Genomic DNA, 72089 nt, shown 5'->3' with positions numbered 1-72089 from the left:
CTGCAGGATTTTCACTTGTATGCACCTTTCGTAGATTTAGTTGTCCCTCTTCCAAAAGAGTGCGTATGAAGTGATATCTCACCTCAATGTGCTTTGTCCTTGAATGAAAGGCTGAGTTCTTCGCAACATGGATAGCGCTTTGGCTATCACTGTACAAGACACAATTGTCTTGTTTGAATCCAAGCTCTTCTAAGAATCTATGAAGCCACATAATTTCTTTGCTTGCCTCCGTCATTGCTACATACTTTGCTTCCGTGGTAGAAAGTGAAACCACTTTCTGCAGCTTTGAAGCCCAGCTTACTGCTGTGTCTCCAACCGTGAATACATAGCCAGTAGTGCTCCTTTGAGTATCTTTGTCACCTGCCATATCTGCATCAGCATACCCTTCTAGAAAAATATCAGTTCCTCCAAAATACAAAGCATTTTTTGTTGTCCCTTTTAGATACCTAAGTATCCACTTCACAGCTTTCCAATGCTCTTTACCTGGGTTGTCCATGAACCTACTCACAACTCCCACTGCATGTGCAATGTATGGCCTTGTCCAGACCATAGCATACATTAGAGAACCTACCGCTGCATCATATGGAACTTTAGACATATAGGCTATCTCCGCTTGTGTCTTTGGACACATATCCTTCGTTAGTTTAAAATGACCAGCCAAAGGTGTAGAAACTAGTTTTGCATTTTGCATTGCAAACCTTTCTAGTACCTTCTTGATGTAATCTTCTTGAGATAGCTTTATTGTCTTCTTCGTCTTGTCCCTTGATATTTTCATACCAAGTATCCTCTTTGCAACACCTAAATCTTTCATTGAAAAAGATTTGGACAGCTCCTCTTTTAGGTCTTTGATGTCCTGCATGTTAGCACTTGCAATCAACATGTCATCAACATACAACATTAGGATGATGAATTTCCCATCTCCCAAATTCTCCGTGTAGATGCAGTGATCCGAGTTGCATCTTGTGAATCCATGAGCCAACATCCATCGATCAAACTTCAAGTACCATTGTCTTGATGCTTGCTTTAAACCATACAAGCTCTTCTTTAATCTGCAAACCATTTTCTCCTTACCTTTTACTTCATACCCCTTTGGTTGAAGCATGTAGATTTCCTCCTCTAAGTCACCGTAAGGGAATGCCGTATTTACATCCATTTGCTCGAGATTTAGATCATGAGCAGCCACAAGGCTAAGACAAGCCTAATTGAGTTCATTTTTACAACAGGAGAAAATATTTCATTGAAGTCAATACCTTTCTTTTGAGAAAAACCTTTTACCACAAGCCTAGACTTGTACATTTTCTTCCCACCTTCTTCTTCCTTTAGCTTGTACACCCATTTGTTTTGAAGTGCCCGCTTACCTTTAGGCAACTCAACCAACTCCCATGTTTGGTTGCGATGTAGTGAGTCCATCTCCACTTGCATGCTCTTCGTCCATTCTTCTTTGGATTCATGTTGCATAGCTTCTTCATATGATTCCGGCTCTCCAGAATCTGAGATCAAGAGATGGTTGAAGGAAGGAACAAACCTTTCTGGAAGTCTACTTGCTCTTGTAGATCTTCGGGGAATAGGTTGAGGCTCCTCATTTGGTTGACGTTGTTGCACATTGTCACCGTTTGCAGTCCTTGAGTCTTCACCGGCCTCAAGCTCCATGTACTCATCACCTGTTTCTTTTGTTTGTTTTCTTTCCAAGTAATCTTTGTACATATTTTGTTCGTTAAAAATTACATCCCTACTCCTTAAGATTTTACCATCTTCAGGATTCCATAGGCGATACCCAAAGTCTCCTTCTCCATAGCCAATGAAGAAACACTTTTTGGACTTTGCATCTAACTTTGATCTTAGGCTTCTATCTATGTGCATGAAAGCCTCACACCCAAACACTTTGAGAAATGCATAATTCACCGGTTTACCTGTCCATGCCTCTTTTGGAACTCCCCCATCCAATGCCGTTGAGGGTGACCGATTGATTAAGTACACAGACGTACTTACAGCTTCCGCCCAAAGCTCAAGCGGTAGGCCTACATGTAGCCTCATGCTTCGTACTCGTTCCATGATTGTCCTATTCATCCTTTCCGAAATCCCATTTTGTTGAGGTGTCCTTGGGGTTGTCCTTTGCCTTCGAATGCCATTGCTAGCACAAAAGATTTCAAAAGCTTGGCTGCAATATTCGCCTCCATTGTCGGATCTGAGGCATTTACCTTGGTACCTGTTTCATTCTCCACAAAGGCTTTCCACCTTTGAAATATGGAAAATACATCGAATTTATTCTTCATGACATAAACCCATGTTTTTCTAGTCGCATCGTCTATGAATGTTACATAGTACAATGAGCCACCAAGTGATGGTGTACTTGCAGGACCCGAGACATCAGAATGAACCAACTCAAGTTTTTTATTTTTTCTTTCATTTCCTGATTTTTGAAATTTTACCCTCTTTTGTTTACCATAGACACAATCTTCACAGAACTCTAAGTCCACTTCTTTCAAACCTGGTAGAAGCTTCTTTGTTTGAAGGATTTGCATTCCTTTGGCACTCATATGCCCAAGTCGGTAGTGCCACACCGCTTTGTCAACTTCTGTAGTTGCTGCACAAGCTGAAGGTTGCGTGCTAACAGTACACAAGTAAAGTGTACCAACTTTTTCACCCTTGGCAACCACCAAAGATCCCTTTGAGATCTTCCACCGTTTGTTTTTGAATGCAATGTTGTGACCTTCATCGTCCAATTGTCCTGTAGAGATCAAATTTTTGCGAAGAGAAGGAACATGCCTAACATCTTTAATCTTCCATTCATTTCCGTTAGCAGTTTTGACAGAAACTGTACCTTTGCCGACAATCTCACAAGCTTCATCATCTCCCAAGTATACATACCCAAAATTACCTTTGGTGTAGTCTTGGAAATGTTGCTTGTGTGGTGTCGCATGGAATGAAGCCCCGGAATCTACTATCCAGGAATTAGACACATTGTCTAATGAGAGAATTAGAGTATCTTGCTCTACTTTACCTGCCACATTGGCCTTCGATGTTGACTTGTTGTCTTGAGACTCTATCTCCTTCTTCTTCTTGGACCAACAATCCTTCTTGATGTGGCCCTTCTTGCCGCAGTTCCAACATTCAAGAACTGACTTTGTGCGCGACTTGCTCCGCCTTGAGCGATCACGACCCTTTTGGTTTTTGAACCTCTCCTTAAGCCTTCCTCTTGTTTCCATTGATAGTGCGGCACTTGATGATTCTCCTGTGCTTCTCCTTCATATTTCCTCGCTTAGGAGAACACCCACAACATCATCAAACTTAAGAGTATTTGTGCCAGAGATAGAATTACTTACAGCCATCACAAGGCTGTCCCAACTATCCAATAGAGATGATAGTATAAGGAGAGCTCGCACTTCGTCATCGAAATTGATTTTCACTGATCGAAGTTGACTTATGTTTGTGTTAAAGTCATTTAGGTGTTCTACAACTGAACCATTCTCTGCCATCTTTAGATTGAACAAGCGCTTCATAAGAAATACCTTATTGGATGCCGATGGTTTCTCGTAGAAGTCGTCAAGTGACTTCATCAAGTCCTCCGTGGTCTTCATCTCCGAAACATTGAAGGTCACCGTTGACGCCAAGATTAACCGGATTGTTCCCAGTGCCTTTCGATCAAGGACAATCCATGCTTCATCTGCCATTGTTGCGGGCTTCTTCGCAAGACCGCTTAGTGGAAAATAGAGGTCCTTCTGGTAGAGATAGTCTTCAATTTGCATCTTCCAATGTTGGTAGTTTTTGCCGTTGAACTTCTCAATCTTGAGCTTCCCTTCCTCCGCCATAACTCCCACTCAATTCAAGGAATCCTTTCCTTGAGATAATTTAGCTACGAGCAAACCTTGCTCTGATACCAGTTGTTAGGAAATAAGACGTAGCTAAATAGATAATTGAGTAGATTACTTAATGGAGAGAGACAAATTTATATACACGAGATTATAGAGTAGAGAGAGAGAGAGAGAGAGAGAGAGAGAGAGAGAGAGAGAGAGAGAGAGAGAGAGAGAGAGAGAGAGAGTACACACGATATACGTGGTTCACCCAATGTGGGCTACGTCCACGGGAAAGCAGCCACTCAATGGCTTTAGTACTTCAAAACAAGAAGTAGTTTACAAAGGGATTATACCCTTAATGGAGCTCCCGCCTTGCTTCACTCTCACCACCTCACACTCACCTTGTTGCATCAACTTCACACTATGAAATGTGTGTAGAAATGGCCTCCTTTTATAGGCCAAAAGGGCTGCCCTCTCTTATGAGAGACAGCCATGTGTAGCCGCCCTTGTGCGAATAAGTCCAAATCGGACCCTCCAATCCGCCCATGTGTGGCCGCCCTTGAGAAGACAAGTCCGCTTTTGAATTCGGCCACCGGCCACCGGCCATTGACTTCCGACCATTGGCCATCGGCCATTGACTACCGGCCACCGGCCAACCGACCGGTTGTTTTCCGATCACTTTCCGGCTGCCGGCCGGCCATAATATTCCGGCGAAAAAGAATATTCCGGCGAAAATAAAAAGGCCTCGGGGGCCTCCGCCCCCGAGGCCTTTAAAGTTGCCCCTAATTCTTGTCCGTGAAAATTTTGGTTTCCGGTGAGTGATTTTCTTCACGCACGATGGCTTCTCCTCATAATGGGGGCCTTACAAATGTGCGCTTTTACCACAGAAAATTACAAGGGTAAATCAGGCTCCATACTTAACAAAAACTTCCTCTATAGGAGCTGATCTCAAAGTTATGCTTCCATCATTAATCTCTCTTACTTTTTCTCATAAATGTCATGGCCAGTCTTCTTCCATGAACGGAATACTAAAGCATCTTCACAATCATGCATTATGAGTTTTGGCTCTTTAGTTTCAAGGTGGGGTTCTACCACCACTTTGGATTTCTCTTTATTGGTTTCTACCACCACAAGCTCCTCGGATTTTGCTATACTCTCAAGCTTGGTTTTTTATTTTTCCAACATCTCTTGAGTAGTTCTTACCAAATTTTGATAAGCTTCAAGCTTAGCTGATTCCATATCTGGAGAAGGATAGTTTTTGCATTTGTTTTCCATGTTTTGGCCTACTTTAAGCCCCGCTTGGAAAGCTTCCAAGGCTGCATTGATTGGCTCAAAAATTTTGTCTACCAAAATTGAACCTCCAAATTTCATTGTGATTTCCTTGATTTCACTCCCCATTTCTTCACTTTTTCCCGGGAGAGTTTCTTGGCTTTTTCCTCAATTTCATCCTTTTGTTTATGTTTTCTCATCTCATACCCTTGACTTCTTGTTTTCTTGGTCTTTTGAAAGGAATTTTTAGTATTCTCTAATTCTTCAGGAGGAGTTATGTTTCTTTTTCTTAGCTTGGGCTCTAGTGATCACCTTGATTGGAACAATAGGTTCACATTCCAAAGAGCTACCAGGCATCACTTGGACTACATTCACCACTGCTTTCCCTTTGTTTAACGGATTTTTTTGGACAGTCTTTAGGGAAGTGTCCACCCTTTTTGCAACATTATGTACATAAATCTTCAACTGGCTTAATTGTCTTGTCAGGTTCTAGGTATTCATTTTTTCAATGATCATTTGCAACACAATTATAGCAGTTTCCAATCCTTGGCTTAATCATGGGTCTTACCATTGGAGGTCTAACACCTTGATTAGCTACAAAGTACATCGGTGTAAGCTCTAGTGTAGCATAAGTCACAGGTTCTTCCATTGAAGGTGGATGTGAATTATATCACTCCCCTTATATGATTAATGTAGATGGGCTAGGCTCAACATAAGGTGTAACAGGCACTAGTGCTTGTTCATCCATGACTCCTTCTGAATGCATGTACTTTATAGGCACTTCATTATGTCCAGGATATGGAGGTTGTTGACCCAACACTGGTTGTGGTCTTTTCATACCCATCGGTGGTCTTTGTGTTGGGGCCATATTAGGTTGATATCTGTACATTGGTTGTCCTTGTGGCCTCATATGCACATATTAAACATTTTCATTGTACTTTGGTCGGTAAAAGCACTCGTTAGTCTCATGGTTTGTCCATTTATCCTCAATAGCACACCATTTTTGCAGCGTAATTGGTTGTCCCTATTGAGGTATCCCTTGCCCTGGTCCTCTCATAGGTGCTTTTTGCATATTATTCATCATTTTGTTCAACCTTTTGAGCATGTATTCTATGGCTATAAGTGATGCTGCTGCAGTCTTTCCCACTTGTGTTGGTTTTGTGGATGTTTTTTTCTCACTCTGAGTATCCTGATGGACATCTTCTTCATTGCAAATATCACAATTGTCTCCCAAGTCAGTAGTATCTGATACACACTCTTCTAGGGTCAAATGCTTCTTGCTATATAGTATAGCATGAAGTTCTTTGTTTAGCAATCCCTCTAGGAACAATGAAACTAACCTTTCTTCTACTAGTATTTCTAATTCTGGGCATCTTACAATGTATTGTTTCATCTTAGTTGCACAATCCCTAACAGACTCACCTTGTTTCTGTTTGAAGTTATAGATTTGAGCTACCGTATTATGTTTGATCCCAATTTTGGAACATGCAGCTACAAATCCGTGAGCTATTGTATTCAATCCATGATTGACCTTGGTGGAATGTTTTGGAACCATGTCAAAGCTTTCCCTTCTAATGTCATTTCAAATCCCTCAAATTGAGTGTGGAAATCAAATATGATTTTTTTCTCTTAGCACTTGATTGAAGCTAGCTAAGTGGTCATATGGATCCCCAAATCCAATGTATTTTCTGAACCATTTTTGAAAATCAGCTGGTCTGACATGTCTATTGGGCTCGACTCCAACTCTTCTGGCAATTGTTCCTGTCTTGAGTCCTTCAAACCAATCTATTGGAAAAAGTGACTCATGTAGCCCTAGACTGCTGGCTTTGATGTCACTCGGTTTTCTTCGTGATGAGGTGGGTTTGGGTTTTTTAACATTGATCTTAAAAGATCTTTCACGGAGTTCTTCTCTTGGAATAGGATCAGGTCCTTGCCCCAACATCCAATCTCTTATAAAGTACCCTTGGTATCTGGTATGTTCTACCTCCTCTTCAAGACTCATCATAACAAAGTAATTGTTATAACAATCCCTAAATAGGTAAGGTGGTAGATCAGCTGAACCCTTGTCTTTGATTTTGAAGATAAATGATCTTCATGGGTGTTAACTACCTTGGTTTGGCATGAGAGGTTCATAAAAGATCCTTCACGTTCCTATTCTCCCAACAATAGACTCCAATCCTAAGATTATCTGTGCTAAGCCATTTCAAAGGTTTCAGATCAACTTGATCATATCCCTCGAATTCTAAAGTCGATGGACAGACTTCTTCTAAGATAGTGCCCAAGTGATCACCTTGATTCACGCTCTCTTTGGTCGATACCCTAGTAGAGGTCTCTCCAATATGCCTTGATTTGCTAGTATACGACCAGATCTAAGGTTCATATAGACTTGTTAAGCCCTAGATAGAGTACTTATTGACTTGAATTCAACTCCTGTTAAGCTCTCAATTCTTTGCCTGCAACTTGGTTCCTGTGTCAGTTTTAACCAAACTATCTATTTTCTCTCAAAGACTATACAATTTTTGCTAACTATTGTGATTGGTCTATTTATATCACCTCAATATGAGCTAAGTGAGTCATCAAATAAGACTTTCAGATTCTAACCTTGCAAAGAGCTAAATGACTAATCTGCAACCTGAAACTGAGTTAACATGTATCAATTTGGATCCGATGGAACCCAAACTTGACCAGTGGCCTTGTATTATGTTGTTCTAACACTATACAAGCTCAAAAGTCCAAAATCTTGTCTCTAGGGCTCAAAAGTTAATAATTTGATTATTTACCTTTCTCAAATTTTCTCACTTTTTAGGTTTGTTTTGCCATATAAACACCTGGTTGAAGTCTTTGGACAAGTTTTACCAAATTTAAACAAAATTTGCGCAAGTTATCAACTGTTTAGTGTCCGCAAACTCAGTTTTCAAAAATCTGACTTAAGTCTCACATTTGTGATCCAAATTTTACCAATTTTGATATGTGGAGTCTACTTGATATGCTTGACCTTGTGGTAGACTCAGTTGTGCAAAAATTCTAATTCTGGAGCAGATGTAAATAATCACAATTATTTACTTCTGGGATCTTTTGGCAACTTTTTGCCAAATTGTAGATACAAACAGGTAAAGCAACTCAATTTAAGCTTCCTAGCCAAGTTTCACCGAGTTTAGATAAACTCTGCTCAATTTGTTAACAGTTTTGTGTCTGCAGACTGACTTTACAAATTTGGCCACAATTTTCATTTTAAAGATCCAAATCTTACCAAATTTTCTATGAGTGCTCAATACAATATGATAGAACTTGTGCTATGCTTGATTGGCCAAAAAAGTTTGAAAATTGGGCAAAAGTAAATAATTGTGATTATTTACTTCTGACAAATTTTAGCATATTTTTTTTATCATCTGAGCATACACACATGTTAAACACTTCAAACTAAGCCTCTGAGTCAAATTTCACTACATTTGAGCAAGATTTATCAATTCAAACTCAAATTCTCGACAATCAGTACAAATTTTAATTTTTATCAAGTTTTTGGTATGTTTTGTGATCCAAAGTTTATGAGCCTTCACAAAAAATGTTTGTAATCATGCATAGAGTCTTTGCTATCAACCTTGGTCAATTTTGAGCTGAAAGTAAGTAATTGCAAAAAGTCAGAGTTTTTACAAACTCTTGAAAATTTATCTCAAATGCATCTTTAAGCTGACCCACTGTCTCATACAACTTTTATGAGCATAATCTCCGGTCGGGTCAATGGTTGACAGTCTTTTGGTGTTGTTTCAAGCCGTAGGCTTGCAATTATGCAAATTCACATAAACAACTCACAGATGATTCTTTTGGAGTGAGCAATGATTTGAGATCCCACCTCGGATTCTACTTACCCTACTCTTAGGTTCTTCTGCAATTGGGTTGTGGAAGGTGTCCACAAACATTTGTTTTCTTATTTTATAGTTTTCAAAGCCTTGATCTTAAGACTTGTCTTGTCCATCAATCATTCTCAAAATCCTAACCTAATCCTACAATCCTACAAGGTACCTAGCAAGTACAATCTACTCCCATACTACCTCTACACACAACAAAAGACAACACCCTTAAGCTATGCGGTTTTAAAGAGAAAGTTTTACTCTAGGTGATCCTAGAGGTAGTTAAAGGACAACTACACAAGACGCTCTTGTTTCTCCCTAGTTTAGGTCTATTTGTCCCCGGCAGCGGTGCCAAATGTGGATGGGTTTCCTAACCTCACTCTTATCTTATTGCAGACATAACAAGAACCACAAACATAATTGTCAATCCATGGGACGAAGATGACTCAACTAGTGCATAGAGGCTACAAGAGGGTGTCAATATTTTGGAAAACAACAAAAAACTTGCATCTAACACAAGCTACACTCAAATGACCTATGTCATCAAAAGCTAGTCTCTACTCGGCAAACAAAACATGACCGTTACAGCATCAAACGACACCCGAATGTTACGAAACTTCTAGGACAAGTATATAAGACCTAAGCGCACATGCTTATAGTCTCAAATCTCACTTTTGATGAAATGCAAAAAATGTGATTATTAACAGCAGTGAGATTTTGACCTAGTCGTTTTGACCCCAAATGCATCTAAATACTTAGCAATGATGCCCCAATACCTTGCCTATGCTTATTTTGTGATTTTCTAGCCTAAATTCATGCTTATGATGAAATTAGGTTGCGGGTTGGCGATGCCAAAAGCTAAGATTTACCATGATATGTTTATGTCAATGCATAGAGCTCTTACTTGTGGTTGCAACGCAATAGACGACATTGCAATGTGAAAACCGACAAGGGAGTAGAAAGCATGAGAAGGAGAGAAGTGAACGCCATTAGCTCACACTGTGTATTTATTATCCAAAAACTTAATAATAACTTTATAAAATTGGCTTTTATACCTTAGCCAAGGTTTCTTTGGTCAAAAACTAATCATCTGGGAGCTCTAACTAAGGATAAATTGATACAATTTGGAAGCTTATCGCTCTGGCTCATAGATTACAATATCCACTTGGCAAATAGGAGTTACAATATTCTCGATTTATGAAAAGAATAAGTGTTTTTATAATAAAGCTCTCAAAAAATGTTACATGGGTTAGCTTGCTGTTGCTAATATCATCGACATACCTGAAGAATCAACAAAAGTTGTTTCAAAGAAGCTGACTCCAACAAAAGCGTAAATAAAAGAAAATGAAGGAGAAAATTTTCCAAGTTCAATGTCAAATGTTTAACAAAAAGAATATCAAGAGACAAACAAAGATAAGGAAGAAGGCTGATTGTCTTCTACGAAGATCAAATTCACATATGTGGAGAAATAGAACTCACAATCACATGTTCAACAGTGATAGATCCAAAAGCAAAAAAAAATCTAATGTCTTATGGCACATGGATAATGATAGGAAAGCTGTCAATCAAAGAGCTACAAGAAACAGTGTACACAAGTTCAAAAATGTCGATTCTTAACTTTAGCATGGCAGAAGCCATACCAAGTTGAGTACTGAGGAGTTCAAGGATAATTTCCACATAATCAACTCCCATCACATCAAGAAGAGTCTAATCTTGACAGAAAGCTGGAGGAACATCTTCTTTCAAAAACAACCAAAAGCTTTGAAAACGACAATAGTAACAGTCTATGAAGCTTCTTAAATCTATGCAAAGACAAAATCACCAACCATCACGAAAAAAGGTAAAGCTAAGCCAAATACTAAAGAAGATCAACCTCGCAAGATGACTTTATCTTTGACGAACCTCCATCAAACTTTCTATGTAGCCTCTAGCCTCTACATCAAGAGGCACACCATCGACTATGCAATGGAAACTAAAGCAAAAACTCTATTAACGAGACCTAAATCTTCAAGAACTTTTAGAATTGGGTTTCTAGATTTGAACACGTACATCCAAGTTTCCACTTAAAATACACGGATGACCGAAGGGACGCCCACTAGCCAGACACGTAGCCGGACACCACATTTGTATTGTATTATTTTTTGAGCTAGTGTATTGATACTCTGTGTAAATTCTGTGTAAATTCTGATTCTAAAGTAGCAAGTCGATTCCCTTAGTTGTAATGTTGTCATGATATTTGTAAAGGTCCACATGAGCTGGCCACTGGCCATTTAGAAAGACCTAGGTATAAAGATCAATAAATTTAATGTGAAATGGGACTTATCTTTGGAAGAGAAAGACCTCTACTATATGTACACTCAAGCTACTAAGCTGATCCAACTTGTAATCAACTTATCTAATGATTGGATGATCCAATTTCAACTCCAAAAATTGCATTGTGTTCCTCTCTCTTTGCTCTTTCATTCAAGTGTAAGCATTGTTACTTTTGTTGAGGTTCACGACTACGCGTTAGTGAGCCTAATCTTAATATTTGAGTTCTTAAATAATTTTTTTTATGTTTTGACCATAGGAGAGCTTTCCTAGACCATAGGGAGACCTTTTTGGATAGTTTTGTTGTAGTTTTCATGACCTTTTTCATGATGGATCCCGATTTTGGTAGCTTGTCAAACTACGACCAGGTTTGGTAGGATAGTGTCCCTAAGTGTCCATAATTTTCTTTGCATTTCAACTTCGTTTGAGTGCCAAAATGGTGTGATGGCCTAGAACGGTGAGAAAGGACATAGGCAATTTTTTTAATCATTGAGTGGTGGTTTGCTTGTGGAGTTTTTGTGTTAGCTTGATAGGTTCACTTATTGAGATTGACAACTTCAAAGAGCCTTCGTGCCCCATCCGAGTCACTTCCCTGAGTATTGACATTATATGAGTGCCACAAAGCTATTCTACAGACGTCCATCGCAGAAACCCGCTAATAGTGAGTCCAAATGAATCCAAAATGGATCCTAAAACCCTCCAAAAGTGAGAAGGATAATGAAATATTGGAATGGGAGCTAAGGTGTTGTTATCCATGCTTGCCAATCTAAAGTTATGTGGAGATAAGGGATGTGGTCCACAAGCCCCCTATGTAAAAGAGAAGGTGAGAGGAGTAGCTCTAAAAATTAGAAAACTGCTTTTATACGACCTAGGGTGAGTATTTTTTGAATTTTTTAAAAAAGTGAAACAAGCCCACATAGCTTATCCAAAACGATGAGATGAACAACTTTGTACTTCAGAGTTTTTCCATTTGACGATTGCAAGAAACTTTTGTCTCCCTATCTCAAGAACCTCCATGCAATCCTCAGCCAAAATGAAATTCTTCATGGTCTTGTCAAGCCTTGTTGTCTTCTCTCTCTCTCTCTCTCTCTCACTCACACACACACACACACACACACACACACACACACACACACACACACACACACACACACACACACAAGCCTCTATAGCTATGGCTCCTCAAGCTTATATATAATTAACTATGCAAGTTACTACTTCTTAATGCTTACATATCTTCTTTTCATTTTGACTCTTGTTTAATCCCCACATATCCTATCACCCGCAAGTATCATGAAGCAATAGATACACTTTTTACATCCTCTAGCATCAGAGTATACTAAGGCTACATATCCTTCCAAAATATGGTCATTTAACTTGGTGCCTCATTCATACTCTTGGAAGTGATACCTCCTTTGTCCATGATGGTTTAATGGTTTCCTGCATGCTGGTCAGCTATAATGTTGAGCGAACGGTCAAAAGAGGTTTCGATCTTACTATCCTCTTCTAAGGTGAGTGCAAGGGGATCTAATCCTACTTGATTGACGCTCTCTTCCATGGACACTAGGCTAACTTGGTCACCTCTTGCTCTAGGGTCTCTTTGTAAATAGTTTCCTGACCTTAAATACATGAATTCATAGAAAAAATTTGTTTACAAACCCAACCTCTTACCTAGTAGGTTGGCTAGCGGTCTTTTGTGTCATCACCTAGATGCTCCGGATACCTCTCCACCATTTGAGTGTGCTTGTTGCAACTACACAAGAATTTGACGAAATGTACTAAATTTGGTAAACAACTACGCGTACAGTCTCTAACTTTCATGGAGTGCTTGACTATGATTCTGGTGTCTATTTTTTTTAGTAAGGCGTCAAAAGACATCTCTCAATATGATCTAAGTCCTAGGACTACTACAAACAGTGTTTGGAATAGGTGGCAGCGGTTGCGGTCACTGCTGGAGGTGATTACGGTCACTTGCACCGATTGCGGTCACTGGCACCTGAGAGTTTTATCAAATCTGGCACTTCCAGCTGACAGTCTATCCTTTTTGGGATCTTCTAGCACCTTTCTCGACATACAAATTTGGGGTTTGATCTGTCAAAATGCCAAAAATAACTTCAAGGTACTCACTTGGACACCTTGGGCCCTTTCTCTCAGTTTATAGGCCTTTTTGACTTGGAAAAGTGGGTTTGGGATACACGAGGAAACTTGTGGGTATGGTATGATCCAAATTGAAGGTCTTTTCCCTATCTGAATTGAATGTGGGAGGTATATCTAGGATCCTTGGGCTGGTAGGAATCAATTGGTACCACTTTTGCCATATTTGGGATCCTTGGATTGCTAGGAATCAATTGGCACCACTTTCGCGTGATTCAAACATGTATGGTAGTGACCGCGGTTGGTGCCACTTGGTTACTTTTGAAGGTTTGATGCTTCTACAGCTAGGGCCCTTTTTGTGGAGTCTTTTGTCCTTATGTTGGTCCTGAATTGATGAGATTTGGTTAGTCTAGTGACACAAAAACAACTTTGGCCACTTATGGACAATTTTTGCTTGGTCTGGTAATTTGTAGATCTTCTAGACTTGAAGAAGGTGGATTCTTGTTGTACAAGGGTTCTGATGATAGGCTCTATCTGTGAAAATGGGTCAAATGGCAATGATCACAATCATTGAAAACTGAAGAATTTTGGAATTTTGACAACTCCAACTGATAGCTTAGCCTCTATAGAGTCTCTCAAGTCTATGCACACCCTGTTTGGATCGGTTTTGACCTGTAAACAAGCCAAAAATGCTCTAAAAAGATCCTAACTTGGGGGTTTTACTCAAATTTTGGGTCTTTTTTGAAAAGGTGCAAGTGGATACACACTATACACACAGTAGACAACCTGAAAAACCTATGGGAAAGGTTAGCCCCTAAAAATGGGCAAATGGCAGCAATCAACCATGGTTGGTGCCAAATATTAAAACCTGGTGACTAGCTTGGTCTCTGGTGAATCCCTACCTCTTGGGCTTTCCAAAACCACCCTTCAATACTTAATTGGACACTTTTTTAAAGCATAGCTAAGGTTTCCGTCTTTACTTTGTCAAAAACGCACAAGTCGACCTAAATCAAAAACTACAAATCCAAAAGCAGCCAAAAATTCAAATCTTTTTTCAAATGCATAGGCAAGTGTATAAACAAGAACTCCTCAAATGGGCACTGTTATTCTTAAGTTTCTCACACTTCATGTTTTTTGTTTCTTTATGGTATCAAAGAGATGTGATATGGTCACCAAGGCGACTTTTGTGCTCTCATGCAACACCAAGACTAATTTTCTACTTCACTCTACTCCTAAAACAAAAATGAAAGCAAATGATGTACAAAATTGAAATTAAAACAAGTATGAAGGTGAGAAAAAATGACGCAATAGAAAGATGTCCATAGCCACCAAACACCAACTTACAGCAATCAACAAACCTAACCCTAACACTCAAGCATGGACTCTATGCCAAAGCACAAAATCAATCACTAGAGTTTCGTAACATAAAGGCATGCCAAAGGAGAACGCACGGCTCCTTGGTCTACCTGAGAAATCAGCAAGCCTCACTGACTCTCCCTAAGTAGGATATAAACAAAACAAAAATTGTAACACTCGGGCACTGGGTAAAGAAGAACCTCACCGTGACCTCCTCCGTTAGTGTAAGTCCTACATCCTAGGCAATGGCGCCAATGTTGGCGGATCACAGCGATCGGATGATGTAGCATAGCTAGAACTCAAACCAACACAAATATTTCAATCCGAGGTCGTAGCTGACCCGACTAGTGCATGGATCAAATGCAAAGTCCTAAATGACAATGCATTGAGGAGAGAGGAATCATGAGCGTGTAAGATGAGGAAATAGCCAAAATGCCTAAGTCTCTTGTGAGGTCTAACTAACACTCAAATGGTCGTAATGATGTCAAATGAAGCCCAAACAACATGAAACTTAAGATATGAGGCCTCTATACTATAGGCAATAGGTTCCAAACAACAAAACCTACAAAAGTCACCGCCGTTAGGTAGGTGAGAAACCACAATTGTTGCCACACCCAACCTCAACCAAAAATGAGAAATGAGAAGTCGTTTGTCTTCCCCTAAGGCCTACTTACCTCTATCTATCCATGTTTAGTTTCATAAAAAAACATCATCCATCACTCACACACTCATTTTTGAAAAAACACAACAAAAATTGACAGGCTAAGTGAGTGCAACAAAAAACCATCACCTATTTAAGTAGGTTGCATATCTACGTGTGGTTTTTGGCTTCAACCCTTGATCTTTGCATTGAGATCAGCCAAGCACAACTATAAAATATCCACCAAATCTTGGTACGTAGGAATCGATATTCTATAGTCTTCACAGGGATTCTCAATAGGCAAGGCTTCATGTCGATATGAGAGAGAGAGAGAGAGAGAGAGAGAGAGAGAGAGAGAGAGAGAGAGAGAGAGAGAGAGAGAGAGAGAGAGAGAGAGAGAGAGAGAGAGAGAGAGAGAGAGAGAGGTGATTATGTAGGGAAGGATCTGCAATCAAAGTTGAGAATGCAGAGGGAAATGACTAAGAGAGTATACTAGGAAAAAACCAAGGAAAAGATATGAAAGTGAATATCTTAGGTAAAAGTAGGGAAGGACCTGATATTGGAGGAGATTAATAAAGACATTAATAATTGTTCAAGCATCCACTCAACTCAACCAAGGGGGAGGGTCGTTAAACCCCCAAGTCTCAAAATTATCAGCTCCATCATATCATGGCATAGAGAACAAAAAAGGCATCCATCACATATTGAGGACATAATATGGAAAAGGATTATGGTAATTTCCCACAAGACAATAAAACTATCCCCTTCATTATGCTTAGCATAAGCCAAATTCATTGGTGGAGGGAAGTATCATGTCGAGACTCTTGGAAAACACCCATACAACAATATAACCCCCAAGTCCATCATGCATAGGCTAGCCACTTCTAATGAGGAGAGAGAAGGGTAATTATAGTAAGGTCAATTGAAGAATATAGCAGGAAAAAGAAATCATAGCCAAGTCTAATGACCAAATGTGTGTGTACAACCACCAAGCCCCAAGTGGAGTGGTGAAATCTGTTTAAGATGAATCTAAGAAGATATAAAATCACCATAAAGAAAAGTTATCTATATCAATCATCCTCTTGATAGAAACCCATGAGCATCATCAAGATTAGCATAAGTCAAATTCTCCTATTGAGGACAGTACAAGGTAACCATATGGTATTTTCTCATAAAACCATAGGGAGGCACATACAATCAAAAAATGAGCTCTAGCTAAACATAGGTAAAATACTACAGAGTGTGTGTGTGCGCGCTACGGATGAATCATTCACATCCAAGTATGGTGACCAAAAGCAAGTGTGTGTGTGTGTGTGTGTGTGTGTTCCCAACTAGACCCATGCACACTCAGTCTATGAGGTAGTAGGCCCATAAAGTTGGGCCTACTACCTCATCAAAGTAATGAGAGTATGGCCTTAGTTCGCGGCCATTCCTTAATAAGAGCTTGAGTAATTGTATTTATTATTTTAGGTTTGAGAAACACTTTGTGTCTAAATTTGTTTATAAGTTTAGAGATTTCAAAAACTATAAAGGAATTACTAGACGAGTACATGATAAGGTAAATAATGCCCAAAAAAGTATTAAGAGCATTTTTATAGGTTTTATCACTTTTTTCTTCAACAAATTCAATAGTAGTGAATTTAAACTTCTCATGTTTCCAACTATATCTTGTCATTAAGTCACTTGTTTTTATGGATTACATGTAGTTTTTTGTTTAGTAGCATAATGATATTCTAATTCTGTTAGAATTAGATTTAGACATTTAATCATACAATTTATAATTTCTATATAAATTCCATTTGACATACCATCAAAATTTATGTTTGTGTGCTTTGTAAGTAAGCATTTTTTTATAAATTTCATTTGACGTATCTGAAATCCATCAATATATATGTTTCTGTGTTTTGTAAGTAGGAAAAAGCACAAGTAGTTTTTTATTATCGAGATTGTAACCAAGTTCTTGAAGTTGTGTTATAAGTAGGGACCAAGTTTCATTAGGTTTGAGGAGAGTAATGGAGAATTTATCTCCATTCAATCTTTTCAGTGCACCCAATTGTGTAATTGTTTAAAGATAATTGTGGTTGTATTCCAGCTTTTCGAGTTCAACAATAAAAAAGTTTGCAAAAAGATTTGTAATTTTTGTAAGTATATTTGGAGTATACCATACGATATTAGTGCTAAGCCAGACTTGTTTTGATTGCAAATTTTGTTAGAGAAGGAATGGACAAGTAGTTGAGAGAGGGTATGGTGCACCTCTGACTCCAGGTGGAGTTTATTAACCAAGTTAATTAAACATTTAAGTAGGGCAACAAATGCTAAATAAGGGTTGAATAGAGGACAAGAAATATGATTCAATCCTTTGTTAAGCAATGCTCAAATTTCATGGTCCTCACAAATGTTTAGATGAAGTACAAACATAAGATCCAAATTCTTTGAACTGAGTGGTAAAGTTAGTAAAATAAAGGTAGTGACAAGTAGGAGAGGTGTTGTGTCTTGAAAAATCCGTACTATAAAATCAAATTTTTAGTGGTTCTTATATGTACTTCCAACCAATCATGGCATAATGAAGCAAAGGAGTATTACCAAAGTCTTAATGAGAATTTTGCAAAAAAAAAAAAGATTTGGGTCAGTACAATTCCAAAATTTTGTTCACAAAATGGCAATCAACAAAAATATGGATCCCATCCTCCTTCATACTACATAGGATCTTCCTTCTAGCTAGGATGGTAACTACCTTAAAATATTACATATCAAAAATATGTTTTAGAGGTAGATTTTTGGCTCTCCCTCTACTAGTGTAGCTTTTAGATTTCCCTCTGCCAAAGTTAGAGTTGGAAGCAATAGAGGGGTTACAAAAGATAAGAGAGTTAGGAGTGTTAGTCAGATAAAAAGGTTGTTTGAGGGATGGGGTAGTTTCTTCCTCCATGTTGGGTTTAAGCAAACTAAGTAGATTTTTTATTCTTTTTTTATTCCCATAGAATGTCAAAAATGTTCAAAACCCTAAACCCTAAAGCCGCGGGAAGCGTGTCCGAGTGCAAGTGCGAGAGCAAAGAGAGATAGAGAGAGAGACCTGCTTTGGGTGGAGCGCACATCAATGTTATCCTGTTGCAACTCCTTATATTGTTGCAATCACGCACACTTGCAATCTTATCCGGTATGTTGTCTGTTGGAATGCACTGATTGTGGGTGGTGCACAAGATGTTGACGCGGCCAAAATAATTTATGATGATATTGTTAGCCACTGGTTGTTGAGAGAGATGACATAGTGCTTGCCACTACCTTGGTCGGCATATATGCCAGATGTGGTGCACTTTATAAAGCACAAAAATTGCTTGAGGAGCTTCTTGTATGGGATGTCGTGTCTTGGAATGCACTGATTGCGGGATATGCCCAACTTGGGTAGGGCCAAAAAGTTATGGGCTGTTTTCGGCGGATGGGAAGCGAGGATGCCTCTCCAGATGCAATCACATATGCTTGGCACAGTCTTGGACATGTATGCCAAATGTGGTACACTTTATAAAGCACAAAAAATGCTTGAGGAGCTTGCTATCCGAGATGTCGTCTTTTGGAATGCACTGAATGCGAGATATGTCCAACTTGTGTAGGGCCAAGAAGCTGTGTGCTATTTTTGGCAGATGCAAACCAAGGGTGTCTCTCCAAATGCAATCACATACGGTTGCATGTTGAATGCAAGGGTCACAATGAGGAAGTTCTGAGCTGTGTTCAACAGATGTAGAGGGAGAACTTCTCTCCAAATGCAATCACACAGACTTGCAATGCTATCCAGGATGTCGGCTCCACGAATGCAATGATTGTGGGTGGTGCCCAAGATGCTGACATGGCCAAAAGAATTCATGATAATATTGTTAGTTAGTGGTTATATAGAGAGACAACATCGTGCTTGGCACTTCTTTGGCCGGCATGTATGATAGATGTGATGCACTTCATAAAGCACAAAAATTACTTGAGGAGATTCCTGTCCGGAATGTCTTCTCTTGGAATGCACTAATTGCGGGATACGCCGAACTTGGGCAAGGCCAAGAAACTCTTGGGCTGTTTGCGACAAATGTCAAGCGAGCAGGCGTCTGTAGATGCAATCACATATGCTTGGCACTACCTTGGCTGACATGTATGCGCACTTCATAAAGCACAGAAAGTGCTTTAGGAGATTGTTGTCCGGGATGTCGTCTCTTGGAATGCACTGATTGCGGATGTGAAGCAAGGGTGTCTCTCTAGATGCAATCACATTCTCTTGCATCTTGAAGGTAAGGGTCAGGGGTAGGAAGCTCTGGGCTATTTTCAACAGATGCAGACTGAGGGCATCTCTTTAAATGCAATCATGCACACTTGCAGTCCTATCCAAGATGTCGTCTCTTGGAATGCACTGAGGGTGGGTGGTTCCCAAGATGCTGATATGGCCAAAAGAATTCAGGATGATATTGTTAGTCAATGGTTGTTGAGAGAGATGACATTGTGCTTGGCACTGCCTTGGTTGGCATGTATGCCAGATGTGGTGCACTTCATAAAGCACAGAAAGTGCTTGAGGAGCTTCCTATCCAGGATGTTGTCTCTTGGAATGCACTGATTGCAGGATATAGTAGGGCCAAGAAACTCTGGGCTGTTTTTGGCGAATGCCAAGCGAGGAGGCCTCTCCAAGTGCAATCACATATGCTTGGCACTTCCTTGGTCAAATATGGCACACTTTATAAAGCGCAAAAAGTGCTTGACAAGATTATTGTCTGGGATGTCGTCTCTTGAAATGCACTGATTGTGGGATATATGCTCAACTTGGGTAGGGACAACAAGTTTTGGGCTGTTTTCGGCAGATGGGAACCAAGAGTGTCTCTCCAAATGCAATCAGATACGCTTGCATCTTGAAGGCAAGGGTATGTCTACCCTATTAGCATTAGTACCTTTCCAGAGTAGATTGCAATGCTACTTGGTACTCAAGAGAAACTGTGCTATGAATGTGCAACATTTGGTATGCATAGACATTACATTAACAAAATCTGGGTGGATGCCAAGAAGGAAGGCCTTTCCAGATGCAATCACGTATGCTTGGCACTACCTTGGTTGACATGTATGCCAAATGTGGCACACTTCATAAAGCACAGAAAGTGCTCAAGGAGATTGTTGTCCGGGATGTCGTCTCTTGGAATGCATTGATGGTGGGATATGTGCAACTTGGGCAAGGCCAAGAAGCTCTCGACTCCTTTTGGTAGATGCAAAGCGAGGGTGTCTCTCTAGATGCAATCACATACGCTTGCATCTTGAAGGCAAGGGTTAGGGGTAGGAAGCTCTGGTTGTTTTCAGTAGATGTAGTGTGAGGACATCTCTTGAAATACAATCACGCATACTTGCAATCCTATCCGGATGTCATCTCTTGGAACGCACAGATTGTGGGTGGTGCCCAAGATGCTCATATGGCCAAAAGAATTCACCATGATATTTTTAATCAGTGGTTGTTGAGAGACACGCCATTGTGCTTGGCACTGTCTTGGTGGGCATGTATGCCAAATGTGTTGCACTTCACAAAGCACAAAAAGTACTTGAGGAGCTTCTTGTCCGGGATATTTTCTTTTGGAATGCATTGATTGTGGTATATGTCCAAAGTGGGTAGGATCAAGAAGCTTTGGGCTGTTTTTGGCGGATGCAAAGCGAACATGCTTGTCCAGGTGCAACTACATATGCTTGGCACTGCGTTGGTTGACATGTATGTCAAATGTGGTGCACTTCAAATGTAAGGCGCAGTGGAAGTAATGTTGATTGTGCTTAGCATGAGTGATCCGAACTATGCTCAAGGGTTCCTTTTACTTACAGAAGGAGAGCCTTCCGTTCTTCTTAGAGAGAGAGAGTGCAATGATCACAAACAAAGTGAATTCTACTATGAATGAGAGTGCTGAGAATGAGAGAGAGAGAGAGAGAGAGAGAGAGAGAGAGAGAGAGAGAGAGAGAGAGAGAGAGAGAGAGAGAGAGAGAGAGAGACGACACCAGACGGTTCTCAAACCCTCCTTCAAGGACCCCCCTCTCTATGGCGAGAGAGGTCTATGCTATAGATTGCACAAATCTGGTACAATGGTCTAGATTCAATGGACTTGCCGACGATGTCGATGACAATGATGATGATGATGAGGACGGGCAAAAAAGTTGACCTTTTGCTGAATACTGACATTGTGTCAGCAAGGACGACGACGACTCGACGACGATGCTGAAATTTGCAAACAATGGGCTGAAATTGAAAATGTTGGTTGATCTGACAACACGGTGAGGATCTATTGCGGGTAGGTGAGATCTGCAAAGCTAAAGGGTCAATCTGCAAGGGCTAAGGGTTGGAAACTAGAAATGCTAGCCTGTATGGCTGGATCGGGTTGCTGATGGCTGAAAACGCTAGGTGAATTTGCAACTAGAAACACTAGGTGAATCAGCAATCTCCAAAAACGCTGGGTGTTCTGGAACTCCAAAACGCTAGCTTTCTTTATGGTTGAAAACACTGAGGCTCTCTGCCAGTCTTGCTGAGAAGATGCATTGCAAGTTGCCTGAAGTTCTGATGCTCTTCTACTTTCTATTGGTGCCCCATATGCTCTCTTTATAGCTGGACAAGGCTTGGTCGAGCAGTTTGCCCAACAATCCCACGACCTCATAAAATAGGTAAATAAAATGATAAAAGTTCCAAATAATGTATTGTCCTAAATTAGGGTATACTGACTGGAAAGTGAACATGCTGGTTGGTACTGGGTTGTGTAATCAAAGGATATGAAACTACTCTAAGTGCATGGACATGCACGGCTTGCACATAGGCTCACAAGGGTGCCACAATACTTCATAGGCTAACCTGAACCCTAGCCTTGAATAGCTTGTTCACATGCACATAGAGTTAGATGTGCAAGTGATATCCTCTCCTTTTTAAAGTGAGGTACTGGTAGCGAGATGCATGGCTTCCTTTTAGTCTACCAACAACTCTGGATAATTTTTGAAAAATTCATTCATTGACCCACACTACCTCGTTGGTTCCTCGATCCTTGAACTTCAAAAAGTACTGTCGCACTTGTTTTTTTTCAACCATGGAGAAACCGATGCAATATGACTTGCTTTGGTCCATGACTTTGGCTTTATCTATGATTGTTAGAAGCTGGACACAGCCCACGAAAACTGACTACTCGGAAGATTATCATTTTTTGTAATTATTCATTTATTGAGGAAACCTGATTTTTCACCTTGTAAATATTGGGACTTACAGAAGTTTCCAGATTGTATCCCAGCTTTGATAGTTAGAAGGAGTAGATGGTTGGTTTGGAACTTTAGGGTTTGAGAATTGTAAGGTATATATACCACTTTTTGACCTTAATGAAAAAACCTTTTGTCATTTTTAAGAAGAAGTTTTGAAGTCTGTGAGTGAGCGTACTGTGTACGAGAGAGAGTGTGAGCTTCATCTTGTCTCTACATGTGCACCGGCGGTCGGAATCGAGTGCGGAGAAGTGCAGCGTGTTGCCCCCGACGAGAGCTACACGTTGATACCTACATTGTGCGCGTACGGTCCGGTTTTGTGAGGTCCTTCTAGGAGCTTCATCTGGTGATTTGGTGAGCATACGTTGTCCGATTTTGCATTGCAGCATATCCACGCGTTCACATTGAGTAGAGCTACACATTAGGCACTATAGATTTCGGAAACGAAGACCTGCAAATTTCGGCCAGACATCCTACGTGATTTTGCACCGGGTGGTTTGGGTTGGGATTTTGGTTCATAGACCTTAGGGAGAATGACCTATTGGTGTTAGTAGGGTCTCCTTCAAGTTCTGTGGTGTTTCGGAATTGTTTGATGGGTGTTCGGCTCTAGAAAGCGTTGTAGGAAGTTTCCTCTTATGCACTCTTGAAGGCTGCGACTTAGAAAATTGGTAAAGACCTCTGTAGGAATTAGTGAGGAGTCGGTCAAGTGTAGGTTGACACCTTATGCTTGCTTCCATGCGCCTGCGGGTCGAGCTTCATCCTTAGCTGACATTATATGTTAGGCGAGTTCTCGCTGTGCTAACGTCCGTCGCGGCGTATCCGTCCAACATTGGCACCGCTACCGGGGACGAAAACCTTAGGTAGGGGACCGAAACTAGTCCTTGAGGATAGGGATTTTTGGCTTGCCAAGAGTCTGGTTTTACATTTAGATAGAATCAGAGGGTGGAGGACTCTCTAGGTCTTAGAGGGAGTCTAGGAAGCGTGTGTCTGGCCTAGATCCTTTGACTTATGTAGATTTAGGTAGACTAAGATAGTTTTAGGTGTTAGTTGAGGTTTTGAGTAGGAGTTGGAGTGGTAGAAGCGGTGAGAGGAGAGCTTGAGAGTTCGGAGAGGCCAAAAAGCAACCAAAACACCATTATCATCATTTCACATGATGAGTAGGAGTAGAGTAAATAGGACATCATGATTCAGGATCTAGAGCACTTCATGCATGTATAATTGCTTGGTAAATTCATCACAAGTTTGTAAAAGAAACAAAAAGAGGCAAAAGTGTGTTTGAAATCCTAAGTGAAGTCCAAAAGTTACTTTGAGTGTTTCAAATAGAGCTACAGAGCATCAGGAGCATTTCTGTCAGAAAAAAAATTAATTTCAAGCCAGGAGACATCCTACGCGTAGGATGTCTACAGGCTAATCTGGTGGGAATTTTGGGATTTTGAGTTGACCAGTGTGTTCAGAAGGTGGGGTTTACCCTAATGTCAACTGGAAAGTGGAAATTTGACCATATCTTGACAGGATAAGGCCAGGTAGAATGAAATTGCCAGACATCCTACCCAAATTGTGCCAAAGCATTATTTCAAGACCAAAACCATCTGATGGCTGCATGAGCATGATTTGCATGATATATTGAGTGACTGAGAGGGGTTTCACCTCATTTGGGTGAGAAAATTGGGTTCAAAGCAGACTTTATCACTTTTGACTGAAAAAGGGAAGAACAGCTAAAATTGGGGACTTTTGAAATCCAAGCCAAAATCTAAGCATACCACTGGGTTGCTGACATCAAGGGGAAGCTGTGGGTCAAGTATGGGGTCAAACAGGCCAAAAAGACATCCTACGCGTAGGATGTCTTCTGTGTGATTTTACACTCCAAACCTAATTTTGAGCATATCAAAGTGATCAGCAACTCAAGGGGAGCCTGTGTTTTGAATTTGAAGCCATTCTGATGAAAAAGACATCCTACGCGTAGGATGTCTAAAGCAAGAAATTGAAGCCATATACTGACAGTGGGCATAGCAAGGTGTTGCATAGCCTGAGGCAAGCCCCCTACTCAATTTTGGTCCAAATTGGAGTTGATTAGTCTGATCAAGATCAACAACAACAGGCTGTCGGAACAGATTTTTGACCCATTGACCAGCTTATAGGTTTCCAAATCAAAAAGTAAAAACAGCTGTGGGATCAGCACATCAAGGGGAACCCATAGTGCAAAAATCCAGGCAAAACAAAGCAGGAGACATCCTCCGCGTAGGATGTCTCTTGGGGCCTACTGAAGAGAATATTTGACTATGCTTAGACAGTGAGATTCCATTTGGCTTAAGGGTTCCAAAACTTCTTTCATAAGTGAATTTGGACCTTGTTTGTCCATTTGACGGAGCAAAGACTGAATTCAGACTTTTTCACGTAAATTGACCAACATCCGAGGGAAGTACAGTTCCAGAATAGCAGACGTAATCCAGAATATCAGCAGTGTATAAACTACATTAGTGGTTGAGATTGACTCTCCAGTTATACCAATCATTACTAAGATGGCCACCCATAGAACGAGTTCGAAGAGATGAACCACCTTTGGCAAGAACTGTTAGAAATTATGTCTTAGGAGCACTACTGGGAGAGGAACCAACCTACTATAGAAGACTTAAGGAGGTATATCAATTAGGACGTGGAGATCCAATGATGAGGTTTGTAGACCATCGTAGAATTAGACCTTCTCAAGTGCAAAAATGGGTAAACAAGAAATACACAGGAAACAGAGACCCAAGAGATCATGTAGCAGCCTTTGTGCGTGTAATTAGAGCTGAAGAGGTGTTAGACTTCCCTACCCAATTTGCAGGGTTTGGACTAACCCTAGAGGATGACGCTGCCACTTGGTTTGACTCTGTAGAGCGTAGAGACTTTGAGTCTATGGAGGAAGTGTTTGACAAATTTATCGAGGAATTCTCACAAAGGGGGATAGCTCATAATACCATCTCACAAATCCATAAACTCAAACAAAAAGATGGGGAATCTGTTCGAAAGGCAGCCCTAAGACTAAAAAGATATGTTAAGTTATGTCCTGTGGAAGGACTGCCAACTCAGTCCAGACTTATGCTTATATTCATCCAAGGACTAAGGAATGTGGATCTCCAGAAATACTTACATATGAAGAGGAGCACGACGTTGAATGAATTGACCAGGGAGGCTCTTTACCTTGTTGACAATTGTGCGGTCTATAAAGAGGGGGAGTTCAAGGACCTTGACGACGATTCATCTTCACAACAAAGTGGAAGCAAGTCTTCTAAGACAGCACCGAAAGGAGAAGTAGCTGTAAACCAAGAGCTGCTTGTAGATGAAGTGCTAAAAAAGATTAACTTGTACGCCAAACCCCAGGCTAAACAGCCCAAGTGGTGTGCTATTGAACAAAAATGGACAAACCATGGGACTGAGGAATGTTATTATAACAAAGGATATGTGAAAGAGAGACCTTACGCCCCCCAAGCTCTAGTAGCTTCTCCTCAAGTTCCACCAATGCCTACGTATCAAGCAAGCAACCTACCAGGACCTGTAGGTGTAGAAAGACCACAACCGGTGTTGGGGCAACAACCACCCCTACCAGGATTACGACCAGTCGGTATAAGATACACACCAACCGTAACCGAATCAGAGGATAAGGCTTTGGTGCCTATGCCTCCATATTATGAAGATCCCAATGGATATGCGGCAAACTCTGTCTATTATCCATCGGAAGAACCCTCGACACTAGAACCATGGAGCATGATAGGAAGTAAAGAACCACCAACAACTGCACAGGTAGCAGGAGAAGGAAGATATATCTTAGATGAACGAACATTGTTGTTCATAGCCAACGGAGGCATGGGCGGATAGAGACATGCATACCAACAAAGAGGAGCTCAAGGAGCACCTCAACAACCCAAGGGACCCTGCTACAAGTGTGGTGGAGACCATTGGCTAAGAGACTGACCTCATGATGATGAAATCATTAGAGTCAACGCATATTGCACCGAGTGTGGAGTTACTCATTGATTCTTGATTGCCCTAAAAACCCGAGCAAAGGAGCAAAAACTACCTTGAACATGCTAGAAGCAGTACCTTCCAGTGGAGGGTCAGAAAATGAAACAATCATACCTATTCAAGTGGTGACACGAGCCCAAGCTCAAAGAATGACGAACGAACCCATAGTTGAAGAGCCAAAAATGGATGCCCAAAGTTCAGAAATGAAAAATCAGAGAAGCACTTGGAAAGCTAGAAAGACACGTATGAAAGCTAGGAAAGAACGAGAGCAAACAGCTCTATCCAAGGAGTTAAAACATACAAAGGATAGATTAGAGCGGTTAGAGGATCCAGCTAGCTTAAGCTCACACACCACGACAACCATAGCACCCAAGGAAATAGCAAAGCCCAAAAGTACAGGATCAGGAGGATCTGTACTAGCAGACAAGGTAAATGAGCAGTTGGATGCGCTTCTAAAAACCTATGAAGCCAAACTCAAAAAGAACCAAACCCAGGAGCAAAGATGGATGACTTATCCATATGTGGAAATAGAAAAGCAAAGGTTGGAAATGTGTAAAAAGATGATTGAAACAACTCAATCATTGATGGAAGACCCACTGGGTAAACCTGCAATTTTGCATGAAGCACCAGCTCCAACCCCTATCCAACCAACTTTAGAGGAACAAGTAGAAACAAAGGAAAGACACACTAATGCCTATGAGTCCAGAGGAGAGCCTATCATAGTGCCAAATACAACAGATGAGGCAAGTGAAGGGTTTCATCCTAAAAAATTGACAGAAATGGGTAAGGAGTGTAACGGTCTAGATGATCTGTGGAAGCAAATCCGTGAGGCCAACGAGGCTAATAGGATGAGTAACCACAAGTCATCGACCGCAGTGCAAAGATCTAGGTTACCAAAACAAGGGAAACAAGTATGGATGCGGAAGGATAGAAATGACATGTCAGACAAACAACCATGCAACGAAATAATTCAACCGAAGCAGATAGTTCAACCAAAAACCAAGGGCATAAAACAGATATGGATCCCAAAGAAAATGCTCAGCAATAACCCAAATGTTACTCGCATTTGGAAACCGAAACAAAAGCAAAAGGAACTCCCTTCAGTACAAGCAACAACGAAAGGCAGATAGCTGCATTTGAAAAAGGACAACTGACTTATGTGGATGACAATCCGCAACAAAACAGTGGCAACCAAGGAAGTAGCAAAACACCTACAAAAACCGGCAAAAACAAGCTACCAATGGATAGCAAAAGAAATACAGTCCACGGCCATTCCGGCCATGCGATTTCCTTTTGCAAAAAAGACAATTAAACAAAGAGCAGTAGAGTTACAACTGTCACTTGCAAAGAAAACAGGAAACCTCCACGGCGAATGCCAATAAGCATTTGGCTTATTCCCTTCTCTTGCACATCATTAATTTTTCCATGCATTGACCGAGTATGCATAAATTAGGGCCACATTAATCGGCCAAGCATTAGCACAAATTTTTCAACCTATGCACGGCACATACTCCGAGGCGATACCTTGTCGTCCGGGAGGACTCCGACTAGGAGGGGGGGAGGCATTCTCAAATGCGGAACCAATAGCAGAAAGAGTAAAAAAGGGTATGATTTTCGACTATTTTAAGGGTTGTTGTTTGATTGCGAAATTTTTTGGACTAACCCAAGTATATATGTCCTTATACAGCATGTATCTATAGGTATATGGGGCCAAACGCCAAATCAAGCCCCTAGGTGTGTGTATATAAGTAGAAATAGCCATTTTTTGGGCAAAATATTGGTAAAACGGAGAAATCCGGCCATAAAAATTGCATGTGAGTGTATATAATGTTTTGCGGTGATGTTTGTGATTTATTATGATTTTTGGGGATTTTCTGGGTTTGATTTGTCATTTTCCGTTTAATTTTGCTAATTTTTGGCAGAAAAACTTCAAAAATACAAAAGCAGGTGAAAAACGATCGTAATGAAAAAAACTATATGGGGATGATCAGTGACTATAGGAAAACCTATGGTAGAGTGGGGGTGCAATTATGAGACAGGAGCGGAAAGCGTGTTTTGGCCAGGTTTTGACCGAAATGCCAAATTTCTGGTAAACAAAGCAAATAGAGTCCAAATCAAGAAATTTTTGAGTCTAAACCGCATCTTGCAAGAAGTTGGGAGCACATGTCAAATTTTATGAAAAATGGTTCGGGGACCTCCATTATAAGAAATTTTCACCTCATTTTCAGTATTGACCTTTTGGAGAGAGCTTCTGCCAGTGAACGGACCTTCCAGCAGCTTCTACAATGTGCAAGACTACCCGACGGGCTTCAGACATGAGAGATAGGCTCACCACCTTGAGCTTTTCGCGCATGTTTGTCGTTTTGTCGCGAAAACTAGCGTAGGATTCACACACAAAGCGGGCGGTAGAGACCTACAAGTAGAAGCGGCCACCTAACGGCTAACCCAAAAGCAACGAGACTTCATCGGCAACTTACCCTAGCATAGGAGACCAGTCTTGGATGTCCAAAGGCAGTAGAAAACCATCGGAAAAAACCCTAATTCCTAGAATCCCGCAAGAGGCCACCAAATGGAAAATCGGCAAAAAGGCACCCAAAGGCTACCAAAATTCATGGGAAGGAGCATCTCGACATGCTCGACAAGTCTATGTGACCCACATGACCAAAAAGTGACCCGAAGCGGCACTAAAATTCAGGAACGGCATCAGACACACAAAGCGTCAAATTCCTCTCGTGGCCAAACCGCATGCCCGTTTGCCACCAAACTTCACGAGCGGCTTTCCTAAACCATCAACAACCAAGTCCTATGGTGGTAGACCACCACAAATCATCAAAGATATGTAAACGCAACCACGGGTGCTTCTAGAAAGACAAATTGCCAAATGAAGCTCCGGTGAAGCCAAAGTCGACAAAAACCATACGGCAAGGATCCCCAAGGGATCGGGAAGCTATGGAGACCAACATCAAGAAATTTCATCGCCAAAAAGCACTCCAAAAGTCAAAAAACGGCTCGGAGGCTCTGAAGTCCACACAGGGAGTTACTTTCTATCCATTTGACTTTTTTGTTGAAATTAGGCTTAAAAGGGACTCAGGGGGACCAAGGGCAGGCACTAGTGGCACATTCCATAGAAAAATCATCAGGAGACATCCTACGTGTAGGATGTCTCAAGGGAATTTATGGGCACAGATCCCAACATTTTTCATCACACACATTTTCTGAATGACCTTTACATGCTATCCACTAAGTTTCATCATATTTGGACCAACATTGACCTCATATGCATGAAAAAACGCAAAGTTAGGGCATAGAGGCAATAATGGGCCATAGACCTACCAAATCTTATCCAAATCACATGAAACTTGCACAACACATTCACAAGCACATCACCAACCAATCTGTGTGGTCAGAGGCAAAAATTGGTGAAGTAGACATCCTACGCATAGGATCTCTATTTGACATTTTTTGCCTACAAAGGATGTTTGTCCATTCCAGATCCAATCACGTCATCATCAAGAGCTCATATACCAATTTTGAAGCCATTCTAATCATTTTTTACCCTCAACACCTTCAAGATACACTTTTTGAGCCCAAAAACACTACACAGGCTCTACAAGCATCAATCATTGTCCAAATCCAAATCCAAGAGCATAGCCATGTTCCATAGGCCAAGGACCACCCACAGAACAAATCCCATGCCATTTTGATGAAAAAAACATCCTATGCGTAGGATGTCTCCAGCATAATTTAGACCTTCTGTGCAAAGAGTGACATCATGGGAGCCACTACCATGGTGCAATGAGCCCATATATCAATTTTCAACCCATTTGGACATCACTTGCTACCTGTTATGGACTTTCTACCCAATTTGTGACCTAAAGCTTGAATCAGCACAAAAAATCCACTTTTTGATGCCCAAATCCATATCCAAGCACATAGCCATGTTCCATAAGCCATGCACTACCAGCATGTCAAGTATCAACCAATTCTGATGAAAAAGACATCCTACGCGTAGGATGTCTAAATGGAAATTTTTGGCCAGAATGGCAATGTGAGCACATGCACAGCTTCACAAGTTCCTTTTAAGCTTTATTTTCAATTTTCAAGTCATTTGGATAGTTAAAACTCAGTTTCTCAACTAATATGGAAAAAACGCTAATTTCGGACTACTGAGTGCAACAGGATCTATGGCAGCCGCAAAGTCACCGTCAAAAAAGAAAAGAATGACCATTAAGGATTACCTAGAAGAAGTGGAGCCAGCCCTTCCTCATACCAGAAGGAACACTAAATCCCACCAGCACATGGATCCAAGAAGATCTGCTAGAGTCCAATGAGCTAAAGATCTACCAAGGAGTGTTCAAAGACACTGAAGGGAATGTGATCGAGCTACCAATGCTACCATGGGAACTCAATGAGTTCGTAAGAAGCAAGATGGCTGGGTACTTGAGAAGATTGATCTCCACAACTATTTTGAAGCAGTGCCGGCAGGGGTTGACATAAAGAGAGTCTGGGAGTTTGTGACGACCATCAAAGAAGATGGAGTGGCCAGAGTAACCGATCTGCAAGGCAGGCGAGAAACAGAAATAGTCATCACCGAGCAAGTTGTAGAAAATGCACTAGACCTCTCCAACAAGGGGGATAGTGTAACTAAAAGAAGGGATGATGTCAAAGTGTACAACACTGAGAAGAAAGGTAACTACACTTTTGAAGATATTGCCAACCCAAGAGTGGCAATCATGAGGCAATTGTACAACCAATACTTCCATATGTGTACAAAGCGGCCACAAAAGTACATGCCGCCAAGAGCAATTGCCACGACATTCACTTGGGCAATGATGAAGAGCACTCCAAAGATAATCAATTATGAAGCATATATACATGACAACCTAGTGAAGATGGGTAACAAGAATCCCACATATATTGTGCCGGGAGAACTAATCACTAAGGTGATTTATGGGGCATTGCACACAAAAGGAAGATGGCCTGACCCCCCGTCACAAAATGACTGGTTGAGGCTCAAAGAAGACAAAGAAGACGAGCCACAAAGAGCACCAAGGGTTGCTACAAGATTGAAAAGACGGCTAGAGCGTGTTCAAGAAGAGCAGTCCAAGCAAAAGAAGGGAAAGAAATAATTTGCCCAAGTGCCGGCAAAAGAGACAAAATCACAAAAAGCGGCAAGACTAGAGCGGCTGATGGAGAGCTTCAGAGTAGAAAGGGCCCTTAAAGGCGATTTGAGTGAACTCTAGAAGCCGTCTCTAGAAGCAATGTTGGGATCATCTCGAAGGGTGCAAAGGGATAGATTCAAAGATTACATTAAAAATTTTGAGATTCTTGATGCCGCATCAGAAAATATCCCGCATGTACCTTTTATAGAAGAGGAAGTGGAGCAGGTACGACAGAAACTGCTAGACGAGCAAGAGAGCCAAGAGAGAGAAAGAAAGACAAAGGCAGACCGAGATTAAAAGAAAAAGCCTACATCTCTATCGGCCAGCCTTGAGTCCAGCCCACCGCCCTCACCACCTCCTCACAGCCCTTCACAAGAAGATAAAGAGGAGGAAGACAAACACGAAGGCCAGGAAGAGACCAAGGAGGAGACAAAGTCAAATGAATTATACAACACATTTTTGGACCTGCTAGGTGCAGGATACACAAAAGAAGAGGCTTCCACAGTCGCATTCGACTTGGCAAGCACAGGGCCTAAGGAACAAATGCAAAGCATCAGGTTAGTAGAACTAAAAGAGATGGCCACAGATACCGTGGACCTGCACCCGCCCTTCAACGATTGGGATGTGGTGATGACGAAGTTAACTGGGTTAAGAGCGAAGTCCATGGCCTCAGAAAGTGAGATGGCAGCTCTCAAGGCCACTGAAGTGAAGATAAAGCTGGAAGTAGACTCTTTACAAGGACAAAGTCAAAGGTAGAAAGAGAGAGAAGCGGAGCTCCGGGCCAGTCTAGCAAGGGCATTGCAAAGATGCCAGGAAATGCAAAAAGAAAATCAGCCAGCAGCCCAAAGAATGCAAGGAGTTGAAGAGGAATGTCAGCAACTCAGCAAATCATTGATAGATGCCGAGAGGGAAAGGGATAACCTGACCCTACATCTAGCTGAGGAGTCTAAAGAAGTTGAAGCAATGCGAAACGCCAAAGAAAAGGCGGAGATAGATCAAGAAGCCAACCAGGATGAGGTCCTTGAGGTCAAGGACCAGCTTAAAGTGAAAGATCAACCATCCAGAGGTTGCGGGCATCTCCTGCCAGAGTTAGAGCTACTAGCTCGACTCACATCACTACGGAAAGCCAAATGTATGAAGAATAGATGCAAGAACTTCAGAAAGAGCTGACTCTAGAGAAAAAGCAACGATTGATGATGGCAGAGGGGTCAATTGTTATGCAAACAAGAATGGAAGAAGAACAAAAGCCATGCAAGAGGAATTAGAAAGTATCAAAAGAAAGCTCGAGGAGGCGGAGAAGATAAAGGCCGAGTTGAACGACCTCCTCGTGAATATGGGAGAAGAAGCTGAAACAGAAAAACAGAAACTCCTAAAGCAGATTGAGGAGCTAAGAGGACAACAAGCCGGAGAGCAAGAAGGCACAGAGCCAACGGCCAATGAAGGCATAGATTTAGAAAATGTGGCAGATCCTGTGGACACACCTATGCAAGAGGAAATCCTAGAAGGATCCTCTCAAGAGCCACAAGATCTGACACAGGAAGAGGAGGAAAAGCTGCGTAACTCAATAGAGGTGGAGGTCAGAGAGACGACTAAGGAAGCCTTGGAATGGGAGCAGAGGGTTTTTAAATCCATGACTATCTAGAAGATTGACGCCATCAACCTCAGGCGTGAATGGCTTCAACCCTCTCTCCCATATCCTTTGCTGAAGTATGAAGCTGCCACCATCAATAAGAGGATTAGAGAAGAGCCTACAGTGCCACTCTACAATGCAGATATCTCCCAACCAGAAGGGGTCAGGCTAATAGTTGACTATCAGCCAAAATGGAGGAAGGCTTGGCTGACGAAGTACCCACAATACCTAATCCATTTGGGTAAGAGAACATGATGCTTTTATTCTCTTTGACCCTGGTTCTACTCACAATTTTATATCTATGGAGTTAGCCACCAAGCTAGGCATACAATCCTACGAGATGGGAGATGTCCTACCCGCAGACAGTGCCTTCAAGGGGCAAGAAGCTTCAGTCACTCCCTTAATTGGGAAATTGAGGCTTCATGTCCAAGGCTATGTGGACAAAGAGGACTTCTTTATCTCTCCTCTCAAGCATGAGGATGTAATCCTAGGGGCACCATGGTTTGACCGCATGGCTGCCGATGTTAAATTTCCTGAAAGGAGAATCTTGTTAAATTTTCTGAATAGTTTGGAACACAAACAACTACATGTTCATCCCTAATGAGGGTTACTTGCCAACATACTTTGTCAGCACACCTGGTAAGTCCTTGACGTATGAAAGTATTGACACAATCTCCAACCCCACCACAAGAGGTGTTCAAAGTCGAAAATCGTACTTAAGCAAATTCTAGAATAGGGAGAAAATCATCTATTTAGAAATGCGTTGTGCTAACGTATGCTCTTAGCAGATCCTTTAGCACAAGATTACTCTTTGTAATCTTCCTACCCCCTTGGATAACTGACAGTACGGAGGTGTGTTTTCCTCATGGTTTACAGACAGTCGTCCCAGATGAGTGGTAAACGGAGAATCACAGTAGTGTTTAACATTGGTGAAGAATCAACAATGTCCGAAATAACGATCGTGGGTAACTTGAGAAAATCCACAAACGCCCAAACCGAGCCATGACCTCTATTGGTGATTAGTGGATCCAAAAGTAATCTCATAGAGATAGTGCACATAGAGTGCAAAATGCTTCATAAGCAACAACCTGAGGAATATGCATGCCGTTCCAAATCAGCCTTTGCTAAACACCAGGGCCCATAACACCTAGTGTGCATGCATTTAGCAAAAACTAACTCGAACCTGTATATCCATAATGAGCCTTGCCAATACTTATGGCAAAATGTGATGCGCGTAGCACACATTAAAAAAGAATGTAAATAGTTCTGAAAAGAAACTAAATACGTTCAATTGCAATCTTTTGCAAGCCTTGCTGAAACGTCTGAATGGAAATAGAAGGTAAAACATTGATCACTTTAGGTACAGACAATGAAACTTTTTCATTTACAACTTATAGCCTTGCTATATGTATAAACAACCATCTGTAATGTTGTTTAGCAGTACTTGTACCTTAACAAGTCATTCTAAGTATCCGACAATTTCTGGCCACGAAATTGCTCCTGATACTTCGTGCTAAAAATGGTCTAGAAAACAAATGTGACCAGCACCTAGGGACTTTGTCATGACACATAATTGAAATAATGGCGCCAATGTCAGTCCAGAGACTCATATTCTCCACATGTGGAATATGTCTCATGTAAGGATGTATAAAAAATAACATCCTTCAAGTACATGATGTACTTGTGTGTGGAGGTAACTCTGAACACTCTGCGACAAGAGTGAGAGGGACCCTCATTCATTGCTCCACACTGGCTAAACCGAATGACTTGAGTTTCGAGACCATGTTGTATCCCATGTGACAACATGTGTCAAACTGAACCCTACAAGTAGGTTCGTAACAGCATAAGGCAAAAAGATAGATTGGACACTTGGCCCAAAATACTTTTTGCCAACATGCCCTTGGCATGGATCTGTAATAGTCAAGCGTACGTATACATCTTGAAAAACCAAGCAAAGCATACTAAAAATGAAATAACACCATATCAATAGATGCGTACCTGGAGAGTTGTATGTAATGTACATTTACCTGTATTCAAATGGAGAGGAGCACGTCCCCTACCTGAAAAAACAAACAGCATTGCACTGGGAACTCTGGGTGTTGCCTTTGCAATCCAAGCCCATGGATTAGAATCTACGTAGTCAAACCCCTTGGTAAGACTCTTTGTAGAAACTGCTTAACAAGCAGATAACGGAAACCAACATAGTCAATCGTGTGAAGAATGATTGGAATCAACTTGACAAGTGTGTCCGTCTGCTACCGTGTGTGGTAGATTGCGGAATTATTTCCTTGAAAGTATAACTGGGAGAGATCAACTGTGATTCTCAATGCAGATCAACCTGTGATCCTGAATGCCTATGGGGTGATGTAACAATCACCCGCCGGGTCTTACCTCAAAACAGTATGTCCATAGACACGCCGTAGTGCTAGAGATAGAGGAGGAAATCCACACAAGTGAACTGTCGAGCTCTTATGGACAGCCATGCTGTCACAACTGATTGCTACGTCTATACTCTGTGGTAGAGATCAGCTAGTGTGAGTTTAAGATTATCAAAAATTCACTTGGGATCGCACAAACAACATGCAGTGCGAAAATGACACCCTAAACATCTGTAATGACAAGACGCTTGCTTGTCAATTAACGTCAATGGGTACTCTACTAGGTAGAGCTGTTCGATCTTGAGAACAATCATCCAAGGAATACTAACAAGTGGATCTTGAGAACAATGGGTACTCTACTAGGTAGAGTTGTTCGATCTTGAGAACAATCATCCAAGGAATACCAACAAGTGGATCTTACCCTAGATGTAACAGTGGCTATTAGCCAGCCTGTGTGGCTCATAGCCCTCATGGCAGTTAATGTTCAATCGTCGAACCGATGAAGACTAATGTGGATGGCATCTTGCCCAATTTCTAGCTAAGAGTTACTGACTCCCAAACAAAACATAAATGAAAAGCTTCTTAGAAAATTTTCATTATTCATGGAGAGAAAAGAGAAAGAGAGAGAGAGAAGATGTTGTGCCCAATCTGTGTCCTATGCCGGACTTGCAGCTTATCCTATAAGCATGCAACAATCTGCCTGTATACCACTCTCATGGAGAGAGGGACTATAAAATTTCCAAAGCACTTTGCTTTGCACAATGGAAGTAATTGCCCAGTAAAGTGTAAACAGGGAAGAGAAAAAAATCAAGAAAACTTAAACTTGGTTAACCTGGTCGTTGCTTCTGCAACCAGTTGTCATGAAAGTTGGGAGGAAAACTCATTCCAGAAGAGCCCATAGCCATATCTACACAGACGTCGTCGTATGTCCTATACACCCGTCTGGTACATAATGAAAGAACCTACAGGAGGAAATAACCTGCAAACCTATCTCTTCCTAATTTTGTATGGTCATACCATATGCCAAATGTGACGAGCTTCAATGCAAGATGTAGAAATTGAAGCCTTGCTTCAGGGAACTCTGTCTGGCCTCATTGCCAACAAATGCTATTGACGATATATGTCATAGCAAAGAGAGTCGACGGTGTCGAATTGTAAATGTAAGTGAAAATGAGTAGAACACGCACTTGTTATGCAGCTCAGACCGTCCTGGTTCTATGAATGATTTTCGTGATCATCCACTCCATTGCATACGAGATTTTATCAAGTACATGCTCAATAACTACTCTACCTCATGCTGTCAAAGGCCTTGCCAAAAGACATAATATTGAGAATCATAACATTGCTCGATGCTCATCTATAGCTGAGCTAGCAAATGTCAGCTATTATCAAATAGTGTGTGATCAAAGCAACAAGTTAACATACCGATTAACTGCCCTTGGCAGGGGAAACTATGGTTTTAGCTCCTAGCTATGGAATTTTCTTGTCTTTTACAATCTATAGATGCTTCGGCGGGTTCATACCCCCAATACATATTGAGAGTGGCGGACGGAGCCTTGCTCCTTGGGTAAAACATGATTGATGTACCCCTTTCAAAATCGACCTTGTTGACATGGCCTATTTTACTTGTACGCCTAGGCAACCTTGCCCCATAGGAGCCCATGACATTCCTGGGAGAGGGTAGTGTTGTTGGAGACCCGCTCCGTAGTCCGAGTTGTGGAACGACCAACTAAATCGGACGGAATGAACTGACCATGGTAGTCACTTAGGTACCATGGCCAAGATAATTACTGGTTCCTACAATAACATCATATGCACAAAGCTATGAAAAGACAAGAAGGTAAAACTCAAACCTCGTAATCCATCCGTATGCGGATGCACCGTGAAGTATCTCCTAGATACAAACATCCTTCGGCATGTACCGATTTCCGCCCAAAAATCATTGAAGCCACGAACTCAATTCCCGCGTCTTTTATCCGCCATGGAAACCCATGGATGACCGGCAATTGTGCTCTCGCGGCTTGTGTTCGAGCCTACCATGGAAAAACCCTGCACTTGGGATGGCCTACAGAGCTGTGCCCCAAAGACCTTGGTTTTTTTTCAAAATTTAAATTTTTTTAAAAAACGTAAGCTTCCCTGGCTATGGCGGAGGCGATTGCGCGCTGGAGAAAACGCCATGCCCTCGGCCTGCATTGCTCGACTCAGCACTCCTGAAACGCGTTTTGCTCCTCAGCCCGGCACGCTACCACACTGTCTCCTCGCTGATTTTTTGAGGATGAAAAAATATTTCTCTCCCGACACTGAGGTCGTTTCCCCCGCGGCTGTCAAGGCTCCTCCCGATCTCTGTGTATCGAAGAGGCCATGTCCGCGCCCGCAAACTCTCCTCCCTTGCGAGGAGCTTGTCCACTCGTAGTGCTCCAACTAGATAAGGGTTCGTCCCTGCGCCCTGCTGACTGAGATCCCTTCTCCTCGAACCAAGAAGCCATGCCCGCCATGGGAGAGAGAGAGAGAGAGAGAGAGAGAGAGAGAGAGAGAGAGAGAGAGAGAGAGAGAGAGAGAGAGAGACCATGTAACCATCCTCTCCCAACCTCCATGGCTCCTCCTCCCCTAGCTTTAATACCAATGTAAGACCTAGGGTAACTGAACCTGGGATCCTCCTCCCTACCGCCCCTTATATAGGCTAGCTCGTAGCACTTGTCCTAAGCGGATCCCCAGTCCACACTGGTCCAGGTCCCTTGGCCTAGGTCCTGACCCCCTAGGTTGGGCCTTTCCCCGTAGGACCCTTGTCTTGACAGAAATGAATATTGAAAATGTCTAATCCTGATCCCTAATAATAATACATGCACTAAAGTAACAAAGTGACATTTACATATCAAAACAAAAAGTCGAAAAAAAATCCTTAGTTGTGAATTTTTTAAAAAGATAATCCCTACTAATAATACATGCACTAATGTAATAAGGTGACATTTGTATATCAAAACCAAAAGTCTAAAAAAAATTCTTAGTGGTGGTGAAAAAAATCTTTCATTTAGGAAAATTTATATATTTTTAGTTAGAAATTGTCTGTAAATGAAAAGAAAATTTACAAGGAAAAAAGTATGTTTTAAATCAAAAAGCTGACAAGAAAGTAATTAGATTCTTAAATGAAGAGACCCATTTATAAACTAGACAAAGATTAAGAAAAAGTCAAGTGAGCATTAAATAAAGGGACCAAATTACAATGATAGAAAGACCCATTTACATTATAAAAAGAAAAAATAACCTTTATTAAACAAGGAAGTGAATTGAGCATTAAAAGAAGGGACCAAGTTGAAATGATGGCCCAAGACCCATATACATTATAAAACAAGCTCACCTAACATGTGTCGCCAATCTGTGATTCTTAATCAACGGATCAAGAAACTGCACCAATTCTCCACCCCCTCTCCTATGGCCTTCTGAAGGCCAAAAAGGCAGGTTTAATAAACATAAGTACATATATATATATATATATATATATATATATATATATATATATATATATATATATATATATATATATATATATATATAGATAAATAAGGTGAAGCTTCACTTTAGCATTCTAAAAGAATAGAATGCAAGAGAAATCAAGCCATGTGAGGATGCGAAATGAAAGGTGAAATAAAAAGATCCATTTAATATTATAAATTTAAATAACATTTAAGGTAAGTTTCAATCATCATTGAAAACATTGAAAGTATGCCTGACTCAATTCTTGTCTAAGCTTCTTTTAGAAAGACAAAAGTCAATGTGGTAGTTTTAGTTATTAAAAAAGGTTTAAATTCTTTTGGGATTCAATTTTACATAAATTGTATACACTTTGATGCATCTTTAGATTTGGTTCAATAAAACTTATCAAAACATTAATTTAATTGTGACTATCTAAGTATGGAAATGAGAACATAAATGCTTTAGTAAGATTTTTCTTGTGGAAATTTCTATGATTAATTGATCGATGTAATTTTTGAAGTCATGCTCATCTTAATAGCTTATGTTGCGTGTTAATCAAGAATTTTTAATGTGCAATTTTGCAATGTAAAAAAAAGTCTTCATAGTTTTCATAAATATCACTAATTATTATCCAAGTAATTCTTAAATAGCCTAAGTGAATTAAGGAGAGATAGTTTAGATACATTCATACATGAAGAGACAATTAGAGAAACTTACTTTATTGAAAGTCTTTAAGCAAAGACGCCGTGACTCTATAAATAAGAGCCTCACTTAGCCTAGTTTTTCTCTTGAAAAGTTCAAGATTTTGTATGTGGGATTTTTGTTAGACTTCTCCATAACACCAATTAAATACCATAACAAGGCTTTTATTTGCTAAGATTTAGAATAAATTATATGTGAATTGTAAGAAACAATATGAAACTTCACAAATTGAAAATCAAGCCATAGTAATGTTATGAAATGAATGACAAGGGAATTTTATAATTGTTTGTACAAAAAGGTAGATCCAATCACTAGAAGAAAATAATAAACTTGCATAATGTCCATGAAAAGGTGATGCAAGGAAAAATTGAAGGGACAACAAAGTTATTTTACAAAGACCTTTGCCATGTGGCGCTCATCCGGGCAAAGAATCCAACGGTCTCGGTGTTGCAACAGCCTTGCACAATGAACCCTATGGCCTTCCACAGGCCAAAAAATTCTATTGGTGGTTTAAAAAGTGTAATCTCACGATGAGGTTATTTTCAATGAGAGAGATTTGCAGTGTTGGGGAATGACCACGTGTGATATGATAAACCTTATGGAATGATATGCCGGTGAGGAATCCAAAATTGAAAAGTTATTTTATGAAATAGCAAGCCTTTATGTCTCATATATTCCTACATCTAAGGGTCGTTCTCGTGTGAGAGCTCCATCACTAATTCACTTTGCTTCGCGATCACACTTAAAATCTGCATCACAAGCCAGAGAAAGCGAAGAGGAAGGGACAACATGTCCTTGCATGCATGCTAACCTAGGGGGAGAAACAAAGATATAACAAGGTTGCATGCTAGCATGCTTTGCACGCGCGAGGTAGAGAGAATTTCCCTTCCATGGTTTGTGTGCGTAAGCCTCCCCCGTACTTGCAACTTTCAGCCTTGGTGCTTCTTACCACCTTCTGCCTCACGATTCTCCCATCAACCCCATCCTTCATAGTTCTGTAACAACCTAGAGAGAGAGAGAGCCCTTTTTGACGGTTTCTATCTTCTGCAGGGATTGAGGAACCCTCCTAGGTTAGATCTTCTCCTTCAGGGTTTCCTTACTCTGACAAGGTTTCGACCACGGCTGTCGTTGCCATACAACACCGCTGCTTCGTGGGAGCTCTAGCCTAGTCTACCAACGACCAGGGTCTCAAAGACGCTTTCAGTTCCTACGGCCAAATGATTGAGTCCGAGGTGATAAATGATCCGGAGACTGGGAGGTCTCGTGGGTTTGGTTTTGTCACTGTCGCTGATGAGCAATCCATTATGGACGCAATTGAGGGCATGAATGGAAAAGATTTGGATGGACAAAGCATCACTGTGAGCCAGGCCCAAAGCCGTAGTGGAGCTGGTGGAGGTGTCTATTGAGAATCCGGAGGTGGGGGTGGAGGCTATAGTAGAGGCTATAGCGGGTATGGTGGAATATCAAATAGAGGAGGATATGATGGTGGGTGAGAGCGCACAGTTACGGTCAAGAAGGAGGTTGATGTGGCAAAGGGGGGAGAAATGGTTATGGTGGAGGGGGAGGTGGTTATGGTGGAGGAAGTAGGTATGGCAATGGTGGAGGTCCAGACTCTGGCAGCTAGAGGAAGAGTTAACAAGCGTTTTTGTTGGTTGTTGACTTTGCAATGTTGAAGAAAGTTGTGTTTTTTCAGTGTCTACTTCTCCCTGACTCTACTTATTTGTATTACGCAAATGCAGAGTTTTATGTATTTCTAGACAGTTTGGCCTTTTGAACAGGGATGATGAGAGGTGACTTCACTTTTTTTTTTTAAAAGAGAGAGAGCTTGCCATGGTTGTTGCATGCGGAGCTCGTCCCCTCTCTGTCTCTGCCTTGATCTCTAATAGTGCTCAAAATTTAACGTTCTGGTTTGCGCAACTACACACACACACACACACACACACACACACACACACACACACACAGAGATCGAGAGAGATCTCCAAGTCCTCCCTTGCCTCCCTTTTTCAGCTTGACCAGCCCTTGTGCATGCTTTCTGTTTCGTCATTGGTTTAGGCTACAACGGAGATAAACAGGGAGAACATGTCCAAAAGAAGAAGAAGAAGAAGAAGAAGAAGAAGAAGAAGAAGAAGAAGAGAGTTTTAACGTTGTAGGAAACTATCCCAAGAGACCTTAAAGATCTAGCCGACGAGGAGAGTTGAACTCAAGACTTGTTATTCAAGAGGGAAATGGCATAACCAATCTACCACACTTGGCTGTGAGAGAGAGAGAGAGAGAGAGAGAGAGAGAGAGAGAGAGAGAGAGAGATATGAAAAGACAAGCACAGAGACAGACTCAAACTCAAAATTAACGTGACCTCCTCCCCTTTTTCTAATGAAAAAAGAGAGGCTTTAAAAAAAAAAGCATAGCTTTTAGGATATCCAAAATATCATCAACTTGGGGGCTTGTGAGTCCGTGAAGATTAGGTCCTACTATTATTACACTTGCATGCTATTGGTTTCAACAAGTGATAAAATCACCAGGCTTGCAAGGAATATTAGATATTTCTTTTTGACATGCAATTTTTCAAGCTTTATCGCCAGGCTTACAAGTGATAAAATCACCAGGCTTGCAAGGAATATTAGATATTTCTTTTTGACATGCAATTTTTCAAGCTTTCTTTCATATGCTTTGTGTGATGCGATCAATTTATATAATTTACCATATATAACCTTTACTCAAGGTTATAAACTCAAAAAATGACAGGCAATTTCGAGATTCTAGCATGTCAAATGACACGAGGTTCTTTTTAAAGCACTTTTTTTTTGAAAGTACAAGAACTTTGAAACACACGCACACACCCTATGTACAACTATCTCACAGGTAGGGAAAAGCATCTCATCACTCTCACTCACACTCTCTCTCTCTCTCTCTCTCTCTCTCTCTCTCTCTCACACACACACACACACACACACACACACACACACAACCCCCAGTGGAGGCATATAGGGACAGTCGCTAAGGACTTAGAAGACATGTTTTTTTTAGCACTTGTTTTGATAGGCCCTTGACCAAAAAAATAAAGTTGTCAATTCTAGGTGTTGATCTAAGTCTAGATCCCACTTTAAAAGGTCTACATCTCTAAGATTTTTTATATATAAAAAACATAACACAGATAATTGAATTAGAAAAGCACTTCTAAGCTCTACATCCCTAAGCTCTTTAAAGACTTATGCTTTAAATCCCACTTTAGAGATTCTACATCCTTAAGCACTAGAGCCCTCTTTACAAATTTAAAATGTTAGATCCCTAAGCTATAAATCCAACATCAGGCTGTCCTCAATTCGAGAGTGACTCCAATTAAAGAGAGAGAATAGATTTCGAGATTCTAGAGCACGTTGCAATCGTAGTGGGATAGTCGGAGGGAGAGCTTCAAAAATATTGAGGCTAGTTGGAACCCATGCTTAATATTTTGTCGCTACAAAGGCCAATGGAATTCGAGAAGTTTCCTCCATCTTGCATCACGCTCCCAAGCTCTTCGCAATAGAGAAACATGGTTTTCCACGCCACCTTGATCACACTTTCTTCTCTCACGTCTACCCATCCGTCCCTTCAAAGCCTTCATTGCACTTGACTTTTTTGGGATCTTGACTGGTGAACTAGGTTTTGAAGCATGCTCTGCACAAGTTTGGACTATACATTTTCCCTAACCGGCGAAAACAAGGGAAAACTTGAAATTCTCCCGGTTTTTAGGTCAAAATTTGAAGCTTTTGTCGGTAATTACACTCAAACTTTTGTAAATTTCCTTGTTTTCTTCAAGGCAAGCTCAAAATCTAGTCGGGGTTTTGTAACTTTAACGGCTTTGACGGTTAAAACACACTGCATCTTGGTTTCTTTTCTAACACTGGTTTGGAGTAGCTCAAGACTCTTTTTCGAATCCTTACCCCTTCACGCTCTTGTTGAAGGGCGTCTTGTAGATTCTCCAAACGTAAAGCTTCCAATAATATTCCTTGAAAACCAAGCAACACCGCTAGCCACGGCTGCTCATAAAATATGTTATGTGCACATGGTAAATTCCCAATATGAAGAAACCCTTTATCTAATTGCATCCTTATCTTATTAAGGGCAGGCCTGTTGATTTTATCACTTGTTCTAATGAAAGATGAGAGGTTATTTTAAAAATAGATTTTATATCAAAATTGTTTAAATTTTATTGGTGCATGGAGGTAGCAGTCATTTAGTTTGGAGGCAGGAGTCATTTATTTCATTCTTTGGATGGGATAGGAATCCTCGATGAACTGAATGGTATCTTGGAGGTAGCCTATAGGGTGAAACAATCAAGATATGCATGTAGTGGACTCAGATGGAGGCAAATATTGAGGAATTAAGGCAGGCATGAGGTTGGCCTAGTCCATAGCATGAGGGTCTTGAGAGGTGTGATCATTGCTCGTAAGTACCTCAAACCTATTGCAAACTTTCAAGCCCTTCCAAGTCCCAAGGTGCACTTGCAAGCAGAGTCTCTTATGGTGTGCACATGGTGCGTTCATCTTCCCTGTTCGGTGAAAAATGAGCCTCCACATCAGCAAGAGCCACCACGCCCCTGCAATGAGGGCTTGTGAATGTTGCTACAACAATGGAGGCCCCCCCCTTCACCATGTTCAGTGAACGTTCATAGCGTTTACATGGAGAGAACTAATCTGCATGCGTTGCAGACTTGCAAAAGCTGCACCAACTGATGTGGAGCTCGCTGATTCCCCGTCTGCTCTGAGCTTTGAATGTCACCTATACGTCATCTGCAGCTCTGCATGAACGGCTGCCGTCATGTGCGCGAAGCAACAACCTGTCTTGGCACGTTCATAGTGCCAACGATCGCACCGCGAACGCTTCATGTGCGTGTTATATCTCTCTCTCTAGGATTAAGACACACACTCTTTTCTCAGGGGCCTATGATGTTGTAGCATATTCTGGTGCAGTATTTGAACCAGCAATGCATAGCCATAGGTGGGGGATGAGCAGCTCTCTAAGCATGGAAGAACGCAAAAGCTGAGGGCCCTGATACACACAATTGCATCAAGAAGCAAATCAAAAGACAAAGGGCAACAACAACAAAGGTTCAAACTTCAGTGTCACAATGAATACCTTGAAGCTCTGTGCACTTGTCGATACCATTGAAACAGGTATTGTCGAGGTAAACATTCAGTGTAAGGACAACAGCCTGTACTGACTAGCAGTATGAAAAAGGCATGGAGGGCGATAAGAGCCGAGGCGGTGAGTGATCATGGCTGGTTTGCGGTGGCCTGTTGCTGTGCAACCAGGAGGCAAGGTAGAGGGGTTGATGTATGGCTGAAAGGCTAGGGTGGTCTCTCTCTCTCTCTCTCTCTCTCTCTCTCTCTCTCTCTCTCTCTCTCTCTCTCTCTCTCTCTCTCTCTCTCTCTCTCTCTCTCTCTCTCTCGCTAGTACCTTGACCATGCCACCAAGGTTACGCCTCTTCAACATTCATTACCGTCTCCTCTTTTGCAGCCCATTACAGATGTCAAGGGTGGGCTATTGGTTACGTCACTTCACTCAAGAAAGTTTTCAACAGTTTGAAGGACGTGGTTTCTCAGAAAGTCGAGCTTGTAGTTATTGTTTGCCAATTTTCTAGGAGAGCTCACTCTTCCAGTAGTGCTCCTTGTAAGTCCAGAACCATCCATGGCCCTGTGTTTATGTTTCTTACACATACGGATAAGTGCTTCTACTTGGTTTTTTCTAGCGTTTGCAGTTGCTTCTTGATGCCAGCTATTTTGTGAGGAGAAGTCTCGTAGGGATTTGGGGGAAGAGGAGTCAATTCCTTTTAGTTCTTCAATTGCAAGCCTTGAAAGGCTTTCAAATTCATGCGGTTCCCTTCTGTCTGGTATTTCAAAACCAGCCATGGCCTCAAATATGCAGGGCAAAAATGAGTTGCAAAATTTTCTCATACTTTGTTAAAATGTAGACAAAAAAAAAGACATCAAGTTTTTGAGAACCAAGAGGAAAGACCACACATTCCACCTGCAGAAAGAGTCAATGTCAATATACGAGGTTGTGTCAATGAACTACTAGGTAACCAAGTTGATGATGGCCAAAAGGAAAACACGTTTTTGAGTCACGATCCACAATTTCTCTTCAGGGTGTGTCTTTTGATATTATGAAGAACCAGTATGCAAATTTTGAGTTTGGTAAGCGATGGTTGCAGGCTCTTGCTTCCCAAGGGCCGAGCAACTATCTCATTTGTGATGGTTTGTTATCGTCTATGTGTGTTACCCTCTCTTAGGAAAACCTTATTGCACGATGCACATGACTCTCTCACGGGTGGGCACAGAGGAATGAACACCACTCTGGAAAAAATATAAAGATTCTTTTATTGGCCTAAAATGAGAAAGGATGTGTTTTGTTATGTCACACAGTGCATTATTTGTCAGAAGGTAAAAGCTCCTCGGGATAAGCAGCAAGGCCTCTTGCTTCCACTGCCTTTTCAAGATATTTCCATGGATTTTGTGACTAACCTTCCACCTAGTTTGCATTCAAGGAACACTCAATGTTTGACAATTGTTGACCATTTCAACAAGTTTTGCATGTTGATTCCTTGTAAGGCCGTAGTCACTGCACAAGATATAGCACGGTTATTCATAAAGCATTGGCACCCCCTTTGTGGTTTGCCAAAATCGATTGTTTCACATAGGGATGTTAAGTTCATGTCCAATTTTTGGCGTGCACTCTTTGAAAATTTTGGCACTAAGTTGAATTTTTCATCGGCTTCTCATCCACAATCATATGGTCAAACAGAGATTTACAATCAGTTGGATTTTGATGTTTTAAAGTCATATGTGCATGATCAACAGTCTCATTGGGAGCTCTATCTTCCATTGGTTCAGGCTATTTTGAATGACTCTTTTTCCTCTGCCATTGATCGAACTCCGTATGAAGTAATTTTTGGCCATCCGTTCCAGTAACTTTTGACTCGCTCGATCAGTCAAATGCCTGATGCCAATGCTGAAAGTCAGTCGTTGGATGAGATTTTTGAGACTATGAAGCTTTGGCTAAGCAAAGCTCAGAGTCTTACTCTCGGCGGGCCAACAAGCATCGTCAGGATGTTTCTATCAAGGAAGGGGATTGGGTGTATTTAAGAATCATGAAGCAACGTCTTAAGCAAGTTGGAAAGAAGTGTCCAAAATTGTCTTTCAATATGTATGGTTCTTTTTTATTGTCATTAAAAAGATAAATGAGGTTTCTATGAAATTGCAATTGCCTAACTCATGGTCAATGTACAACGTTTTCCATGTTTCTTGGTTGAAAGTGTTTAAGGGAACACCTCCGTAGGAAATTTCTGAAGAAGAAGAGCCGGAGATCATCAATGAAGCAGAAGTCATGGAGCCGGAGCAAGTGTTGTTGCATCGGTTCCGCCATGGTTCAAAGAAACAAGTGAGACAGTACTTTTTGAAGTTCAAGGATCGAGGAACCCACGAAGCAGTGTGGGTCGATGAAGAGTTTTTCAAAGATTACCCAGAGTTGCAGACCACAAGGAAGCCATGAAGCTCGGTACCAGTACCTCGCTTTAAAAAGGAGGGGATGTCACGTGCACATCTAACCCTATGTGCATGTGAACAAGCTACTTCAAGTCCAGGGTTCAGGTCAGCTTAGGAAGTGTCCTGGCACCTTTGTGAGCCTGTGTGCAGGCCATGTATGTCCAGGCACTTAGAGTAGTTGCATATCCTCTTGTTGCACACAACGTGATCATCAACATTACAGTCAATAGCCATCATGAGCATTTTACAGGGCACAGAACCCATTTTCCCTATTTTAGCAATTTTTTACTTATTATTAATAAGTGACTTTGTTGGGAAACTGGGTAGGGCAATTTTGCTAAGTTAATATATATGAAAACTGGCATTCACTCAGTAGAAGCAGGAGAAGAAGCAAAGAGAGCACATGCAACCTCTGGCAGTAGGTCCTCTAGCATTCCTTCTCAAGTAAGAACCCTCAACAAACCTAGCGTTTTTCAGCAAGTACTCCAACAAATAGAACCAAAGTTTTCAGCAGTTATACCAACGTTTTTTCCAGCAGATAGAACCAGCGTGTTCAACAGTTGTACAACATTTTTTCAGTAGATAGAACCAAAATTTTTAGCTAGATATCTCAGTGTTTTCAACCCCCGAATCCAATGTTTTCAGCCAGCCATCGTCCTCGTCGTCACCATCGTCTCCAACCTAGATCCTCATTGCATCATTGTGTCAAGAACTTGCATCAGCACCTTGTATCAAATTTTTGCAATCAATAGCATAGACTTCTCTCGCCATCAAGAGAAGGGCCCTTGGAGGAGGGTTTGACAACTTTTCTGGTGTCATATTCTTCTCTCCCTATCTCTCAGTCTCAATACCTTCATTCACAATTTGTCCACTTTTTTTGTGATCATTTGCACTCTCTCACTAAGAAATGGAAGGCTCTCCCTTCCATAAGTAAAAGGAACCCTTGAGCACAATTCGGAGCACTCATCTTGAGCAAAGTTCAACATCACTGCCACTGCCGTTACAATAGCATTTAGATAGTCCTTGGTTGGAGGAGCATATATGGTAGGCTAGGCAAGAGTTGACTAGCATTAAGGAGCAGCATCATGATTTTGCCTTCCATCGATAGACATATCAGTGGATATAGGTTAGATAGTCCTTGGTTGGAGGAGCATATATAGTAGGCTAGGCAAGAGTTGACTAGCATTGAGGAGTAGCATCATGATTTTGCCTTCCATCGACAGAGTTACTGGAGAGTTTTTTGAGATAGTGGGACCACACGCACACACCAGTACGAGATGCCTGATAGCATGAGTGAGGGCTTGATCTACCTGATTATCAAGGAGGGTGGTTCCTTGGATGAGATTCGACAATGGTGACCCATTACCATCCTCAACTCATCCTACAAAATTCTAGCAAAGGATCTGAGCTTGAGGATCCAACCACTACTAGAGAGCTATATGCATGGGACCCAGACAAGTTTTAAGGACCATAGTATCCTTGACAACATTTTCACTTTTTAAGAGGCATCTGCCCTTGCTATCTCTGAGGAGAGGATTTGGTGATACTCCTTCTTGATTTTGAGAAGGCCTAGGACATAGTTGATTGGGACTTCCTGGAGGGCACTCTATGCAGAATTGGCTTCACATATGCTTGAATTAGAGGTCTGTCAGCTCTCTACAGGCGTGCGCACAGTCCCGTGAGCTATTGAATGGAAATTGTTTCAAGTTCTGGGTGTTTTCCCACTTCCCCCTTTCCATCGTTACCAGGAGCTTTCTGTGCTTTATGATACATGTCGACCAACGGAATGCCAAGCATATGTGATTGCATCTCGACAGGCATCCTCGCTTGGCATCCGTCGAAAACAGCCCAGAGCTTCTTGGCCCTGTCCAAGTTGGGAGTATCCCACAATCAGTGCGTTCCAAGATACGATATCCCAAAGAGGAAGCTCTTCAAGCACTTTTTGTGCTTTATGAAGTGCACTGCATCCGACATACATGCCCACCAAGACAGTGCCAAGCACAATGTTGTCTCTCTCAACAACCATTGACTATCATTATCATCATGAATTCTTTTGGCCATATTAGCATCTTGGTCACCACCCACAATCAGTGCATTCCAAGAGACAACATCCCAAAAAGGATTGCAAGTGTACGTGATTGCATTTAAATAGATGCCCTCAATCTGCATCTGCTGAACATTCACCCTTGCATTCAAGATGCAAGCGTATGTGATTGCATCTAGAGAGACACCCTCTCTTTGTATCTGCCGAAAACAATCGACAGCTTCTTGGCCCTGCCAAAGTTTGGCATATCCCGTAATCAGTGCATTCCAAGAGATGACATCCCGGACAAAAGCTCCTCAAGTACTTTTTGTGCTTCATGAAGTGCACCACATCTAGCATACATGCCGACCAAGGTAGTGCCAAGCATGATGTCGTCTTTCTCAACAACCACTGACTAACAAAATCATCGTGAATTCCTTTTGCCATATGAGAATCTTGGGCACCAACCACAATCAGTGCATTCTTGGAGACGACATCCTGGACAAGATGGCATGTGTGCATGATTGAATTTGGAGAGATTCCCTCTCTCTGCATCTGCTAAATAGAGGCCAGAGCTTCCTCATGTTGCCTTCAAGATGCAAGCGTATCTGATTGCATTTGGAGAGACACACTTGTTTTGCATCTGCCATAAATAGCCCAGTGCTTCTTAGCCCTACCCAAGTTGGGCCTATCCTGCAATCACTACATTCCAATAGACAACATCCCTGATATCAATCTCCTCAAGCACTTTTGTGCTTTATGAAGTGCACCACATTTGGCATACATGTTGACCAATAAGTGCATTCCAAGAGACGATTCCCAATCAGAAATCTCCTCAACAACTTTCTGTGCTTTATGAAGTGCACCACATTTGGCATACATGTCGACCAACGCATTGCCAAGCATATGTGATTGCATCTAGAAAGGCATCCTTGCTTTGCATCCGGTCGCAAACAGCGCAAAGCTTCTTGGCAATGAGTGCATTCCAACACACGACATCCCGGACATGAAGCTCCTCAAGAACTTTTTGTGCTTTATGAAGGGCACCACATCTGGTATACACACCGACCAAGGTAGTGCCAAGCATGATGTCATCTCTCTTAACAACCACTGACTAACAATATCATTGTCAAATCCTTTGGCCGTATCAACATCTTGGGCACCACCCACAATAAATGCATTCCAAGAGACAACATCCCGGATAGGATTGCAAGTGCATGTGATTGCATTTGGAGAGATGCCCTCACTTTGAATTTGTTGAAAATAGCCCAGAGACTCCTCACGTTGACCCTTGCCTTCAATATGCAAGCATATGTGATTGCATATGGAGATACACCCTTGCTTCACATCCGTCAAAAATAGCCGAGAGAATCTTGGCCCTGTCCAAGTTGGGCATATCCCGCAATTAGTGCATTCCAAGAGATGACATCTCGTACAACAAGCTCCTCAACAAATTTTTTGCGCTTAAGAAGTGCACCACATTTGGCATACATGTCAACCAAGGCACTGCCAAGCATATGTGATTGCATCTTGAGAGGCCTGCTTGCTTGGCATCTGCCAAAACTTGTTAATGTTATGTGTATTTATACCAAATCTTGCACAGTCGCAGCAGGGTTTCTCTTGAGTACCAAGTAAACTTGGAATCTACTATAGAGAGGTGCTAATGCTAATAGGGTAGACATACCCTTGCCTTCAAGAGGCAAGCATATCTGATTGCATTTGGAGAGGCACCCTCGCTTTGCATCTGTCAAAAATAGCCCAGAGCTTCTTGGCCCTACCCAAGTTTGGCATATCCAGCAATCTCAGTGCATTCCAAGAGACAACATCTTGGACAAGAACCTCCTCACAAGAAATTTCTTTCATTGAAAGCTCCTACCACCATCATAGTTCAACGAAGTTCACCTACAATGCATGTACTTTTTGTGCTTTATGACCTGCACCACATCTGGCATACATGCCGACCAAGGCAGTGCCAATCACGATGTCGTCTCTCTCAGCAACCAAGATGTGGTGCATACATGCCGACCACGGCAGTGCTAAGCACGATGTTTTCTCTCTCAGCAACCAATGACTAACAATATTATTGTGAATTCTTTTGGCCATGTTAGCATCTTGGGCACCATCCACAATCAGTAAATTCCAAGAGACGACATCCTGGATTGGATTGTAAGTGTACAAAACAGACTAGAGCTTCCTCACCGTGACTGTTGCCTTCAAGATGCAAGCGTATATGATTGCATTTGGAGAGACACCCTCGCTTCACATCTTCCAAAAACAGCCCAAAGCTTCTTGGCGCTACACAAGTTGGGCATATCCCACAATCAGTGCATTCCAATACACGACATCCCGGATAGCAAGCCCCTCAAACATTTTTTGTGCTTTATGAAGTGCACCATATTTGGCATACATGTCAACCAAGGAAGTGCCAAGCATATGTGATTGCATCTGGAGAGGCATCATCGCTTGAAAACATCCCAAAGCTTCTTGGCCCTACCCAAGTTGGGCATATCCCCCAATCACTGCATTCCAAGACACGACATTTCAAACAAGAAGCCCCTCAAGCACTTTTTGTGCTTTATGAAAAGAACCACATCTTGCATACATGTCGACCAAGGCAGTGCCAAGCACGATGTCGTCTCTCTCAACAACCACTGAGTAGCATTATCATTGTGAATTCTTTTGGCTTTATCAACATCTTGGGCATCACCCACAATCAATGCATTCCAAGAGACAACATCTCGGATAGGATTGCAAGTGTGCGTGATTGCATTTGGAGAGGGTCTATCATTATGCATCTGCTGCACAGAGATTCCTCACCTTGACCCTTGCCTTCAAGCTGCAAACATATGTGATTGCATCTAGATAGACACCCTCACTTCACATCGGCTAAAAACATCCAAGAGCTTCTTGGCCCTCTCCAAGTGGGGCATATCTCACAATTAGTGCATTCCAAGAGATGACATCCCGAACAACAAGCTCCTCAATAACTTTCTGTACTTTTTGATGTCAAGTGCACATCTAACCCTATGTGCATGTGGACAAGTTATCTCAATTCTAGGGTTCATGTTAGCCTACAAAGTGTTCTGGCACCTTGTGAGCCTATTCACAGGCCGTGCATGTCAGGCACGTAGAGTAGTTGCATATCCTCTAATTGTACAACCCAGTACCAACTAGCATGTTCACTTCCAGTTAGTATAACCAAATTTGGGGCAGTACATTATTTGGAAATTTTATCATTTTATTTACCCATTTTATGAGGTCGTGGGGCTGTTGGGCAGACTACTTGAACCAGCCTTCTCCTGCTATAAAGGGAGCATGTGGGGCGCCAATAGAAAGCAGAAGAGTAGCAGAAGTTCAGGCAACTTGCAGTGCATCTTCTTAGCAAGACCGGCAGAGAGCCTCAGCGTTTTCAGCCATCAAGACAGCTAGCATTTTGGAGTTCCCAATCAGCAAGCGTTATTAAAGGTAACAGATTCACCTAACGTTTCTAGTTGTAGATTCACGTAGCGTTTTTAGCCATCAGCAGTCCGATCCAGCCATACAAGCTAGCGTTTCCAGTTTCCAGCCCTTAGCCCTTGCATAGTGACCCTTTAGCTTCGTAGATCTCACCTACCCACAACAGATCCTCACCATGTCATCAAATTGGCCAGCGTTTTGAGTTTCATCCCACTCTTTGCAAATTTCAGCATCTTCATTTTCAGTGCATCGTCGTCGAGTCGTCCTTGTCCTCATTGACACAGTGTCAGTATTCATCAAAAGGTCAGTGTTTTCAGATTTCTAGCAAATCAGACCAAGCGTTTTCAGATTTTCAGCCCGTCCTTGTCGTCATCATCATTGTCGTTGACATCGTCAGCAATTCCATTGCATCTAGACCATTGTACCAGATTTGTGTAATCTATAGCATAGACCTCTCTTGCCATAGAAAGGGGGGTCCGTGGAGAAGGGTTTAAGAACCATCTGGTGTCGTATTTCTCTCTTTCTCTCTCTCTCTCTCTCTCTCTCTCTCTCTCTCTCTCACACACACACACACACACACACACACACACACACATTCTTAGTACTCTCATTCACAGTAGCATTCACTTTGTTTGTGATTATTGCACTCTCTCTCTAAGAAGAACGGAAGGCTCTTCCTTCCGTAAGTAAAAGGAACACTTGAGTACAATTCGGAGCACTCATCCTGAGCACAATCAACATTCACTTCCGATGCACCTTACATTGGTATGAGAGCTCTTTGGTAGTGTTCTGTATCACTCAAGGAAAGAACCACAAATTTTTTTTTGCTTGTTGCGGTCGCATGTAACCCAATTCCACTTGGGTGTGTTGATTCCTAATCGTGCTTTTTTGAAGAGTGGTAGTAGGTAACCCAAGAAAGAAGGGCTTGTATAGCCTCCCCTTGTTCTTCTTTTCACTCATTAAGAGCGGACCATGCACTTAGCGGCCAGCCAATCAACGTGAGGTTGAAAAAAGCAACTTCGGTGTGACCGCAAGGACGCCAAAGGGTGTGCCTGTAGGGAAGAGTCGAGCTCAGGTAAGAGAAAAGCCTTCTCAAACACTGATTGCAAGCCAAGTACCTCAAGAACCCAAGATCTCAATGTATGGTCATCACCCAAAGCGGAATGGATACTTTGCGTGAAGGTGATGAGAGTGGATTTGAAGAAGAATAAGTTTCTACACCAGGAGGATTGTTCCTCGATCCTCCCCCATCTCCATCTACGCCACGGATTGCAGCAAATCCTATGGACGCTTTGGTCAAGTTGATGATGGAGATGATGTTACAACAGGAGGTGCAACATGCCACCTTAGAAGAAAGAAGGGTATCCATGGAGTGTGAGCGTGATCAAGTGCACTTAGTGGCTGAAGAACAAAAGGCAGCCATGAAGCACAAGCGCACTTGGAAGCCGAAGACCGAAGGGCAACTATGGAGGTCGAGCGCGATCAAGTGCGCGGAGCTCAACGAATAGTGGCCGAAGAAAAGCGAGTGGCTATGGAGTTAGAGTGTGAGGCACAGAGAGACCAATGCATGCAAGAGTTGTCCTACAGGTACTCACCTCGAAATTCGAGCGAATCAAGGACATTGGCACTTTATCAGGTAGCACATGTAGAGATGCATATTCCAACAACCTAGTCACTGAGAAGTTGACGTTCGGTAAGTATGACGGTAAGATGAATTCTAATGTTATTCATTCTTGGTTGCATCAATTTAATGCTTACTTTGCGACGACTAAGAAAACAGGGAATAACAAAGTTTTGACTGCAGCCATGTATCTTGCCGGTGATGCCATTAATTGGTATCATGCCTAGCAAGAGGCACAATTGACCGCACACCTAGAGGAAGCTGAGGAAGGTGTCCTCCTTTCTTTCGATTGGGCCAACTTCCAAGACAAGATCAAGGTGCGTGCATGCCAATTCAGTACCTAGCGCAGTTGAAAGAAGATTGGCACAATCTCAAGCAAAATGTTGCCATTTATGTCTTTTGCTAACCGTGTTTTGCAGCTCGGCACCCATATACGCGAATCGGATGCAGAACGCAAAGAGGCCTTTATTTTCGTGTTGGACAAGTATATCAAGTTTGATGTTGAAGTCCTCGACTCAATAGATCTCAACAAGGCGGCAGTGATTGCTCTCGCGCAAGAGATGAAGCACAACAAAGGAAAACCTAAGAAGAACAAGTCTTCTCACAGTACCTCTCAGAATCCACAGAATGGTAAGAATGGTAACTCTTCTAGCCCATCTTTCTCTAATCCTTCAAAAAAGAGCTCTCAAAATGAATCTAAGGGTAAAGCTAAAACACCTGCTAAACCTAAGCTAACCCCATATTAAAAAGCTGCACAAGGGATTATAGGAGGATACATAACTCCAAAAGAACAAATTATTTATGCGAAGGAAGGTTGTTGTTATCAGTGTCACATTAAGGGTCATATAAAGAAGGCATGTCCTAAGACAACACCATCTAAAGAACCCAAAGCACCAACATATTCCACAAGCACTCTAGTGAACCCCACTGATTCTCCACATGTCTCTAACACACACATTGATGAGTCTCTCTTTAAGTGTTATGATCATGTGGAGGGTCAACGTTTTGTCATATTGTTTGATTCAGGCAGTATGCATGATGTGATTGGTGACTCTCTTGTAAAAAGAGCCCGCTTGGAGGTTAGCCAGAGAACTCCTCTTGAGGTGTTGGGCTTGGCTCCCTTCCGTAGAAGATTTGTCGTGTCTCCTCTCTCAGGATGTGATATGATTTTGGGTATTTTATGGTTTCATAGACATAACCCTCTCATTGATTGGGCAGACAAAACGCTCACTCTAAATTCCAAAAGTGACTCTCCCATGATTCTTCATAGTGAGGAGGGTCTTCATTCTTTACCTCTCATTTCTCATGTGCAGGCGAAGTGTTAATTACGAAGAGGAGCACAAGCGGCATTCATTTATGCCTCTCCAAACATTCAGAGCCTCAAGGCTTCAAAAAGGTATTCAAGTTTTTTTACCAAGTATAAGCACCTCTTTTTGCAGGATAATCTTCCACCCCGTCTCCCTCCCGAGCGGCCGAAGGACCATCACATCGAACTCAGAGAGGGGGCACAGCCAGTCAATAAGGCTTCCTACCGTTTGAACAAGACTCAAGACGAAGAGTTAGAGCGGCAACTCACGGAGTTGGTGACCAAGGGATTCATACATCCTAGTGTAAATCTTTTTTTTGAGCTCCTATTTTATTCGCAAGAAGGATGGTTCATCCCGTTTGTGTGTTGATTACAAGGCTTTGAACAATATGACCGTCAAGAACAAGTTTCCAATGCCTCGCACTAAGTATATCTTCGATAGGCTCAATGGGACAAAGGTTTTTAGCAAGGTTGATCTCAAAAGTGGATACCATCATGTAAGGGTATTCAAAGGTGATATCTACAAGACTTCCTTTCGCACAGAGCGAGGGCAATGGGAGTATGTGGTTATGCCTTTTGGATTGACAAGTGCCGTAAGTACATTCAATTGTCTCATGGTAGGTCGTTTTGACGATATGATTGACATGTGTGTGTTTATCTTTCTTGATGATATTCTCATTCTCTTTGCATCATCTTGGGAGAAACATGAAAAGAATGTAGAAAAAGGTTTTAGCCCGTTTGGATGAGTGTCACCTGTACATTATTGCAGCTAAGACGTCTGAGTTTTTTCTCATTGAAGTTACTTATTTGGGTTATATCATTTCTGTAGAAGGTTTCAAGCTTGATTTCACAAATGTAGAATGGGTTTGTAAATGGGATTTTTCCAAAACTGCATATGTTGTGCGTTCTTTTCTTAGTTTACGTCAAGCATATAGTTTGCACATAGAGAACTTTGCATGCATTATCGCACCCATGATTGATGTTTTGAAATGGGTCAAAACTTACCGACAACGCGTTGTTTTGCCTGAGGTAACCATTGAGGCTTAATTAGCTCTCAAGGCTGTGGGACAGAAGCATCGTGTCTGATCCTTGCCTCTTGGGACAACCCCTTTGAGGTATGGACGGATGCGAGCAATGTCGCCATAAGTGTTGTGCTTCAGCAGCATGGCCGTCTAGTTGCATTTATTGGTCGAAAGTTAAATAGTGCCGAATATAATTTTTTAGTTTATGACAAAGAACTTCTGTTCGTTATTCACTCTCTCAAGCATTGGAAGCATTTCTTGTATGGTGGAGAGTTTACACTTTGCACAGATCATGAAGCCCTCAAGTGGCTCCAGTCTATGCCTAGTGCACATTAGAGTGATCGCCAAGCACAGTGGTCACAAATTTTTGAGCAATTTGGTGGTTTGATTGAGTATGTGTACAGTAATGCTAACCCTGTTGCAGATGCGTTAAGTCGCAATGGACAGATCTTGACTCTTGAGTCAAGATCCATAGTTTCTATTCAGGGTGTCTCTTTCGATAGCATGAAGAATCAATATGCAAATTTCGAGTTTGGTAAGCAATGGTTGCAGGATCTTGCTTCCCAAGGGACCAACAACTATCTCATTCGTGAAGGTTTGTTGTATTTTTGTCACCGTCTATGTGTGTTTCCCTCTCTCAAGACAGCCATATTGCACGATGCTCATGACTCTCTCACCGGTGGGCAGAGGGGAATGAACACCACTTTGGGAAAAATAGAAAGATTTTTTTATTGGCTTGAAATGTGAAAAGATGTATTTCATTATGTCACACAGTACACCATTTGTCAAAAAGTAAAAGCTCCTCGGGCTACGTAGCAAGGCCTCTTGCTACCGCTGCCTATTCCCAACGAACCATTTCAAGAAATTTCTATGAATTTTGTGACTAACCATCCACCTAGTTTGCATTCAAGGAACACTCAATGTTTCACAATTATTGAGCGTTTCAGTAAATTTTCGCATGTTGATTCCTTGACGTTGATTCCTTGTAAGGCCACAATCACTACACAAGATGTAGCACGGTTGGTCATTAAGCATTGGTACACCCTCTGTGGTTTGCCAAAGTCAATTGTTTCAAATAGTGATGTTTCAAATTTTTGGCGAGCTCTCTTTGAAATTTTTAGCACAAAGTTAAATTTTTCATTTGCTTTTAATCCAGAGTCAGATAGTCAAACAAAAATTTACAATCAGTTGGCTTTTGATGTTTTTAAAGTCTTATGTAGTCTCATTGGGACCTCTATCTCCCATTGGTCCAAGAAATTTTGAGTGAATCTTATTCCTCTACCATTGATAGAACTCCGTATGAGACAACATTTGGTTGTCCATTCCAGTCTCTTTTGACTCGTTTGGTCAGTCAATTTCCTGATTCCAATGCTGAAAGTTAGTCATTGGATGAGATTACTGAGAGTGTGAAGCTTAGGCTAAGCAAGGCTCAAGAGTCTTATTCACGGCAAACTAGCAAGCATCGTCAGGATGTTACTATCAAGGAAAGGGATTGGGTCTATTTGAGAATCATGAAGCAACATCTTAAGCAAGTCGGAAAGAAGTGTCCTAAGTTGTCTTTTAGAATGTATGGTCCATTTCCTGTCATTAAAAAGATCAATGAGGTTTCTATGAAATTGCAATTACCTAACTCATGATCAATGCAACATTTTCCATATTTCTTAGTTGAAAGTGTTTCAGGGTACACCAAAGGACATTTCCGAAGAAGAAGAACCAAAAATCATTGTTGGACGGATACGCCGCAACGGACATCAGCACAACGAGAACTCACCTAACATATAATGTCATCTAAGGACGAAGCTCGACCCGCAGGCGCGTGGAAGCAAGCATAAGGTGTCAACCTACACTTGACCGACTCCTAACTAATTCCTACAGAGGTCTCTACCAATTGTCTAAGTCACAGCCTTCAAGAGTGCATAAGAGGAAACTTCCTACATCGCTTTCTAGAGCCGAATACCCATCAAACAATCCCGAAACACCACAGAACTTGAAGGAGACCCTACTAACACCAATAGGTCGTTCTCCCTAAGGTCTATGAAACAAAATCCCAAGCCAAAACACCCGATGCAAAATCACGTAGGATGTTTGGCTGAAATTTGGAGGTCTTCGTTTCCAAAATCTAAAGTGCCTAATGTGTAGCTCTACTCAATGTGAACACGTGGATATGCTGCAATGCAAAATCGGACAACGTATGCTCACAAAATGACCAGATGAAGCTCGTAGAAGGACCTCGCAAAACGAGACCGTACGTGCGCAATGTAGGTATCAACGCGTAGCTCTCGTCGAGGGTAACACTTTGCACTTCTCCGCACTCGATTCCGATCGCCGGTGCACACGTAGCGTCAAGATGAAGCTCACACTCTCTCTCGTACACAATACGCTCACTCACAGACTTCAAAACTTCTTCTTAAAAATGACAAAAGGTTTTTTCATTAAGGTCAAAAAGTGGTATATATACCTTACAATTCTCAAACCCTAAAGTTCCAAATCAACCATCTACTCCATTTAACTATCAAAACTGGGATACAATCTGGAAACTTCTGTAAGTCCCAATATTTACAAGGTGAAAAATCAGGTTTTGTCAATAAATGAATAATTACAAAAAATGATAATCTTTCGAGTAGTCAGTTTTCGTGGGGTGTGTCTAGCTTCTAACACTCCCCCCCTCCTTGCTCATGTCGTCCCCGACATGGCTGCTGAGCTGCTTCTTTATTGTATGGTTTTGCGCATCTTGATCAATGATTCGTATCTTGCATGTAGATTCATCATTGTTGGGCCAAAAATATCAGTGTTTATTGTGAAGAAGCCGGTGTAGAATGCTTCTTCAAAGGCTTGGACGTGATAGGATGGTAGAAAAGTTATCCTTTGATACAACGCATGTATCACCTCCTTGGAAGGCTGACCAGACAGATCATAGGCACATCTGTAAGTATCTTGGAAGAAGAAGGTACTGTCTGTCACCTGGCCATGCTTGAATGTCTCAAATACTGCTAGAAGAGTTTTGCAGATTTTCTTCATCATGATGCACGTAAGGTCAGGTGAGCCAGTGAACAATTTGATGGCGCCCGTTAGGGTTTCACCATGTATTGGACATTTATTCTCTCACCTGCCTTCAAGCCCGGCAGCTTAGGATAATTCAGCCAAGTGGGTTGGCTCCTTTGTAATATCTCTTGGGCCTTCCACGTTCTGATCCTTGGTAAAGGACAAAAGCTGAGGTTGTCTCTGATGTTTTTCGGTGCCTCTCTCTCTACGCGGCATGCTCACCCCAATTACCCCCGATCAAAATGCCCTTCAAATTTTCCAAAATTCACAAATCACCCCTCGTTTCGAGATCTGCAAATTTCTTCAAAGATAAGAAAATTTGTAGCTTTTTCATAAGAAGACCGATTGTCTGTCTGTCAATACAAGATGCCAAAACCAAAATTCGAGTTGGTTATGCAGGCCTTGGATACGAATTGCTTCATTATTTTTAAACAGAATTGCCCTTTTTCGCGAAGCAGTTTGCCATGCTAAGCACTCAAAAACAAATCTCGATTGTAGAAAATGAATAAAAAGTAGAAAATCTTCATTAAAAAATAATGCTTTTGTTTGCTCTCCCCACGTGCCACTTTCCTCTTTTTTTCTCATAAACCCAAAAGGGAATCCAATGAGATTCCCCTTAATAAGCCCCAAACTCAAAATTGGCAAGGCCTACTTGAAAGCATTCAATACATATCAGTTAAGGGCCGGAGTCCATCAAGAGGATAGGAAAAAAAAAGAAACAGAACCTAAGGGGGGTCAACACACGCAAAGGGGGAGTCCCTTTGGGAGATCGGAACATCTAAATAATGGCTTTACCCCCAAGATATACTACCCATTTACCTTACTTGCGGGCTTCATACACCTTTTTGATCTCACATTTTTTAGACTTAAGCTGAGTCAGGGTGAGCTCCTCAGCAATCCAAACCTTCGTTCCCTTGAGGAGGTGGGACTGGCGTAGCAACCTCAACCGCTCCTCCTTATCATTGAAAGTGAAAAGAGAATGCTCAGGTGACACTTGCCTATGTGTGTCATTGATCCGAGAGATGGCTTCCGGCTTAATATTAAGTGATTGAAAGATGTCATTGAGCTTAGTAATTGCTTCTTCAAGAGTGTCCTCAGAGGGTGCACCATGGTGAGGGAAGTCCATCAATGTGCACTTTGAGGGCGTTCTCTTTTTGGAGTTTTTGTTCGTGAAGCTCCGATGTCACACAAGTCTTCACTTTGGCAATGGATGCAAAGTGAGCTTGAGTGACTTTTGCTTCAGCTTCTTTTGCTTTGTCATTGGCGAGGTTGACCATGGAGTCTAAGCGTGCCTTAAGCCTGATAATGCAAGCTTTGAGTTCACGGCTCTCCTTCATAAGCTGATCAAAAGCTCTTTCAAGCTAGCCGATTGGATCGCTTTTTCTTAGTTCTGCTACAACTGTGGCAAAAGTTGGTCAACTCCTTGTTGTGATCTTTGGAGTGTTCATTCTTGTGGATGAGCTCGAATAGGACCAAGTTATAGAAGACCCTAATCTTGGTGGATCTATTGCACAAAGTATAGATGGGCCCTTGTGCCTACACAAAGAACCCCTCAAGGGGGGGACTGCAAGGCACAAATTGAACGCTCCAAGGTAGATTGGGTGCTCACAAGACTGTAATGCTGCTGGCGAGCAAGAGGCAGATGAAAGCTGACTAGCATAGGCTGTCGCTGATGCTGACACGGGCAAGCGTGGCCAAGGCCAGCAGTGAGCTGGAGGTTGAGAGGTAGGGGTTGGGCTGGCGCCTCCCCACAAGGCCACCTCTCGCCCAGGGGGAGACTCACAAACAAGGGAGAACCCTAGATGTACTTTTGCGTCAGTGGAGTAGAGAGAGAGAGAGAGAGAGAGAGAGAGAGAGAGAGAGAGAGAGAGAACATTTAACATCACCAAAATATTCAATTGAGTGAAAATTACTATCTAATGAGTTTTGAGAGGGGGGAGAGAGAGAGAGAGAGAGAGAGAGAGAGAGAGAGAGAGAGAGAGAGAGAGAGAGAGAGAGAGAGAGAGAGAGAGAGAGAGGAGGAGGAGGAGATGTAGACAAGATACCTAAACAATGTGGCTAATGAGTTTTGATTTGTAAAAGCAAGTGCTTACATGTTAGTATACTTCTGCAAGGAGGCAGAGGAGGGTGGGAGTTTTAATATCAATGAAACAATCAGGATGACCACAGAGAGAGAGAGAGAGAGAGAGAGAGAGAGAGAGAGAGAGAGAGAGAGAGAGAGAGAGAGAGAGATCTTTCTTAAAGGTTAAATTGACCTAAGGGGCCAAATAAAACATGTAGCATGCTTGAAGGCTATGGATATAATGGTGACAGTTGACAAAATGAATCCATGAAGTTTCTCTGAGAGGAAGAAATGTAGGCCATGGACTGACGGGCTAAAATGTAAGAAAACCAAGTTTGATGTGATTAAAAGTTGAGCACTTAAGTAGGCTAGCGATGCTCATGGTCTTAAGTTTTTAAGGGGCGTCAATTTGTCTACAGAAAGAGACTTTCCTACACTACCTCAATGTCCGGTCTCATTTAAGGGAATGGGAGCTAATCCAAATGCTTGGTGTGGTGTAGATTGTGCATACTGGGAATAGGATAAACCATGTACATGGGTGAACATAGTCTGGTCTCTCAAAAAGGAACATGCTTTTGTACATTTGGGAGAGAGAGATCAATGGCATGCATGATTTTAGGTCACAAACTCAATTTTTCACTACTTCATACAGTTTAGCATAATGGCCAAAAATCTTACAAAACTAAACTATTAAGAAACTTTTTTCTTTCATTTCTATCACATTTTACGTTGAAAATGGCATAAAAGTGTACATGAACAAGTAATGTGCACTTTATCGTGGTAAGCTACTCATGCATTGTTATGATTAGGTTATGTTGTACATTGTTACTGTGCTTGTGCTCAAAACGTAGATAGAGATGCAAGCAAGTTAGGAATTTGGAGAGCATCATAGATGGAAGGGTCAATCGTAGTCTTGATATTAAAAGAAAACCAACTCATCTCTTTGAAACTTGAAGCTCTCTTAGTACATTGGAGACTATGAGCCCTAATCTTTTCACAACTCCACTCTTAAACACAAAAAGTTTAATGATAACAAAGTGGAGCATTTATGGAGCTTCATCTTTAAAAACTTGATGACTTACCCAATTTGTACTTATGGACTCGGTGGCAAATAGAAGAGTGCAACGGATACATTTGTGTTCCCATTGTTGAAACCAATTCTAAAACCCACTCCATTTTCAGAGAAAGTTGTATGATTACATTGACTTCTCTTAGCTTTCATCTATTCACGCCATGTTAACGTATATGATATGCATAACCAAGCTTGGTAGCATTGCTAGACCAAGAGCTTCAAATTTTGACCTTGAAACAGGGGAGTTTGGCATTGTGAAAGAGTTTGGCATTATTTTCACAGGTTATAGAAAAAGCATTTTTCTAGCCTTGCAAGTTGAAGTTAGAAGGTTGTTTCTTTTAGGCCTAAAGCCTTTGTGTTTTTTCTTTAGTGAGAATTTGGTGAGGTGGTGATTGGTAATAGGTTTTTTCCAGTGGCGCGACAGGTGGCCATTGTTTCGAAAAAAACTGTCTATTTGCGTCTCGTGTTGATGTTACCATCACTTTCCATACGTGAGAGTGCTACTGGCTACGTAGCTTCCCCCTCGATGCACCGCATTCCTACCCTCTTGCACACCATCCCCTTGTTGATGCATTCATTTGGAGCACACGCACACGTATGTATGCTTTATGCTAACGTGCTCAGATGTGAGCAAAGAGGGATGACACTCCAAGGCTCGAGTACTTGCAAATGGCTAGTACTTACTCGCCAAAGTGACGAGCCCACACGTATAAAACAAGTGAAAGGGTCACAATGGCTTTCAAAAACAATTAGAAAGTGATAAAATTATTAGGTTGAATCAAACTGGTATCAATGTTTGGGAAAGGATTGCCTCAGCTTAATCTTCAGCCGATTGAAAATCGAGACTAGCTAACTGCAAACCATGGTAAATGGAAGAAAAACCGATGAAATATGTGAGAAAGCCATCCAAAAATTTTGCAAATCTCAAAATTTTTTCTAGTATTAATGATTTTCTTGTTTGTGAGAAAGAAACTCGATCAGTAGCCGCTTAATAAAAGAGACTTTCTCGAACGTTAACACTGACTGGAATCAAGCTATAAAATGCAAGAAATGTAAAGCCATGTGAAGTTGTTAAATGAAAGGTGAAATAAAAAGAACTGATTAATATATATGTGTGTATATAATTTATTAATATATATGTGTGTATAGAATTTATTAGAATTATGCAAAGTGAAGCTTCACTTTAGCATTCTAAAACAATAGAATGCAAAAAAAAAAATTGTGTGTGTGTGTGTGCGTGTATGTGTAAAATTTACTAAATTTTATGCAAGGTGAAGCTTCACTTTAGCATTCTAAAACAATAGAATTCAAAAAAAGTAAAGACATGTCAGTATGTGAAATGAAAGTTAAGTCTCCATCATGTCACGATGTGAAATGAAAGGAGTCTCCCTAACCCAACACAACACTAAGGGTTTCTTTTAGAAAGCCAAAATTAAGCAGTCTTTGCCGCTTCCTCCTCTCGTGCAAGTTTGAGCCAGTTGATGTCTATCCCTTCTTGCTCGTGCGTTGAACCCAGCTCGTGAAAGACATGAAGAGAAAAAATCAACTAACCCTCCTACTAGCTCCATGAGCCCTGCAGCCCCATGCCCTGCAAGTTTGCAACAAGCTAGTCCACCTGCACGTTGCTCTCGGTCCCCTAACTCCGTGGGTCTGTCCCGTGTTGGCTTGGCGCGCGTAGAGAGCATGCATGGGCCGGAAGTTCTGTCTTGCAAAGGGCACATTGGCACAAAGAAGTGCTTCGAGATAGGCTTGTGAGGCTATGAGTCAACAGATTCGGACTATCTATGTGCCAAAGATTCCAAGGAGGAAGGAGTATTCATTGTGTGGTTTATGATACGATATAACAAAATTAACAGACGAGCCTAGGGAAGAAGCAATGACTGCTAAACAAGTCAAAAGAGGGGGGGTGCAAAGCTGCAGAGCGGATCCAGCTTGTAGCAAATAGCGGCAGGAGGAGACAGATGATGTGTCTCAGCCCTAAAAGAGAGGAAGAGTTTCCATTTGTAGTTATGGAGAGAGAGACAGAGAGAATGGATATGTCTAAGCGCAAACGCGCGTGCACACACACAGACACACACACACAGGTGCAGAGGGGGTGCATCTCAATGCAAGGGGAATGATGGGGAGATTGCATGGGCCTATGTAGGGCCTCTTGACTAATTGACACCCCCTCTGCCAGGTGGGATCTACGATCCCTATTGATTGGGGGCGGCGAGATCGGTTTTGCATCATTCGATGGCGGTTTAATCCCTAAGTGATCACCATGTGATCACAAATAAAGTGAACCCCAAGTAAATTTGATGTGAACATCAAGTGACCGCCAAGTGATCGCCGTGTGAATCCTAATCAACATGTGACCACCTTGTGACCCCACCCATTACCAGGTGATTACAATGTAACCCCGACTATCCCAAAGTGATTGCAGTGTGACCCCGTCCATCCCAATGATTTGATCTTCAAGTGAACATCATGTGATCCCCAACCCGTCATTTTTACTATATGATTCTATGTTCACACCTCCATTTCAAGTGGCACATGATAGCTTAATGGGAGAGTCATGGACTTCGGTTGTGTTGAGAAATGCATATAATTTTCAAAAAAAAGATAGTACATTTACATCATCATATAATCCAAAATGATGTGCGACAATACCGTTAGAACTCATTTTATATGTTTATGGTACACAAGTGGGCCCATTCAAGGTCAGATGGCCAAGAGTCATGGCCATTCAATCTCGAATAGGTGATTTTAAGAGAGAGAGAGAGAGAGAGAGAGAGAGAGAGAGAGAGAGAGAGAGAGAGAGTATATTTGACACATGACATATACCTACAACATGATCAAATAATAGATATACATCATGCGATAATCCAAAAAAATAAATATACATCCTGAGATAATCCAACAAAATGAGAGGCTCCAAACAAATGTAAACAATATTATCATGACATAGTTCAAAAAGATACATATACATCAGTATTCCTCATCATCAATCTCTACACGTGATTGAAGCTAGGTCTAGGTGTAAGTTGCCTACACCACCCTCTCTGATATGCATAATCCATTGTGTCCGAACTCCAATGTCCTATGGGCTACATCATCAATACCACCGATTCCAGCTCTCACTCCTTCAGTGGCATGACTAGAATCTCCAATTGCAATTGTGTTGGTGTGCAGATCGCTCTCACTCAAAGAAAACTCTTGGATAGGCAAGCTCTTGGTCAGCAAGGGTATGTTGAGCATGATGACCCATCTCCCAAATTCTAGTGTTTACATAGATTGGAGACTGGAAACGTCCACAAGTGGATGAATCTATATCCATAAGTGCCTAGTTGGTCCAAACTTTGATCTACAAAAACATCATCTCGCTACCTAAGGTGGGCTGCAATGGTAGGCCTCCAAAGAGCTCTCTCTCTCTCTCTCTAGACTCTTATATGAGATTCTCCCATCGTGCCTGGTGTGTGCTCTCTTTGTGCAATGAATGGCAGACAGTTGGATGTATCTATTAGACACCATCTACAATAAAATCCTTTGTATATCCCTCCTATAAGAGGTTCTTTGCCATCCCCTATCTCTATGACTCTAAGACACATCCAAGTGATGAGATCAATGGTCTCTTCTTGCCCAGGGAAAATATCACCGATGCCCCAGATGCGATTAAGTTACATGTCTATGTGAGTCACACACATTATATGTGTGAGAAACTTGGTAACTATGGTAAAGGATTCTCCACCCTACCATCCATAATATAGTCCCTTGGCCCTCCATACTTAGAATCCCCAGTCCACAACTAGCAGTCGATCCTTGGCTTGGGTCTGTGACCCCCTTGGGTTTTCCCTTGGCATTACATTACTCCCCCCTTAGAGAACCGTTTTGTCCTCAAAAAGAAAAGTGGTGATATCTGCATAAGAACACTAATGTTTTCCACAATGGCATCTTTCATAGATCCAACTATTGGTTGGACTACAACACAGTTTAGAAGGAGGTTCAATGAAACCAAGACTGGCATCTTGATTTTTCACATTGTTGTTTCTTTGCAATCGTCATGTGTAATCGGTCCATAAACTACATAGCATGTAGACTCCATTTAGAACCGACATGAGCATGATAAATGAGCTATCACAATTAAGATGTACCCAAAATAGTGCCTCTTTTCACTTTCATGAAAGTAACTGGATGACGTAACTTATGGGCAAAATAGAAGTCCTTGAATTGTTATCTTATCGCATCAGTGAACAACCGCATCATAAGTAGTGTTCAAGGCTGAGAACCTGATCTAAACATGAAGAGACTAAACCTAGTCGCAAACATGCTTTATCTTATGGTTAGCAAACTCCAACTAGAGCGATACATGATTTCTAACTCGATTGCTTGGTGCTAACATACGCTCTTCACATATCCTTTACCACAAGATTACACTTGTAATCTGTCTGTCCCCTTTGGATAAATGATAGTACTGACGTGTGTTTCCCCACGGTTTACAAACAGTCGTCCAAAATGACTGGTAAGCGGGGATCACAATGTCGTACAACATTGCTGTGGGATCAACAATGTCATGATAACCATCTTGGTTAACTTGAAAGATCCACAAACACCCAAACCGAGCCATGACCTCTATTGGTGATTGTTGTTAGATCTATGTCACAAATGTGCATGCCGCTCCAAATGAATCTTTGCTAAAACACTAAGGCCCATAACACCTAGTGTGCATGCATTTAGTAGAAACAGATTCAAACCTGCATATCCATGATCATACTTGCCAATATTTATGGCGAATGTGATGCTCATAGCACACATAAAAGATGGGTGTAAATAGTTATGAAAAGAAACTAAATACTTTCTACTGCAATCATTTGCAAGCCTTGCGAAAAAGTTTGAACCATAATAGACTGTGAAACATAAGTCACATCTAGGTACAAACAATAAAACATTTTCATTCATATTACATAGCTTTGTTATATGCATAAAAAACCATATGTTAATGTTGTTTAGCAACACTTGTAACCTTAACAAGTCATTCTAAGTATCTGACACTCTTTGGCCACGGATTGTTCCCGATACCACGTGCTCAAAATAGTCAATAAAATGGATATGACCAGCACCTAGGGACTTTGTTGTGACACACAATTGAAATAACAGGCGCCAACATTAGTCCCAGAGACTCATATTCTCCACATGTGGAATATGTATTAGATAAGGATGTCTAAAAAAAGAACATCCTTCAAGTACGAGATATACTTGTGTGTGGAAGTAAGTGCAAACATGTTACGACATGCGTGAGAGGGACCCTCATTAACCTTGCTCCACATTGACTAAACCAAACTCCTTGAGTTCCTAGACCATATTGTATCCCAGGTGACATGTGCTAAAGAAAACCTTACATGTATGTTGGACATTACGGTCCAAGATACTTTGCTTCTACATGACCTTGTCATGTCTCTTAAAGACCAAAATGGAGGAAAACATAGACGTTTATACATCCTACTTGGAAAACTTTTATTAAAAAAAACATATTGAAAAAAGAAACAAAACCAAATCATATGCGTACCTAGAGGTTGAACATAGTGTTCACTTACCTATAGTCGAAGATAAATGCCCAAATTTCTGCCTGCAAAGGCCTAGGAACACTAATTGAAAATTAGTGAAATTCAAGTAGTATTCCACATGTAACACTGAGTGTTGCCTTTGCAATATCCAAAGCCCTTTGCAAATGCCTAGGACGCTAATTGAAAATTAGTGAAAGTCAAGTAGTATTGCACATGTAACAATGGCTATTGCCTTTGCAATCCAAACCCCTTGCTTAAAATCTACATCGTCAAACCCCTTGGTTATACTTTGTAGGGAAACTGCTCACCTAGCAGTCAATAGTGATTCAAGCCAACTTTGGAAGTTGAAATTGTCTACTACACCTTAGCAGCTTCTGGAATTATTTCCTTGAAAGTGCAAGTCTGAAGGTTCCAAGAATGTATCATCAACACTTCATAAGTGATTTAGTAATCACGAGTTGGGTCTTACCCAAAATCTATACTCGTATAGACATTCTTAGTGCTATAGATAAAATAAGAGATCCACTAAAGTTGGAATCATATTCACAACTGGATCTTTTCTAGACCCCAAAATCCATAATCTTGTATTTTTGTGAATAGTCGTGTTGTCTAAAATGTTGGCTTTGTCTATACACCTTGGTAGGGATAAGCCCTTATGAGTTTAAAACATTAAAAAACTCAACTTGATCTTCACACTTACAGTATGGAGTGCTAAAATAACACCCAAAAAAGCAACAATGGTAAGACTCTTGCTTGTCCATTAGAATTGATGGGCACTCAATTGGATAGAATTGTTTGATGTTGAAAGAATTCACTGATGGATTACAAACGGATGGCTATTAATCCTTCCAAAATAGGTGGCTCTTAGCCCTTCAAAAACAGCCAACTCTTAGCCCTTCCTGCTATCATATTGACATAGAAAGATGGCTCTTAATCCTTCCAAAATAGGTGGCTCTTAGCCCTTCAAAAACAGCCGGCTCTTAGCCCTTCTTGCTATCATATTGACATAGAAATATTTTAGTAAAATCATTCCTAACTTCACTTTTTTCGTAGAGAATGAGGAAAGAGAGAGAGAGAGAGAATGTTGGGCTAAGAAAAATCCCTTATTCGACTATGTTGTATGTCCCCTATGTCTACCGTGGTGTAGACAATTGTTGTGGCATAGCTTATCCTATAAGCGTACAATAGTGTGCTTGTGCAACGCTCTCGTAGAGAGAGGTAACATAAGTCACATCTTGACCCACCCACCTTGTATGTGGTCGTGAATGTACCAGAGTGACTTAAGTAGGGAACTTTGCCTATGAATAAACATAAATAAAAAAAAATTGTAGACATCAATAATGTACCGTGTCCTTGACAAGGTAGTTGGCGTTATAGCGAAAGCGTAAACAGTACTGAGGTGAATTTTTGTCTACCTCACTAGCATCTCATGCATGGAGAGGTGTTTCTCTTGGTGACAATGACGGCCCCTACATATTGAGCCACTACCAAAAGTGCTTGCACAAACGGACATGGATACATCACAATTCGCCGTTGTCATACGTGAACTGCGAGCTTATATCCTTACTTTGCCAAAATCCTGAACTTGTGTGCCAATGCCCTTGATGCCAAGTCAATGGAAAATATCTTAGCACGAGTTAGAAGGCTCGATTCACATGAAATCGTCAAAGCACTTTGCTTTGCACGATAGGCAATCCTTGCCAACTTAAAGGTTAAAATGTTGCAAAAACAAGAAAAGCTTGGAATTGTCTAACCTGGTTGCTCTGTCAAAATAAAAACTCGCTTGAATTTGGCTCATAGCCATATCTGCTGTGTGAGATAATGTCACTGTATACACCCTCTTGTGATGTAAAAACCTGTAGACATCTTGGCAAGCTTCCCCAAGTTCGTATGCTAATAGCATATTCCAAACTTTGGAAACCCACATGCCAAATGCCAAAGCCTTGCTTCACATAAGCAATCATGGAGTTCTGTTGCTCATAGCAAACAGGTACTTTTGCCAATTTACATTATCATAGCAAAAGAAAGTCGACCTTGTCAAGAATTCACAAATAACCAACCTTGCTGAATTGTAAAATGTATTGAAAAACACAAAAATTATTGCTACCATATACATGTGGTAGTGATGTGTGTGAACACACTAGGACCGCAGAGGCATTTTTTCCCTCTTTAGGAGGTTTTTTCCCCCGTGCATTGTATATACGCCCATCACTCTAGGGCTATCTATCTTTCCATTGCACACTAGGTAACACACTCTCTATTGTGTGCCTTGAGCTTCCTTTGTCTTCTCCAAGCTGTGTGTGTTTCTCTGCAAACCTAATTCCAACAATTGGTATCAGAGCAGGTCACGTCCTCCCGGGCTTAGTCGCCAGCTGCTCCAGCACACGCCTGCTCACTTTCTCCGATTTCAGTGAGCTTTGGCGAGCGTTCGCAGGTCGACAAATATTTTGGGTAAGCTCAAAGAGCTTGGTTTGCTCAGAATTTTGATTTGGGCTCATTTCGGCCTCCGTTTCCACTACAGACAGTACTGCACAGGCTATTTCGTCATTTTGTGCAGAATTTTTGTCAGTACCGTTTTCTGCATAACAGGTGCCTTATAGTCTTCTATGGTTTGTGTTATATAGCACAGGTTGTTCCCACTACGTTTCTCCTATTTTCAGGCAGTTTTTACATCAGGTGCAGCATTTAACATGGCTGACAACAACAACACAGATGTGTTCAAGATGTTTGCTGCTGAGGACAGGTTGGATGGGGACAACTACCCTATGTGGGCTTATAAGATGCAACATGTTCTTGTGTCAAAGGGTGTGAAGAACATTGTGCAGGGCATTGATGTACGTCCTGGTTCTGAGGATGTAGGCGATGTTGAGGATGTTGCAGGTCTTCCTGCAAGGATTGCAACTGCTAGAGTTGTTTTGCCTATGATAGAACAAGCTCGTTGGGATGTTAAGGATGCGCAGGCTCATGCATTGATTGCGTTATCTGTGAAGCGCACCATTGTTCCTCACATCCGTTCAGCAAAATCTGCAAAACAGGCTTGGGATATTTTAGTAGGTCTGTATGCAACCCGCAATGAGGCTAAAATTGCTTTGCTGCGTAAAGAGCTGGAATGAAAGATTATGCATGAGGAAGATGATATGGACACTTTCCTAGCTAGTGTCAAGGATATTTCTGCAGGTGAAGTCATTTCAGACAGTTTCCTTATGCAGACTGTTCTTGATGCCTTACCAGATTCCTACCAGACTTTTGCTAGTACTCGGAGACTGATGACCCAAGGAAATCGTGAAGTTGTCAAGTTTGATACATTATGCACATTGCTGTTGCAAGAGTCACTTTATAGAAAAAACAGGACTAGGCAGCGTGCAGTTGAACAGGCTTTTATTGCTTCTCAAAGAAAGGGTGGTAACAGTAATGCAGCCACTTCTTATGGTTCTGCTGCGAGTGGCAAAAATTCTATTCCTAATGCTTCTGCTTGCAGTACTTCGTCTGGCAATTCTGGTGATAAGGGCTGTTGAGCCAGCAGAGGATCACACCCACAT

General features: G+C 41.5%; 1 pseudogene; it reads left to right on the top strand.

The window, feature by feature from the left end:
• The first annotated feature begins 19232 nt into the window (after positions 1-19232).
• LOC147455578 (uncharacterized) lies at positions 19233-41674 on the top strand (annotated as a pseudogene).
• The last annotated feature ends 30415 nt before the right edge of the window (positions 41675-72089 follow it).

The sequence above is a fragment of the Adiantum capillus-veneris genome, chromosome 6 (genome assembly GCF_014529385.1).
Source record: "Adiantum capillus-veneris isolate H3 chromosome 6, ASM1452938v2, whole genome shotgun sequence".
Lineage (NCBI taxonomy): Eukaryota > Viridiplantae > Streptophyta > Polypodiopsida > Polypodiales > Pteridaceae > Adiantum > Adiantum capillus-veneris.
The sequence above is the reverse complement of the archived record's forward strand: the minus strand, read 5'-3'. Positions and strand labels throughout refer to the sequence as shown.